Genomic DNA, 64,985 nt, shown 5'->3' with positions numbered 1-64,985 from the left:
TAGAAATAAAATTTTAACCAAATTTTATATGGAAATAAAATGTTGACAAAATTTTCTATAGAAATAAAATTTTGACAAAATTTTCTATAAAAATAAAGTTTTGACAAAATTTTCTATAGAAATAAAATTTTGACAAAATTTTCTATAGAAATAAAATTGTAACAAAATTTTCTATAGAAATAAAATGTTGACAAAATTTTCGATAGAAATAAAATTTTACAAAATTTTCTATAGATATATAATTTTGACAAAATTTCCTATACAAATAAAATTTTGAGAAAATTTTCTATACAAATAAAATTTTGACAAAAATTTCTATAAAAATAAAATTTTGGCAAAATTTCCTAAAGAAAAACATTTTGTTAAAAAAGATTAAACCTATTTCTCGAAAAAATCCCCAAATTTATGGAAATTCCCCGTCAAATCCCCAAGTCCCCAACTCAAAAATTTCGTCCCCATTCACGAAAAAATATCCCCAATTTGGGGAAAAATCCCCAATACTGGCAACACTGCATTGCACGACTGTAGCTCCAGAGGGAAGCCGGGATCCTCTTTTCATTTTAGCTTAATTCCATCGGGTCCGCTGGAGGTTCAAAGCTTCTTAAAGTTAAGTTTAATCTAGATCCCAATATGAATTCCTTGGCACTATGTTAATGAAAGTGCATGGTTGAACTATCTGATTTTTAGGAAATGTATATAGGAAATGTATATAGTAAATCCAACGTCGTCCAGTGTCCCTCCGAATTCTTGTGTGTAAGTCGAAAAGAATTCAGTGAATGCTTATAAGTACCTTCCTTAGCCTGGAAGACTCGGGTGTGCTTTCAATACTGCTACAATAATTAGTCCAAAAGTTTAACATTCTAATCTCTAACACCTACAAGTCCCTAATACCAACAAGTTTTCCCCTTTGCACCTGAGACCAATCTCTTTGCACATAGAAGTAGCAGTCTGAGTATTGTTGGTATTATTTTACTAGCTATTGTCCCCAAATTGAGATGTTTTCATCGTCAAGAGAGTTGGATGAAGGCCTTTGTAGACCCCACTTTTCCATTGCAGTTTTTTCAAGAGTACAATGGCTTTTCTCGACCTTTCTTCATTGAAAGAACGGTATTTTGCACACTCACCCAGGAGAATTACAATGCCACCAACCGAGATGGGCTTAACCGTGGGAATTTTGCAGTATTTAACCCTGTACAATTCTCCTTGGCCCATTTCTCAGTCATTATCTGACTGCTAAACTACAGCATCTTTTCCTAATGAAACCAGAAGATTGTTTATAGCAACATTCCAAGCGAGTGGTAATATAAATCCTCCTTGTGGAGCGTCTCTGTCCACATATCTTTGAATGTTTGCTTGCCTTAGGGTGGCTGAAATACGTCTCTTCTTTAGAAGTTCGTTTATCTGCTTTAGTATCACTTGATCAACATTCAGAGTGGACAATGCATTTACTATCGAACTCTGATGGACATTATTGAATTGCCTCTTCGATGTCTAGAAAAGCCACAATTGTGCACAATGCGACCTCATTATCTTCGATATTGAATCGCTGTTAGTTCCAATAATCTAAGATTTGTTCGAAGACTAAGGTTATTGTTTTGCCAAATTAGCTTCTACATCTACTTCCGTGCCACCCTTTGGATCCACTATGCTTCCTAGATCGAAGAATTTTTCTACTGAGGAATAACTTTGACCTTTCGCATATAGCCAACTATAATTATGTCGTATTTCGTATTTTATTGTTCCTGTCTGTTCCTAGAATAACTCCCTATTATGCTCCTGTACATTAACGTAATTTCCTGTGTTTGTTCCTGCTATCATATCCTGTTTTCCTGATTCATCCTGGTTCCTGACTTATAATTACCTAAACTTCTTCCTTTCAACATACCTATTATGCTCCTGTCCTTTGGCGTCATTTCCTGTATCCGTTCCTGCTGTCCTTATTCCTGCTATCACCATGTTCCTGCAATAACTCCCGTTTAAGCGATATTATTATCTCCGATTTATTTTCCATTTCCTTATATTGCTGTGTTTCTGATTCGCCCGGGCTCATAGCGCCAATACTTTTTATTTTACTGTAACCAGCTGCTAATTATGCTGTGTAAATAAATAAATAGCCGCATATTGTTATTTTTAGAATTTATTTGTAACGATTTGTGACGGAGCGGAGTTAGTGGATGTTGAGTGGTTGTTGTTGCTGAACCCTTCTCAGTTCTCGCTGATATCCTCTCACATTTATCTTGTAATGGAGAATGTTGCCCGGTGGAAGAGCTTCCTGCTGGATTTCCTCACATTATTTAATTCCGTAGATCATCATAGCATCGAGTTTTCTCCCTTGGCTATCCTCTGGGGTTTGCAGCTTTCAGTGGGTTGTAGAAGGTTTTTGCAATCACCTTAACCTTGTGTTCGATTTCCTGCCCAGTGCTCATATTTGTATCTTGGATTTCCGGTATAATCATATTGATCGAATCCCTATACTTATTCAAATCACCTTTCCTCACATTTTGGCGGAAATATGGTGTTCGAGGTAAGAAAAGCTAATTGGAAACTGATATAGCAATGATCGGAAAAACTATGTTCGCTTAAAACCTCCCACTCCGATATCTTATCATTTAGTTTCTGCGAGGTCAATGTGACACCCGAAACGTCTTGCCCATTGTCTTTAGTGAAGAAGGTTGAAATATCTTCCTTATTGCAAGCTACCAGGCTAGTACACAAAATAATCTATTAGTGACTCTCCGCATTTGCATCACATCCTATAATGAGTTTTGTCGTTGTTTACAAAGACTCCTCAGTCAAGGTCTTAACGACACATCGAGGAATCAATCTAGACTGCATTTACATTTTGCGAATCATCTTTGCGTGGTATTTTCTTCCAAAGACTCAGATATTGATCTCGAACAACGACCTAAGTCCAATAACAAAAATTCAAATTGAAGAAGTAAGAGATGAAATTCAACTTCTCAACTCCAAAAAGTCTCCAACATAAGGTCTTGTTTCCCCGAATAATTCAAATTAAAGAAGTAAGAAAATTGACGAAGTTCGAAATGAAATACGACTTCTCCAGAAAGTCTCCAGAATATCGTATTGTTCCCCTACTGTACTCAAAAACCTGCCCTTTTAATTTAGCTCTCAAACTTGAATTCTTTCCAATTATTGGAAGGTGTCTGAGATGACTATGATCCTATTTATCAGAGTGATATTTTCGACTTAGAGAAAGAGGTCTTACTCCTCACGGAATATTGTCAAAACTCCAGGGTATATAAGAAACGGCGATTTGCAAAGAGACTTGAGAATTAACACATTTAAAGAAGAAATCGTGTACCAAGAAAAAATACACAAAAAGAGGTTTAAATCCCATCCAAACCAGTTACTGAACCTCGATACAGAACACGGAAGGAATGTACAGAACTTTGAGCGGTTAAACTTTGGTGGGTTTTGAGGCCATAGATCAGCATCTTTGGCATCCCTCTCTCTCATGCCTCTGATTATTTCTGACTCTGATTAAGGGAGCCACCGTGGTGCAATGGTTAGCATGCCCGCTTTGCATACACAAGATCGTGGGTTCGATTCCTGCTTCGACCGAACACCAAAAAGTTTTCAGCGGTGGATTATCCCACCTCAGTAATGCTGGTGACATTTCTGAGGGTTTCAAAACTTCTCTAAGTGGTTTCACTGCAATGTGGAACGCCGTTCGGACTCGGCTATAAAAAGGAGGTCCCTTGTCATTGAGCTTAATATGGAATCGGGCAGCACTCAGTGATAAGAGAGAAGTTCACCAATGTGGTATCACAATGGACTGAATAGTATAAGTGAGCCTGATACATCGGGCTGCCATCGAACCTAACCTAACCAAACCTAAGGCTTGTCCGATTCAGAATCATTCGGTTAATCGCTTTTGTATATCTTCATATGGATATTATAAAAGCGGTAACATACACGGCCTTGAATCTTGGCTGGATGTGGCAAAGACTCAATGTTCAAGATAAAATCAATACTTGAGCGTATGGAGTATGCAAAGGAACTAACTTGGAGTCCCATACTCTGACTTCTGGAACTTTAAGCCTTTTTGGCTCAACGGAGTATATGGAGTCCCTTCTGACCCATTTGTTGATATATGTTGAACCCTATCGAGTTTCGCGGAGCCCTTACTGGCTCAACGGGGTCCCTCCTGACCCATCTCGACTAACTAACTTGGAGTCCCTTCTGACTCGCTGTGATCCTTACTGACCTATAGGGTCCCTTCTGGCCCAATTGTAATATAGAACTATATTTAATTGAATTGTTATATTTTGTAATGTCCCGGCTGCTTTTAGCCGTGTAAATAAATAAACGCTACATTCCCAATATACCATCCTTTTATATAGTCGGTCCCGTGAAACTTAAGAAAAACGTTTCTGATTGATTGAAGAACCGAAGGGACGGTCCTCTTCAATAGGACTTCTCCTCCATTTTCGATACCCCTTTGAGCGACCTTTAACCCATTTGAGGTTGGTTGATTCAATCTATAGGATAATTTCATTGAGACCCTTAAGCGTTATGGATGACTCACCAAAGTCACCTTTGTTTTGGATGGGTGTTTGCCCATTAATTTCCAGACAAATTCCTTTGCAAAACAATTTCAAAGAAAATTGAATAATTTCGTATTTTGATGATGAACTTTAGACACACAGAACTCCACACCCACTTCCATGAATTGTTAAAAGCTAAGGAAAGAAAAAAGAAATAAGAGAACAACGGAAAAGGAAACAGAAACAGTAAAACTGGGACACTTTATGAAATATCCGGTAATTCTATATTGAGGGTGTATAGGGAAATGATGATATCTCTGTCTCTCGACACCATTTCTCCTTCTCCACCATTTCCACATTGGGGGCTTGCTGGTTTCGTATATTGTTGCTGGGTGGTTATATTATAGGGAATAAGGATATTTATGTGTATACCAATAAAATCCTGTGACGAGTTGTTGTATATAGTATGTGAACATCATGTAGAACTAGAAAATACCATCACCATTAGGATTTAAAAAAAAAAAAAAATAGAAAAGCAAAAATTTCAATTATTTGCATTATTTGCAATGTTATACAATAAGGACAAAATAAAGGATATATGAACACACTCAATTTTTGTTTTTGCTGTATATTACAACGAATTCAGCCAAGGCGCATGATAACGTAGCATATATGACAATGAGGCGATTTTTTACTTTTGTTGGTTTTTTCGTCCTTAAAGAAAAAAAAAAACAACAAAAGAAACTGGGTCAATCGATATAAAATTTCGACATACTCTGTGGTGTCCTGGGGCTTTGAGGTGGGGTGGAGAGGTAGTGAAGAATACCATATAAGTGTACACCACATTGTGGTACAGATATCAAGATATGCCTTAAAATATACCATAACAATTCACCCCTAGACCTTTTATGTGATGATTTTACATTTTCCACTTTTTTCAAATTCCCTTTGTGGTCTTCGTATGCCGACGATAATGTCCTTTTGTCAAGAATTTGTTCACATGCGTCCGGAGAGCAGAGAATTTATTGAGAAAAGAAAAAAAGTTGCAATGTAATGTCATGACTGAGAAATGCTGTTTCCTACCCCCAACCACTCTCTCATTCTATCACGCTCTCTTGATAAAATATTTTTTGGGGGAGAGAATAAAAAAACTTGCATGTAATGTCATGACTGTCCTTATATCCCCCACACTCTCTCTCTCTCTCTATATCTCACGTTATACCTTGCTCTCTTTACTTTAAATACTTTGGAGGAGATAAAAAAAAGCTTGCAAATATGTTAGTATAGAGGAGAAATTGTAGGATTATACTTCAAGGTGGAGTTCTTGCGGATTTCATTTTTCCTTTATTTTTTCTTACTGTAGCAAGACGAAAAGGTGGGGGTGGCAGCAAAATTAAAAAAAGCTTTGCAATTTTTATGTAACATTTAAGCTTTTTGGCCAAGGACCTCATACTGCTATCCTTATACACTACACCTGGCCTGGTTTTCTTTGGCACTCCTAGCATATATATTCGAAAGCTTTGAGCATTCGACCACCCAAAACCACCCCCACCCCACTCAGGTATATAGATAACTTTGCGCATGTAATATAGGGAATGTTATATAATGTAATTTAAGTAGTGAAGAAAACCATGCACACACACTCACACAAATAACTGAATTTCATGTCATACATAATGTAATATAATCCTTATTCCCACACGCACACACACCCACACATAGATGGGGGCATATAAAATCCTATATAGAATATGTAATAAAATATCATATTAAAATCTTTATATATATGTATAAGAATATAGAATACATATATCCTCCTTCCATTTAATGAGGTGGGTGTGTGTGTGTGTGTAATGGGTGGTTGGTAAATACAGCTATCTTTTTGCTGTTGCCCCAAATATTCCATTTGGTTGGGTCGATTTTGTGTGGGGTTTACTTTATGGTTTTCGTGACTTTGTATTTTGCTTATAGGAGTGGGGGAAGCCTAAAGCCATTCGCAGGACTCTCAGCCTAGGTTTGTTCAAATATAAATGAGTCCATTTATGCCAAATGGTCTTTTCTTTGGTTGCCTGCCTATGTGGCTGATGTTGGGTTTAAATTTCGTTAATCGACCAAAGGCCATATCATGACCAATGTCTATCCATCCTTCGCATAAGGTTTCGTTTTAAAAGCTGTTTATATCGGGTGGTTGATATGGTATGTAACTAAGTAAAACGCTTTGTTTTTTAATTTTTTTAACACAGAAATTAAAATATATTAACTGTATAAAATTTTTTGTCGTTTTATTTCTATAGAAAATTTTGTCAAATTTGTATGTCTATAGAAAATTTTGTAAAAATTTTAAGTCTATAGAAAACTTTGTCAAAATGTTATTTCTATAGAAAATTTTGTCAAAATTTTATTTCTATAGAAAATTTGGCAAAAATTTTATTTATATAGAAAATTTGGCAGAAATGTTATTTCTATTGAAAATGTAGTAAAAATTTTATTTCTATAAAAAATTTAGTAAACATTTTATTTCTATAAAAAATTTAGTAAACATTTTATTTATATAACAAATTTTGTCAAACTTTTTATAGAAATAATTGTTTTTTATTTCTATAGAAAAATTTGTCAAAATTTTATTTCTATAGAAAATTTTGTCAAAGTTTTAGTTCTATAGATAATTTGATCAAAATTTTATTTCTATAGAAAATTTTGTCAAAATGTTATGTCTATAGAAAATTGTATCCAAATTTTATTTCTATAGAAAATTTTGTCAAAAATTTATTTATATAGAAAATTTGGCAGAAATTTTTTTTATATAGAATATTTGGCAGAAATTTTATTTCTATTGAAAATTTTAAAAATTTTATATCTATAAAAAATTTAGTAAAAATTTTATTTATATAACAAATTTTGTCAAATTTTTTATAGAAATATTTTTTTTTTATTTCTATAGAAAATTTTTCTAAAATTTTACTTCTATAGATGATTTGATTAAAATTTTATTTCTATAAAAAAATGTTGTCAAAAATTTATTTCTATAATACATTTTGTCAAAAATAAATAAATAAATAAATAAAAGTCAAAATTTTATTGCTATAAAAAAAATTATAGACCGTCGGACGGAACGGAAGTGTTTTTAAATAGCGGATTAACTCATCGTATAAAGTACCTATTACGAATTTCAAGTGTGGTGGAAAATTAAACCACCATGCAGCGAAATTAAAAGTCATCCACTGGGTTGCTAACTTCAGGGCCCAGTGGACGGGTATCGACTGGAGTTACAAATTTGGGCAATGACCAAGAGTAAGGCCCAATTAGTCGACCTGTAGACGGGTCGACAGGTGGCGACACTTTGACAAGTCGAACCTTTTCTAAGGTAACTACATCAAAAGGAGGTAATCCCTCACGAAAGAGATTCAAGGAACGCAGAAATGCTTTGTTTATCCTAAATAAATTAGGATCAGTCGACCAGTGTTGCCAGGTGATTTTTGATTCTTCCCCCCAAATCTTAAGAAAAAAACCCCTAAATTGGTCTAAGCTTTTTTCAAAAACCCCCAAAAAATTTCAGAGTATAAAAGTACAAAAAGTGGTCCCAAAATTACGTGAAAAAATCCTGTAGTGATACACTTTAAAAATTAAATTTAACACAAATATATATCCTGAAAGAAGAGTTCTTTCCTGAGAAACGAAATTTTAGAAAAACTAAGTTTTCTTTTGATGCTAAATTTTTTTTTCGTTTGAAGTAAATAAAAAATAAAATTTGCTATTTAAGAAAATACTTTAAAACAAAAGAGATTTTCGTTTGTTTAAAATTTCATCCCTGAGGAAATTATTTTTTTTATGGATGTAATAATACAATATGTATATCAATTTAAAAAGCGGGCTTACTCTTAAAAATCTTTCAGCTGCTAAGTTAAAATACGATTGTTTTTAATTTTGTCAAATATTAAAAATGCCTTTCATCAGAAGAGATAACGAAAATAATGCTATTGGATACTTGTTTGTATTTAGGATCTTCTTGTTGACTTTACGCATCTTTTTTCTCATAACTCATGCTAGAATTGTTCCGAATTTGCTTGAGAATTGCTCCACTTTATAAGGTCTGAAATAATGTTTTACCCCCAAAATCCCCCCAAATAAATTTTACCCCTAAAAATCCCCTTAAACGTGAAAAAACCCCTAAATTTGGGGAGAAAACCCCTAACCTGGCAACACTGCAGTCGACCCAAGCACGTTGTCGGCTAAGCAAAGCGATTCCTTAAAATGGGCTCAAGGAATTCTTGAGGCTTGAAAAAGGGAACGATCACCGGATGAGCTGCCATCCTCCAAAAGGGATCAACGATCGTTTCCCTCAGTTGCTAAAGACAGCCTTGTGATGGCTATCATAAATAAAGGAGCATTGGACGGTATGATTCCAAAGCAAAAATTGGGGGAAATTGAGAATGCTTTGTCTGGCGTCTATTCACAGGTGCTGGAAAAGTTTACCGGCCCAGATCCTCGACACCAAGAGGCTGGTTGTTATCAAGGACGATTTAAGCTAGTCGCATTTGAGGACCAGAGGTCTATAGAATGTTTTAAAGCTGCTCTGATACTAATTGGTGAAGTTTGGGAAGGAGCTGCTCTAGAGTTAGTCGAGAAGAAAGACATACCGGCTAGACCTAGAGCACATGCGTGGATACCTGCAAACCTTCCTGACCCTGAATATATTTAAAAAAGGCTGAAACGATGCAATCCAGATCTTCCAACAGCTGATTGGAAGGTTGGCCGTTTGGATGAAGTGGATGGACCAAGACGGCATTGAACACGTATGATATGGATTTCATTATATTCAAATGAAGGTATATAAAAACGATCAGCTAAAGGATTCAGATATGGACAATCCTCTGTTTGAATCAGAAGTAAGTGGATCCTCTTGCGAAGTCGAGGGAGATACCAAAGATGCAGACATGGATTTACTCCGTATGCGAGAGGAGGTTTCTACTGCCTCAAAACTCACCAAAGTTGAACCTATGGTTATTGCAAGAGTCACCGAGATCTCTGAAGAGGACATTCTTGATGACTCGATTGAAACGGCTGATGTGACGGTTGTTGAAAATCTCGATGGTCCGGATCCTCCAGATAAATCTTCACCATTGTAAGGCTGCATGTGCTGCCTTAAAAGTTCTCCTGATGAAAGGGGACATAGACATAGTTCTTATTCAAGAACCATATGTTTATAGAAACAAAATATGTGAATTAAGTACTCCGGGGTTCAAACTATTGCAGTATACTGGTAATGATGTAATTCGAGCCTGTATAATTGCTAAAAACGAGCATAACTTGTTTCTGCTTCCTTCAATGTGCAATGCAGACACTGTCGTTGCCAATTTAGAAATAGCCAAATGCAAATATTGGGTATCTTCGGTCTATATGGGACATGACAGGGAGATGCCTCCATGTGCCGTTAACACCTTAGTTGAGGAGTCATTGAAAACAAAGACAAAACTCATTATGATATGCGATGCAAATGCACATCATAGTATATGGGGAAGTGGTGATATTAATACGAGAGGAGATTCGCTAATAGAGTTTATTTTGCGTACTAATCTGGTAGTTTGCAACAATGGAGATACCCCAAACTTTGTCCCTAAAAACAGGCAAGAGGTTTTGGACATCACCTTGGCCTCGCAAGAACTGAATGAAATGATATCTGAGTGACAGGTTTTAAGTGAATACAGCTTCTCAGATCATCGCTACATCAGTTTCAAATTTGATGTTCATGTCACCAATACCATATTTCCGCCAAATGTTAGGAAGGCTGACTGGAATAGGTATAGGGAATCGTTCAATATGATGATACCGGAAATAACAGAGACAAATATGAGAAATGTGCAAGATATCGAACACGCAGTGGAGCGGATTACTAAGGCCTTCAACATCTCACTGAAAGCTGCATGCCCTAGAGGGAAGCCAAGGAAGAAAAATCGACCACCATGGTGGTCTACGGAATTAAGTAATATGAGGAAATCCTGCAGGAAGCTCTTTAACAAGGCAAAGTCCACTAGAGCCCCTGAGGATTGGGACGCTTACAAGAAGAATCTGAGAGGATACACGCGAGAACTGAGAAAGGTTCAGCATAACTCTTGGAATGATTACTGCAGCAGTATTGAAAATACGTCCGAGGCTTCCAGACAACGGAAGGTACTAGTATCCACTAACTCCGCTCCAGGTTTCATTAAAACATCGGAGGGCAATTGGACAACGTCCAGTGAGGAGACGCTGGAGGTACTATTGGACACACATTTCCTGGAAATCAGACGGTTGAACCATGTACTGGCGGTGCCACAGTTGCTCAGCCGTCGTTTCCTGTCGAGGAAATTGTATCGGAATCTAGAATAAAATGAGCGTTAAATAGCTTTGGATTATTCAAATCCCCCGGGCCTGATGGAATTACTCTGGCGGAGTTACAAGCAGTGACTGACAGAATTATCCCCTGGTTGTCGGCGATATATATAGGATGTATCAACTTAGCATATATCCCAGGAAAGTGGAGGAAACAAAAGTCGTTTTCATACCTAAAGCGACCGACCGACCAATCAGCTTATCCGACCAATCAGCTTATCCGACCAATCAGCTTATCCTCATTCCTACTTAAGACTCTGGAGAGGATGATAGACATGTATCTTAGAACTAGCGTGGATTAAAGTTTGCTCTCGAAACGACAGCATGCATACTCGAAGGGCAGGTCTACTGAGACCGCATTACATGAACTAGTCAGCTTTATTGAAAGCTCACTATCTATCAAAGAATACACAATCGTGGCGTTTCTAGACATCGAAGGGGCGTTCAATAATGTTCATCCGAGCTCGATATTAAATTGACTGACAACTCTGAATGTTGATCCATGTATACTTAGGCTATTAGACGAACTTCCAATGAAGAGACGTATTTCAGCCACACTAGGACAAGCAAACATACAGAGGCACTCCCCAAGGAGGAGTTCTATCACCTCTTCTTTGGAATGTTGCTATAAATAATCTTCTGGTTACCCTAGAAAAAGAAAGGATAAAAGTGGTGGCATACGCAGATGATGTGGCTCTAGCAGTCAGGGGAAAATTCCCATCCACAATCAGAAATATTATTCAGAGGGCCCTCCGGATAACTGAGAATAGGGCGAAAGACAATGGTCTTGGGGTAAATCCTGCAAAGTCAGAGCTAGTCATGTACTGCAAAGATCGCAAAACTCCCACGGTTAGGCCCATTTCCTTAGGGGGTATTGAAATTCCTTTGGCGAGTGTGCAAAATACCTTGGCGTTATTTTGGACAGGAAGCTGAACTTTAAGCTTAATATTGAAGAAAGGACGAGAAATGCAACAGTATCTTTGTACTCGTGCAAAAAGGCAATAGGAAAAAAGTGGGGACTAAAACAAAAAATTGTGCATTGGCTATACACGGCAGTGGTTAGACCTATAATGCTATATGGTGTTGTAGTCTGGTGGCCGGCACTTCACCAGCCGACAAGTTTAGACAAAGTTCAGCGAATGGCGTGCTTGTGTATCTCATGCGCTTTCAGCAAAACATGAACAAATTCCCTTAATGTCATGCTGCATCTATTGCCTTTAGACATTTTGGCCAACCATTCATCTGCATCAACGGTTGTGTGGTTGTGCGAGCTATCGCTGTGGTCGGAAAAAAGTTACGGTCTCAGTTCGGTCTTCAAAATAATGCCAGATGTGCCTAACGCAGTGGATTATATTTGGCGAGACCGCTTTTCGACAAAAAGTTTGAAACTCTAATTCCCAACAGTGAGGCGTGGTGCACACAAGCCCCGGGGAATAAACGATACATAGATTTCTACACTGATGGCTCCAAATTGGATGGACAAGTGGGTTTCGGAGTATATTCTAAAGATCTGGAACTTCGAATAGCGAAAAGATTACCTAATCACTGTAGTGTTTTTCAGACTGAAATATTAGCAATAAGAGAAGTGGCGAATTGGCTGAGAAGTAATGTTCCAAAAAAATTTTGGCATTAATACTCGTATATACTCAGACAGTCAACCTACAATAAAATCTTTGGACTCTGTGTTCCTTAACTCGAAAACGGTCATCGACTGCCACAAACCTCAAAATGAGATGGATGAGCAGTACAATATTCACCTAATATTGGTGCCTGGCCATAGGAACATACCGGGAAACTGCGAAGCGGATGAGTTGGCAAGGCTAGGGACTACCTTACATATTCCAGGGGAACTAGAATCTGTTGGTATGCCCCTGGCTACCTGTAAGCTCATACTGCGTGAGAAGGCTGTTATGATGGCAAATGTTCGATGGGAGAATTGCAAGGGTTGTAACGACACCAAGTCAATATGGCCCCATTTAAACTTAAACCGCATACTAGATATGCTTGTGTTCTCGAGACGTCAGATATCACTCCTGATATCTGCAACGGGTCGCTGCCTGATAGGAGATTTTGCAAAAACTATTGGCGCGAAGTATAATTACTATTGTATGAGCTGTCATGATGCGGAGGAAAAAGAATCAATTAAACACCTCTTGTGCGAGTGTCCTGCATTTTGTGTAAAGCGCAAGCAACTTTTAGGAGCATATAGCTTCAGATTACTGGCGGATCTGGAAAACGTTAACTTAAGCAGTCTGCTAATATTTTTGGAACAATCTGGTTGGTTCAACAAAGAAAAATAATCAAGAAGGTTCAGCGGTTAAAAATAGAAGTGCCCATATGTAATAGGTACTTTTAGTTAATGTGGTATCACAATGGACTGAATAGTCTAAGTGAGCCTGAATCTTAATCGGGCTGCCACTTTAACCTAACCAAACCTAATCTATGGGTTGTAAGGACATCAAGCAAATATGGCCCAATTTAAACTTGAACGGCACACTAGATATGCTAGTGTTCTCGAGACGTGAGATATCACTCCTGATATCTGTTATAACGGGTCGCTGCCTGATAGGCGATTGTATGAGCTGTCATGATGAGGAGGAAAAGGAATCAATTAAACACCTCTTGTGTGAGTGTCCTGCATTTTGTGTAAGGCGTAAGCAAATTTTAGGGGAATATAGCTTTAGATTACTGGCGGACCTGGAAAACGTCAACTTAAGCAGTCTGCTTAAATAATCGAGAAGGTTCAGCGGTTGAAACTAGAAGTGTCCATATGTAATAGGTACTTTTAGTTAATGTGGTATCACAATCGACTGAATAGTCTGAATCTTAATCGGGCTACCACTTTAACCTAACCTAACCATTGCTGTAAAAAATTTGTGTCAAAATTTTATTTCTATAGAAAATGTTGTGTTTGGGGAGAAAAAATATTTTTCTGACAAAAAAGTTCCAAAGGCTAAATTATACCCCTCAAACATGTTTGAGTTGGTCATATTCCTTCTAGCAACCTGAACTTAGTGGCTATACATCTCAGTCACACTGTATACCAATAGGCCTGATACTTTAGAGACTTACAAAGAATATTCCTTAGCTTTTGGGGTTTTCATAGGCTTTTACAAACTCATGCTGTTGGAGGGGAGTTTACACCAGCTTTAAGCACTCAAGCTCTTGTGTGAAAGAAAAAAAGCGAAACCAAATCACTAGGCGGAAAGGCCAAACGTGCTGGTTGCTCTTACGTGAACTGAAATGAAAATCATTTTTCAGTTTCACAAAAATGAATTCTCGTTTCCTGTTATTCGATGCGAAGTCATTGATAAAGTCTCTAGAGATAAATGAAATTGATATTCATACTTGGTGATAATTCAGAAGTAACTTTCGATTGTGGGCTTACTACATATGACCCTCTGCCTGTTATCTTAAAAGAAGCAAATATTGAATTTATAATTTGGAAATTTTTGCAATTGATGAAACTCGAATAGAATTAAAGTTTGACATTCCCATGTGTTTAACGATTTTTGGTCAAGGAGAAAACTATTGTATCCGAAAAATTTTTCTGTGCAGGTTTATTCCCTCTTAGTAATGCTGGTACATTGAAAAAAAAAATTGTCGTGAGAACAAAGATTTCTTGGTCTTAAAATACGAATGCGACGTTGGGTTAACATACGAACGATACCTGACGAACTTAAAAGGGAAAACATTGATCCAGAGGTCTTGGTGTTGTGACCCCACACTTGCCCACCCAACCATGACCCTAAACTCTCCATTACAGCCACATTTTCATTTTTTTGGGTCCCTTGATACCACACACACACAATTGTATTCACACCGGGAGATTAGTCTATATGGGGGTTATACCTAAACATGGACCAATGCACACCATAATCGCCACATCTATTCATGAACCTAAAATTCGTATAGGTTTCGAAATTCAAACAAATAAGATAAAAAATGCAGTGTGTAGGGGCCCAAGATATGAAATCAGGAGATCGGTCTATATGGAGGCTATACCAAAATATTGTACACGTACTTCTGGACTCAAAAACTCTTCTAGATTTTCAATTTGAGGTAAATCGGATAAAAATTGCGGTGTCGAGAAATACAATAAGTTAAATCGATCGGTATGACGGCCATACCAAAACATAGACCGATATATGTCAATTTCGGCACACCTCTTTATGGATCTAAAATGCCCCTATATTTCCAATTTCAGGGAAATCCGATATAGGTTAGGTGGCAGCCCGATGTATCAGGCTCACTTAGACTATTCAGTCCATTGTGATACCACATTAGTGAACTTCTCTCTTATCACTGAGTGCTGCCCGATTCCATGTTAAGCTCAATGACAAGGGACCTCCTTTTTATAACCGAGTCCGAACGGAGTTCCACATTGCAGTGAAACCTCAGAAACCCTCAGAAATGTCACCAGCATTACTGAGGTGGGATAATCCACCGCTGAAAAACTTTTTGGTGTTCGGTCGAAGCAGGAATCGAACCCACGACCTTGTGTATCCAAGAAGGGCATGCTAATCATTGCACTACGGTGGCTCCGATATAAATTACGGTGTCCGATATAAACTACGGTGTCTGTACACAAAAAAATATCACAAACAAATATTTACAATTAATAAGTTGATTGAAGCTGAAAACTTTTTCAATTAAAAATTTAATTGATACAATTAACTTTTTAATCGAACTCGGTAGGCTAGTCAGTTAAAAAAATTATTGATTTTTGTTTTTTAATTTGTATTAAAAATTTAATTAAAACAATCAAATCTTTCATCAAACTAAAAACAGTAACGTCCATTTTGATGTAACTCCATTAGGCTTTAACTGCAAGTCAACAGAAAGTAAACTACATATATATTCTATCCGCTTAATTATTTTATTGCAAACAACATCAGTTCAATTTTTAATTGAATCAATTAAAAAAATTATTGAAATTTTCAAACCAAATCAATTAGTTTTTTAGTCAAATATTTCTTTACGTCCAATTAGAACTGTGATTGGTACTATCATTTTCGTGATTGATGACATTTCAATTACAAAATTAATTGTAATTGAAATGTCATCAATTACAAAACAGTTTTTCTGTGTAGGCTCAAGAAACTAAATCGAGGCTATATAAAAAACTGGACCGATATAGTCCTTAATATAATCTAATCTGCAGCCTAATTACAACAGATAGACAGACGGCCAAACGTACATGCTACACAGAATAAAAGTCAGCTGTAGAATTGATGTTAAAATTGTAAAAATGATGCTAAAATTAACATATATCTATTGCAAACAATTTATTTTAAGAAAATAAGAAAATTTTCCCATTTTAATTAATTTTTGTTTATTTCAAGTATGTGACAAATTTACAATTTTACGAACTAAATGCCAGTAATAGCTGACTCACACATAAATTCATTGCTAACTAAAGCATAAGAAGTCTCTCGTTAATTTAATTAATCTCAAAATTTGGAATACTTTAGTACAATTTTCACACGAGATAGTTAATTTTCACTACAACAATGTTTATTTTTTTTTTCTGTGCATTTCCTCTTAGAAATTCTCCCTCATGATTATCCAAAGACAATATTCTAATATTTAGGTTTTCTGGAATGAAAATTCTTCTTCTTATAGTCTACACAATATTCGAAATGAATTGTGTCTGTAACCAACCAAGCAAGTTTGGAACACCTTTCAAATCGTAGAACTGGTAAAACTTTTGATTTGAAAATTCATTGAATTTAAAGCTTTTCATTAGGCTGAGTTCTCTCAAAGGTTTGTGTCTTAACTAATTAACTACTAGCTATGTTTGCTAAATTCAAAAGAAAACTAACGTAACGTACCGTCTTAATTCAAAGCATTTTCAAACGTTATTACCTTCCAGGGTCATTAATTTGAATTGAGACTAAACATATGGGAAACAATAGTTTAGTAGATGGCGTTAAATTTTATTTCTATAGAAAATTTTGTCAAAATTTTATTTCTATAGAAAATTTTGTCAAAATTTTATTTCTATAGAAAATTTTTTCAAAATTTTATTCCCATAGAATTTTTTTTTAAATTTTATTTCTACCGAAAACTTTGTTGAAATTTCTATAGAAAAAAATTTTGTCAAATTTTTTTTTCTATAAAAAATTTTATATCTATAGAAAATTTTGTCACAATTTTATTTCCATAAAACGTTTATTTCTATAGAACATTTTATCAAAATTTTACTTCTATAGAAAATGTTGTCAAAATTGTATGTCTATAGAAAAGTTTGTCAAAATTTTATTTTATAGAAAATTTTGTCAAAATTTTATTTCTATAGAACATTTAGTCAAAATGTTATTTCTATAGAAAATTTTGTCAAAATGTTATGTCTATAGAATATTTTGTCAAAAATTTTATTTCTATAGAAAATTTTGTCAAAATGTTATGTCTATAGAATATTTTGTCAAAAATTTTATTTCTATAGAAAATTTTGTTACAATTTTATTACTATAGAAAATTTTGTCAAAATTTTATTTTTATGTAAAATTATTTCTATCGAAAATTTTGCCAAAATTTTATTTCTATAAAAAATTTTTTCAAAATTTTATTTCTATAAAAAAATTTGTCAAAATTTTATTTCTATAGAAAATTTTGTCAAAATTTTATTCCCATAGAATTTTTTTAAATGTTATTTCTACCGAAAACTTTGTTGAGATTTCTATAGAAAATTTTGTCAAATTTTCTTTTCTATAAAAAATTTTATATCTATAGAAAATTTTGTAACAATTTTATTTCCACAAAAAGTTTATTTCTATAGAACATTTTATCAAAATTTTATTTTAATACGAAATGTTGTCAAAATTGTATGCCTATGGAAAAGTTTGTAAAAATTTTATTTTATAGAAAATTTTGTCAAAATTTTATTTCTATAGAACATTTAGTCAAAATGTTTTTTCTATAGAACATTTAGTCAAAATGTTTTTTCTATAGAACATTTAGTCAAAATGTTATTTCTATAGAAAATTTTGTCAAAATGTTATGTCTATAGAATATTTTGTCAAAAATTTTCATGTCCTTAGAAAATTTTGTTACAATTTTATTACTACAGAAAATTTTGTCAAAATTTTATTTTTATAGAAAATTTTGTCAAAATTTTATTTCTATAGACAATTTTGTCAAAATTTTATTTCTATAGAAAATTTTGTCAAAATTTTATTCCCATAGAATTTATTTTTTAATTTTATTTCTACCGAAAACTTTGTTGAAATTTCTATAGAAAATTTTGTCAATTTTTTTTCTATAAAAAATTTTATATCTATAGAAAATTTTGTCACAATTTTTTTTTATAAAAAGTTTATTATTTCTATAGCACATTTTATCAAAATTTTATGTCTATAGAAAAGTTTGTCAAAATTTTATTTCTTTAGAACATTTAGTCAAAATGTTATTTTGTCAAAATGTTATGTCTATAGAATATTTTATCAAACATTTTATTTCTGTACAAAATTTTGTCAAAAATGTTCATTTCCTTAGAAAATTTTGTTACAATTTTATTACTACAAAAAATTTTGCCAAGAATTTTCATTTCCTTAGAAAATTTTGTTACAATTTTATTACTACAGAAAATTTTGTCAAAATTTTATTTCTATAGAAAATTTTGTCAACATTTTATTTCTATAGAAAATTTTGTCAAAATTTTAGATCTATAGAAAATTTTGTCAAAATTTTATTCCCAAAGATTTTTTTTATTTTATTTCTACCGAAAACTTTGTTGAAATTTCTATAGAAAATTTTGTCAATTTTTTTTTCTATAAAAAATTGTATATCTATAGAAAATTTTGTCACAATCAACTTTTTCAAAAATTTTATTTCTATCGCAAATTTTGTCAAAAATGTTCATTTCCTTAGAAAATTTTGTTATAATTTTATTACTACAGAAAATTTTGTCAAAAAATTTTATTTCTATAGAAAATTTTGTCAAAATTTTATTTCTATAGAAAATTTTGTCAAAATTTTATTTCTATAGACAATTTTGTCAAAATTTTATTTCTGCAGAAAATTTTGTCAAAATTTTATTTCAGCAGAAAATTTTGTCAAAATTGTATTTCTATGGAAAATTTTGTCAAAATTTTATTTCTATAGAAAATTTTGTCAAAAATGTTAATTTCCTTAGTAAATTTTGTTATAATTTTATTACTACAGAAAATTTTGTCAAAAAATTTTATTTCTATAGAAAATTTTGTCAAAATTTTATTTCTATAGAAAATTTTGTCAAAATTTTATTTCTATAGACAATTTTGTCAAAATTTTATTTCTGCAAAAAATGTTGTCAAAATTTTATTTCAGCAGAAAATTTTGTCAAAATTGTATTTCTATAGAAAATTTTGTCAAAATTTTATTTCTATAGAAAATTTTTTCAAAATTTTATTCACATAGGCTTTTTTTTTTTAATTTTATTTCTACCGAAAACTTTGTTGAAATTTCTATAGAACATTTTATCAATTTTTTTTCTATAAAAAATTTTATATCTATAGAAAATTTTGTCACAATCAAATTTTTCAAAAATTTTATTTCTATGGAAAATTTTGTCAAAAATGTTCATTTCCTTAGAAAATTTTGTTATAATTTTATTACTACAGAAAATTTGGTCAAAATTTTATTTCTATGGAAAATTTGTCAAAATTCTATTTCTGCAGAAAACTTTGTCAAAATTTTATTTCCATAGAAAGTTTATTTCTATACAACATTGTATCAAAATTTTATTTCTATAGAAATTTTTGTCAAAATTTTATTTCTACAGAACATTGTGTCAAAATGTTATGTCTATAAAATATTTTGTCAAAAATTTTATTTCTATTGAAAATTTTGTCAAGAATTTTCATTTCCTTAGAAAATTTTGTTACAATTTTATTACTACAGATAATTTTTTCAAAATTTAATTTCTATAGAAAATTTTGTCAAAATTTTATTTCTATAGAAAATTTTGTCAAAATTTTATTTCTATAGAAAATTTTGTCAAAATTTTATTTCTATAGAAAATTTTGTCAAAATTTTATTTATAAAAAAAATTTGTCAAAATTTTATTTCTACCGAAAATTTTTAGATGACCAAAAAATTAGCCATAATAGTTTTATTTAGTGATCGATCTTACTAAAAATTGGCAGAATATATTCTTCTATCTATACCTGAAAAAAATCATTCAAATTGGATTTTATATAGATATAGCTTTCATATACATGTATAGCCCGATTTTCCCAAATTTTGCCATATAACCCTTATTTATTAACCAATTTTACTCAAATTTCAAATTCAGATGTATAAATCGATCTTGTTCAGATTTAGATTTAGCTATCACATAAATATATTGCCCGAATTTCACAAATTTGGCTATATTACTCACACTATTTGAGCTATTTTCTCTTTTTATACCCTAAACCACATAGTGGTCAGGGTATAATAAGTTTGATCGGCCAAAAAATGTACCTACCAGAAATATTGATTTTAGACCCCATAAAATATATACCGATCGACTCAGAATCACCTCCTGAGTCGATCTAGCGCTTGGTGTCCGTCCGTCTGTCCATGTATTTGTTGTTCACAGGATTCCGGTCGCAGTTATTAACCGATTTTGATGAAATTTGGTACAGGGAGTTTTTTGGGCACAAGGACGAACGCTATTGAATTTGGAAGAAATCGGATCAAATTTAGATATAGCTCCCATATATATGTATCGCCCGATTTCGACAAATGGGGTCACGTTGCGCATTTTTTCAAACGGATGGTCACAAAATTTGGCAAAAGGTAATCTTTTCAATCGCCCTTCAAGTCTGCAAAATTTCATCCAAATCGGTTCAGATTTAGATATAGCTCTCATATATATGTATCGCCCGATTTTCCCAAATTTGGCCACAAAACCTTTATTTATCAACCGATCTTACTCAAAGTTGGCTAAATATAATTTTCTATAGCACTAACTATATGTGCAAAAGTCATCGAAATCGGTTCAGATTTAGCTATAGCTCCCATATATATGTACCGCCCGATTTTTCTAAATTTGGCCATAAAACCCTTATTTATCAACCGATCTTACCCAAATTTGGCTAAATGTAGTCTTCTATAGCACTAACTATATGTGAAAAAAATCATCGAAATCGGTTCAGATTTAGATATAGCTCCCATATATATGTATAGCCCATTTTCCAAAATTTGGCCATAGAACCCTTATTTATTAACCAATCTTACTAAAAGTTGGCTAGATCCAGTCCTCTATAGTACTAACGGTATGTGCAAAATTTCATCGAAATCGGTTCAGATGTAGATATAGCTCCCATATATGTATCGCCCGATTTTGAAAAATTTGCCCCTAATAACCTTAGGTTTGACCATACAGGCCTCATTCCTTAACTGATCTTATTCAAATTGTGCACAAGCTAACCTTTTGTGGTATTAATCAAACCCGCAAAATATTATCCAAATTGGTTCAGATTTACATATAGCTTCCATATATATGCATCGCTCTATTTTCCTAAATTTGGCCATAGTACTCTTATTTATTAACCAATGTTACTCAAATTTCAAATTTTGATGTACTAGCCGATCGTACTTGTAGCTCTTACATAAGAATATTACTCGATTTTTACAAATTTGTATTTATTACCCACACTAATTTAACGATTTTCTCTTTTTTAATAATGGGCTCAATATTACTGGCATACTAACTCCGTGGTGCAATATCAACACTGCCAGTGTTGCTAGAAGTAGGGGAAATCAAAATGGTCAAAATTGTATTTCTATAGAAATTTTTTTCAAAATATTATTTCTATAAAAAATTTTCTCAAAATTTTATTTCTGTGGAATTTTTTCTCAAAATTTTATTTCTATAGAATTTATTGTCTAAATTTTACTTCTATAGAAAAATTTCTCACAAAAATTTCTTTATAGAAACTTTTTCCAAAATTTTATTTTTATAGAGATTTAACAAAAAAGATTACTAATTTGGGTAGTATTCTACCAACTGTGGACACCGTGGTGGTAATACAAATTTATATTCTAAGTTATATACGTTGCATATTCATGTTTTAAGATAATAAAGTACTTAGAACCTTTTTTGTTTTGTAAATTTTTTTAATAGTAGGGAAAATTGTTTGGGAATGTATGGGAAAGTAGGGAACTTCTTTTGTTCTTGTAGGGTAAACTGAACATTTTCCCTGGCAACATTGACTATGAGCTATAGTCGGATTGACACAAAGCACCCATAGACATGTACCCCTTAATTTTCTTAAATATGTAACTGCGGTTTATCTCCCAGACCTATATGTTACCCCACAAATGCTTATGATTACTAATTCTGTAATGGTGGTTTAGGGTATGATATAGTCGGCCCCGCCCGACTTTCTATTTTACTTGTTTAATAATGGACTTAATTTTAGTGGTGTACTATCACTGTAGGTGTAAAATAAAATTTACACTGGAAAAAATCTGTAGTTAAACTATCGATAAATTTTACTTATTTTTATTGCAAACAAATTATTTGTTTGTAGTTAATTATTATTTTTATTTTCGAAACTTTCCATAGACCAAAGAAATTTTCCTTTTTTAAAGTATGCATCAAACATTTTATGAAATAAATGGCCGTACACATAAATTCAATATTAACTATAGTATACTTTGGTTAATATTGAACTTATGTGCACGGTCATTGAAATTTATACCCACGTTTAGTTCATAAAATGTTTGAGACATACTTAATGTTGGGACATACTTCTATAGAAGAAAATTTTCATAAGATTCCCAGAGTTGCTAAGAATGAACTACTGTATGGTTAAAATGGTCAAGATTTGTCGCCAATGATTTTTTTCTTTACTTTTAGTTCGTTTTTTCTTCTATGGGAGGATGTAATTTCGTGTAATTTCGTGCAGTTAAAAAGTACACAAGGGCATTAAATCTTCGTTGTTTTAACAACGCTTTGTGAAAACCTCAAAATGTAGAGTACAATTTAGTTCAATTTTCGTACGAGGCTGTTCATTCTTCCTTTAGGACAGTTTATTTTTAACGTGGATGTAGCTCCCATTTGTACAAATATTTGTATCACGAGATTTTTGCATGAATAACTTTGTATAACTGAACATTGGAAGTCTGTTTTTTTATTATTATTTTTAAAACAATTTTTAATTCGAAAATTAGAAAAGATATTAAATTCTAGTTTTCTCTAACATATGAAAATTCATCACAACTATAAACGTTGAGCAAATGTTTTCATAGCTCTGTGTGGTAAGGCTGGTTTAAATATGGGATTACCACTCTCATCTTTGTAGTCCTCAAATACCACTGTGTTCAGACACTCCAAGCCGAGGCGTTCACAAACACGAGTACAATAATAACTACTGCAGTCCATCGATAATACTTTATAATTCCACTCTTTAGCCAAACGCATTAATTCCCGAGTCATTTGGGCAGCAATACCGCGACCACCATGACTGGAGGCCACCGATGCAATATAGAGATATAGAATTTCATCCACCCCATAACGGTCAAAAATTCCAGCATCACGATTTATTTCACCCAACAATTGCATGATTTGACCATATTTATTGGTCTTACCCAATTGCTGGGCATTCTCAAAGTACTCGTCAATGGAAGATCTATTCTTGGGCATTGCTACAAAAACTCCTACCAATGTGTCTCCCTCCAAAGCCATTAGACTGCATCCATAGATTTCAATACATTTGCGAATTTTTTCTTTATCTTCAGCTGAGGGTTCCTTCACAGGAGGACAACTACTCAGGGGGGCATTGCGTAAAAAGTTTTCCATAAGAAATTCCTCAACTCTATCGAGATCTTTGGGTTTAATAACTTTTATTTCAATATTGTTATCCATTGCTAGATTATCCGATTTTTTCTTGGCGAGAGGAACTTTCTACAATGAACGTTTATGGTACACTATTTGAATTGTTAAAATGATTACATATCGGCTGATCGTTGTGCATTTATTGAGGTGGGTTTATTTTTGCAAACGACAAATTATTCCACCATATTGTAGATTCTTCTAATCAGTTTTTCTCTTTGACTATGGCCATCGATTAGATACTAATCTTAAATAGAAAATTTTTAAAAAGCTGAAGAAATAGCGCTAAACTATTTTACCACATTTTAATCTTTTATGTTATCTGTTAAAAATTTCAAACGACCCACTCTAACATATACATCTATATACTTGAATGTGTTTCAATTGAGAGTCTTGATAAACATTAAGGTAGAGAAGAGCGCGAGAGTATAAATTGACTACGCTCACTGCTAAACACCAAAGATGGAAAATTCATTATTATTGTACTTTCGGTAGTACTTTTTTAATCTGCGAGTGACTTAGTACCTTTTGGTGTATTCAGTTGTATAACAATGACAATTTTAATTGTACCATAATTCTGACAAAATAGTATGTATTTTACATTTGAATCTTTTAATTTATGTTATCTGTTAAAAAAAACAAATTTTTGGTGAACCACTCTAATATATACAGCCAGCAAAAAAATTGGAAGTTATTCCACAAACATTTCTTTTAAAGCGCATCCCGGAACCTCCCATCAGTTTTTTTTCCACTTCCGATGCAGTCCTTTTGGACAAATCCACAAACATTTCTTTTAAAGCGCATGCCGTGGTCCCCTATCGATTTTTTTCACTTCCGATGCAGTCCTTAAGGACGAGTGTTATAAATTACGGAATTAGACCGTTTTAAGTGAAAATTTAAGTTTTGGACAATAAAATTTCGCAAAAAAGATGAGAAAATCATCAAAAAAGTAAAAAATAATAAAAACAAGTATATACGGCCGTAAGTTTGGCCAGGCCGAATCTTATGTACCCTCCACCATGGATTGCGTAGAAACTTCTACAAAAGATTGTCATCCATAATCGAGTTACTTGGGTTGTGGAAATACTTTCCGATGGCAATGTATAATAAAACTACTTAACATCGTCTTCGGTTTATCTGAGGGCTATATATAACTACAGACCGATATGGACCTTATTAGGCATGGTTGTTAAAGGCCATATACTAGCACAATGTACCAAATTTCAACATAATCGGATGAAATTTGCTCCTCAAGAGGCTCCAAAACCAAATTTGGGGATCGGTTTATATGGGAGCTATATATGATTATGGACCGATATGGACCAATTTTGGCATGGTTGTTGGAGACCATATACCAACACCATGTACCAAATTTCAACCGGATCGGATGAATTTTGCTCCTCCAAGAGGCTACAGAGTTCAAATCTGGGGATCGGTTTATATGGGGCTATATATAACTATGAACCGATATGAACCAATTTTTGCATGGTTGTTAGAGACTATATACTAACACCACGTACCACATTTCAACTTAATCGGATGAAATTTGCTCCTCAAGAGGCTCCAAAACCAAATTTGGGGATCGGTTTATATGGGAGCTATATATGATTATGGACCGATATGGACCAATTTTGGCATGGTTGTTGGAGACCATATACCAACACCATGTACCAAATTTCAACCGGATCGGATGAATTTTGCTCCTCCAAGAGACTACAGAGTTCAAATCTGGGGATGGGTTTATATGAGGGCTATATATAATTATGGACCGATGTGGACCAATTTTTGCATGGGTGTTAGATACCATATACCAACACCATGTACCAAATTTCAGCCGAATCGGATGGAATTTGCTACTCTTTGAGGCTCCGAAAGCCAAATCTTGGGATCGGTTTATATGGGGGCTATATATAATTACGGACCGATGTGGACCAATTTTGCATGGTTGTTAGAGACCATATACTAATACCATGTACCAAATTTCAACCGGATCGGATGAATTTTGCTCCTCCAAGAGGCTACAGAGTTCAAATCTGGGGATCGGTTTATATGGGGGCTATATAGAATTATGGACCGATGAGGACCAATCTGGGGATCGGTTTATATGGGGGCTATATATAATTACGGACCGATATGAACCAATTTTTGCATGGTTGTTAGATACTATATACTAACACCACGTACCAAATTTCAACCGGATTGGATGAAATTTTCTTCTCTAAGAGGCTCCGCAAGCAAATTCTGGGGGTTGGTTTATGTTATATGGGGACTATATATAATTTTGGACCGATGTGGACCAATTTTTGCATGGATGTTAGATACCATGAACCAAATTTCAGCCGAATCGGATGGAATTTGCTTCTCTTTGAGGCTCCGAAAGCCAAATCTTGCGATCGGTTTATATGGGGGCTATATATAATTATGGACCGATGTGTACCAATTTTTGCATGTACCAAATGTACCAAATTTCAACCGGATCGGATGAAATTTGCTTCTCTTAGAGGCTCCGAAATCTAAATCGGGGGATCGGTTTATATGGGGGCTATATATAATTATGGACCGATGTAGACCAATTTTTGCATGGTTGTTAGAGACCATGTACAAACACCATGTACCAAATTTCATACGGATCGGATGAAATTTGCTTCTCTTAGAGGTCTGCAAGCCAAATTTGGGGGTCCGTTTATATGGGGGCTATACGTAAAAGTGGACCGATATGGCCCATTTGCAATACCATCCGACCTACATCAATAACAACTACTTGTGCCAAGTTTCAAGTCGATAGCTTGTTTCGTTCGGAAGTTAGCGTGATTTCAACAGACGGACGGACGGACATGCTCAGATCGACTCAGAATTTCACCACGACCCAGAATATATATACTTTATGGGGTCTTAGAGCAATATTTCGATGTGTTACAAACGGAATGACAAAGTTAATATACCCCCATCCTATGGTGGAGGGTATAAAAAAAAACTTTAATGTCAATTTTTCGAAATTTAGCAAAAAGTTAAAATGTCGTTTTTTATTGCGTTTGCAATCCCCAACTGTACTGAATTTTAGCTAAGGTAAGGCACATTGCATTCGCCTAGACTTCAAGCTTTATTGATTACTTGCTACAATTTAATTTTATTTAATTGCTATTGACGTGGAATTTAAATTCTCATTAGTATGTTAGTCAGTAGGCTTTAAGCTTCATAAGGGAAATCAAGTTTAATTGTCAACGATACAAAAATTCCAATGGCTCATAAAAATCTGAAATCTCGTGTAATACTCCCAGAGGATCAGCATCGTATAGTACAGTTCTACTTGGATAACTTCTATTGCTATGAACCTGTATTTAGTTCTGAGCCAAGAATGGTTCCAGGACCTAGGGATTTAGCAGATATTGGTACATGTATTCGAGGTGGCACAAGTATTATGTGCTATGTGGACAACAACGGTGGAGGTGAAGATGAAGAGGAAATTGTTGGAGCATTCTTGTGCACAACCAAAACACGGTCATATGTTACCGGATTATTTGAAGCAGCTGCTGCAGAGGGCAATACCAAATACGGTCACTATTTACGACTGCTTGGAACTCTACATCGTGAAGCTGCAATTTGCCAGAGATATAGCGTGGATGAGATATTTTTTACATTTATGGCTGCCGTAGCACCAAAGTGGCGTAATAAAAATGTCCTAAAACTTTTGGGTGATGAGACCATAAATTTGGCCACTAAATTGGGCTATAAGGTTTACACGGCAGATTGTACGAGTGAGTTTTCGGCACGTGTTGCAGAACTTCTAGGCATGGATCGTTTAATTGTCCTAAAGTATGAGGATTTTTGTGACGCCAATAGGAGGCCATATTTTGTGGTACCTTTACCCCATTTGACAGCCAAAACCTATGCCTTAAGATTGCCATACGAGAGGAGAGTATTTAATGGAAGTAAACTTTAAAATTTTTCAATTCGTTAATAGGGAAGTATACCCAGCACCTACAAAAGTTTTGAAATTGAGATGTGTCAGGGTAGATGACACGAAGTATTATCATGGTGTTTGTTTGTGTAAAATAATTTTTAATGAATCAAATGACAAAAAATGTAAAAAAGTACTCAATTTAGATGAGTACAAAATAATATAGGGTAACTGATACGAAGTGTTACAAATTCAAAAGACTATATCAGTTTTTGTGTGAAAATATATTTTTTTTGTTTCAAATGACTTGTGATCAATTTTTGTATTGACTGCAAATATTTTGGTCCATTACCGTGGTATTTTTATTGCATTAGTTTGGTGTCCTTACTTGACCCGAATATAAAAGTTCCTTAAATTATCATTGGGCCATTATTGGTTTATGTTACTCTTGGTTTTGATGACGGTGCCGAGCAATGTCACTTTAGTGACAAATTTGCCACTTTGTTCATACGATGCTATTTTTCCTGTTTTTTTTTTTTTTGCCACTAACACCTCTTTCTTATTGTGCTATCAACACTCAACAAAAAAGTGAACCTTTTATATTTCACTAAAGCGGACTTAAATATATTTTAGTTCATCGAATTAACAGGTTGGCTGTTAAGTCCCCGGTCTGACACATAGATGGCGTCGCTAGTACACCCAGAAAAAAGTGTCTTCGAAACTAAAGGAAAAAATGTTCATCAATTTAGTTTAGCCATTTTATTTCCACTCAGTTAATATTTTGTGTGAAATAATAAAATTTACTTGTTTCAGTAAAAAAATCCTAAACTGAAAGCAGTTAGGAATAGTTCATAAACTAGAATAAGGCATGGAATTTTACTAATACTGTTTTCTTCGCTGGGTATAAGAATTTACTACTGAACAAGAAAATTTTATTCACTGATAACAAAGCATTCGTAAAAATAAACAAAAACCGAACTAAAACCAAGTTTCCTCAAATTTAGTAAGATTTCTTATAAAATGATAATTCTGACTTCCTTTATTACAGAAAGCTTATCATACATAAGAATAACACTTGGCATAGAAAAATATTTTAGTTCATTCGTACTAAGAAGTATTCAATCCTTTCAAAACTTAAAGAAACACACTTGTTAGAATTTAGGAAAATTTCCTACATTTCCTTTATCTACCTGTAATCGATACCTGTCTTTGATGTAATCGATATGTTTGCGCGTGGGTTGTTTTTTTAGTTGGAATCGCGTTGTTATGGTATACGGAGAGATTGTTAAAAAATAATATAGTAAAATAATATTATAAAAAAACAAATAAAATATATAAAATATTTGTTATTTTAAATTAGTGAGAAAAATGTTCGTTTTTTGAAAATTGGTTTATAAAAAAGAAAACACCAGCAGAATAACAACCCCGTCATTCAACTTCATTTTGGAATCTTCAATTATCAGGTAATATTCAGTGACGCTAACCTTTTGTGAAAAAATTGGTTTTGGATTTTTTTGTTTATATTTGTAGGTATTGAAATTGTAGAAGGTGGACAAAATTGCTAGGCAGCAAATTATTCAAAGTGAAAGGTACTACAAGAAGAAAAAATGTGTTTTAATATTTCAAGGCCAGTCGATGCTGTTGATTCTAAATAAATATATTTAATATATTAATAAAACATGTCTTTTATTGAAGAAAAAATTGCTTATATAAATACATAAAATTGTATTTAAAAACGAAGGTAAGCAGATCTAACTTTGAAGTAAAAGGTTTACCACAAATATGTAAGATTTGTCCAAATGAATGAAAAAAGTTCAATAAAATCATTCCATATATGAATTCAATTCAGTTAAATTTTTTCATTCTGTAGTATAGTGGTACATAAATATAGGAAAATGTTAACTAATATACGGAATGCATTCTACCTAATTTCTACGAAAATCACATCATTCAAACAAATAAAAATGTCTTTGGCGCTATACGAAGTTCAACTTTCTTCACAATGAGTTCATTTTAACTTAAAGAAGGGGTCACTTTTTTCTGGGTGTATTAAATGCATATTATTTTTATATACTACCAACCTTCAAATGATTCATGTCAAAATTTGACGTCTGTAAGTCAATTAGTTTGTGAGATAGAGCGTCTTTTGTGAAGCAACTTTTGTTATTGTAAAAAAAATTGAAAAAAAGGAATTTCGTGTTTTGATAAAATACTGTTTTCTGAAGGGGAAAAATACGGTGGAAGCAAAAACTTGGCTTGATAATGAGTTTCCGGACTCTGCCCCAGGGAAATCAACAATAATTGATTGGTATGCAAAATTCAAGCGAGGTGAAATGAGCACGGAGGACGGTGAACGCAGTGGACGCCCGAAATAGGTGGTTACCGACGAAAACATCAAAAAATCCACAAAATGATTTTGAATGACCGTAAAATGAAGTTGATCGAGATAGCAGAGGCCTTAAAGATATCAAAGGAACGTGTTGGTCATATCATTAATCAATATTTGGATATGCGGAAGCTCTGTGCAAAATGGGTGCCGCGCGAGCTCACATTTGACCAAAAACAATAACGTGTTGATGATTCTGAGCGGTGTTTGCAGCTGTTAACTCGTAATACACCCGAGTTTTTCCGTCGATATGTGACAATGGATGAAACATGGCTCCATCACTACACTCCTGAGTCCAAGCGACAGTCGGCTGAGTGGACAGCGACCGGTGAACCATCTCCGAAGCGTGGAAAGACTCAAAATTCCGCTGGCAAAGTAATGGCCTCTGTTTTTTGGGATGCGCATGGAATCATTTTTATCGATTATCTTGAGAAGGGAAAAACCATCAACAGTGACTATTATATGGCGTTATTGGAGTGTTTGAAGGTCGAAATCGCGGCAAAACGGTCCCATATGAAGAAGAAACAAGTGTTGTTCCACCAAGACAACGCACCGTGCCACAAGTCATTGAGAACGATGGCAAAAATTCATGAATTGGGCTTCGAATTGCTTCCCCACCCACCGTGTTTTCCAGATCTGGCCCCCAGCGACTTTTTCTTGTTCTCAGACCTCAAAAGGATGCTTGCAGGGAAAAAATTTGGCTGCAATGAAGAGGTGATCGCCGAAACTGAGGCCTATTTTGAGGCAAAACCGAAGGAGTACTACCAAAATGGTATCAAAAAAGTGGAAGGTCGTTATAATCGTTGTATCGCTCTTGAAAGGAACTATGTTGAATAATAAAAACGAATTTTGACAATAAATGTGGGGACTTATCAGCCAACCTGTTACCACATCCGTTTGGTAGATTTTGCAAAGAGATACTTCTTCATAAATTTTCTATTGAAATAATCTTTTGACAAAATTTTCTAAAGAAATAAAATTTTGTCTAAATTTTCTATAGCAATAAAATTTTGACAAAATTTTCTATAATAATTAAATTTTTTATATAGAAATAAAATTTTGACAAAATTTCCATTAGAATAAAAATTGGACAAAATGTTCTATGGAAATAAAATTTTGACAAAATTTTCTATAGAAATAAAATTTTGACAAAATTTTCTATAGAAATAAAATGTTGACAAAATTTTGTATAGAAATAAATTGTTGACAAAAATTTCTATAAGGATAAAATTTTTCATATAGAAATAAAATTTTGACAAAATTTTCATTAGAATAAAAATTAGACAAAATTTTCTATGGAAATAAAATATTGACAAAATTTTCTATTGGAATAACATTTTGACAAAATTTTCTATAGAAATACAATTTTGACAAAAGTTTCTATAGAAATAAAATGTTGATAAAATTTTCTATATAAATAAAGTTTTGACAAAATTTCCTATAAAATTAAAATTTTGACAAAATTTCCTATAGAAATTAAGTTTTGCAAAATTATTTTTTTTTAGAAAAACTAAAAAAATGTCCAAATCCGTCTAGATTTAAATATACGTATTAGAGGTGTGCGCGTGAGTGAAATTTCATTCACACTCACGCACATTCACGAAGCAAAATATTTGTTCACGCACGTTCACGCACGATATTTTTGGTAGACACTCACACTCACGCACGTTCACGAAATGTAAACCGGTACTCACGCACGCTCACCCCCGACCTATTTTTGAAGACTCACGCACGATTCTCGACAATTAACGTGACTCACGACAAATTAACGTGACTCACGACAAATTCAAGAGACTCATGGCATTTTCCAAGCGGGAAAGAGGAAAGGTAACAAAATTAATAAATAGGAGATAGTTTGACAGCTAAATAGAATTCAGTTATCGGATCAGAAAGAATTAAATCTTGATTTTTTTCGTGAGCGTGATTTTGCAGAAATTTTATTCACGCACATTCACGAACCGATTTTATTTCTCACGCACGACATATTATTTTTAGTCCCATTCACGCACGAAAGTTTCTTCAGATTTTGTTCACGAGTCAGGTGATTCACACGTGAATCACGCGTGTCACGACAGTTTCGTGTCACGCGCACACCTCTTATATGTATACTTTTACAATAACCTTGAAAATTGATACTATGTAATAGATTTTTAGTGCTTATTCGTCAACATCATTTATCATCCCTGCACACAGAAAACAGTTTGGTTGAAATTCCATTATAGCTGCAAAATCTTCGTTCTTATAACACATTTTCAATTGAGTCCCTAAATATTCGGTATTTGCAATAAGTATACTTTTCCTTAGAAAGAATGAAAGTGCTTTGTACGGTAAGATAGTTCCGAGTCAAAGTATATGGTTGTGTCAACCAACACTATTGGTCTACAATAAATCATTTCCCCAATGATTATCACAACTGGCAGGAAGCAGTTATTTAAAACCAATATTCGGTAATGAGCACCGACTATTGATGATGGAAATAGAATTTATAAGAAATTTTCAACATTCGGTTATGAAGCCCGAATATTATTTGAAAATCTATCAAATGTCAAAAGTATTCACCAGTTAAATTGAACATTTTATTTTAATTTTGAAGAACAGGATATATTTGTTAGGAAATAAGGAAATTGAATTGAAAACAAATACAAATGGTAAGACAGTTTGAGCAAACAATTTTTCTTAATATTGTCATTCAATATATCTTTATTTTACTAGTTCCGGGGAATGTGCCAAAACTCATACGTAATAAATAAGGAATACAACATTGTGCACCATCAAAGAAAAGGAACAAAAGTTTTACAATAATTCTACGAGTATACGTAAATGCTTCCGCATCGAAACCTCGCAAAATTATATACATACACTGTTAGAAAAATATGTTTTTCATATGTTCCGATATAAACAAAATGTGTTTCGGGCACGATTTTAAACCACAATATATTTCAGTGCGAACATGTAATTTTCCTAAACTAACACTAAATGTTTGGGACATCTATGTTAATATGTTAGAATATATTATGTTTGGGGCATGAATGTTTCATAAAAATCATATGTGTGAATACAAACATATATAAATTTACAAATTTCAACTAAACATACATATGTTGTGATATTTTATTCAAAGCGACAGAGAGAGTATAGAGAGAAATAGAGATGGAAACCGGGAGAGTTGACGAAAGATATCAATATAACACAGCAAAAGAGTCAAAAGAGAACAATTTCTGTGAAACCGCTTGTATGTTGTTTCGGAAAACTGTTTTATGATAAGGCCAAAAATTTGATATGTTTAAGTCTAAATATTATTTAATTTGAATAAAGAGAATATACATTCTGAACCAAGAGAATAGACATTTGAAAAACAAACAGCTTATGTTTTCGCCTTGAGAGCAGCATTTTATGTATGTGTGGACATGTGTTTTGTTTATCATTTTGGCATTATTTTTTTCTTGGTTCGTTAAAAGAAATCAGGGGTCTTCATAAAAATAACGAAAGGGCACTATACTCTTTTTAGAGTTGGGACGGTAAAATGAAATAAGGAGGAAATAGTGAAAAATTACACAGTAAAATGTAAAAAAACAAAGTTTAGTTTCTCTTTATTAAAAAGTAGTCCACGAGGAGTTGACGGACACCATCAAATATAAAAGCGGGCATTAAGTTCGAGTTTTACAGCTAAAACAATTTAAAAAGTTTATTTTCTTTAAAATGAATTATTAAAGAAAAATAAAAGGAATTTTAGAGCGATGGTGTTAAATGCAAGTAAAAAACTGTTCACTCCTAAATAAATTTATGTTTATATTATAAAATTATGTATGTATGTTTATACTCGACTCCACGTTCTTTTGTTAGTTTTTGAATTCCTTCCAAATTTTAAAGTTTTGTACAAAAACAGTTTTTTATTACAAGATTGTTATTTTTGCAATAAAAAATAATATTTTATCCAACAATCATTCAATTTCGTTTATATCAAGCACTGTTACTGACTATAAATCTTTAATAACGCACATTTCGATGTTTCATTTAAAAAAATTAATATAGTATAAATATAAATGTGTAAATTAAAAAAAAAAAAAAAAAATGTTCGGTCGGAGCAGGGATTGAACCCACGACCCTTTGCATGCAAGGCAGACATGCTAACCACTGCTCCACGTGGCAAACAAATGTATGTTTCTGTTAAATAATGTTATGTTTGCATGGGCTCGTGGGCGCTGCAAACTATGCTATATAAATGTAACTTAAAACGATAATTATCTACTGGTGACTATAACAGCTACGTAGCCCAGTGGATAGTGTGTTGGCTTACAAACTGTATGGTCCTCGGTTCGATTCTCCGTGCAGGCGAAAGGTAAAATTTAAAAAATTTATAAAAGTGAATAATTTCTTCAACATTATTTGTATTACAGAGAAAGGTGCCAATAACTAAAAAATTTCGTGGAAGTGAAAATTACGAGTATGTTAGGGATTGAGCACAATCGTGTTTGGGAAAAATTCTTCCAAGCATATAATATTTTTGGCTCAAAATGCTTCCAAACATATAATATGTTCACATAAAACAAACATATTAATGTTTCGGCAGTATGCAATAATATATGTGCTTCCTGCAAAATATGTTTGGAACATATGTTAAAGAAGCGATTTTTTTTGAGGGTGTATGTGCTTAAATTTTAAAGATATGAGACGTTTTCAACATTAAGGTGAGTACTATGTTCGGGTTTCGAGTTGAAAATCACTTTATTTTCGCGATTCTTTTCCTGAATTAATCAAGATTATATATGAAAACAAACATATTCCCGTAAAGTCAGGCCGAAATCTAGAGGAACAAGACACAGGACATCAATTGAGTTAATTTATGTGCTTTATATGGAACTGTAAAGTAACCGCGAAAATTTCATCTCGAAAAGCGAACATAGTACTTACATTTAGTTGGTATTCTTCTTTGAAAATATCTAGATTTTGATGTAAGTCCCTATTTTATTCAATAGCAAAAATTAATACTCAAATATATTGTACTTAGAATAACATGTACTAATATACATATATTTAAATAAAATTAAATATAATATATAACTGGGAAGGAAATTTTAAATTCGGCAATGAGTATTATTAATGTTGGGCAACACAACCGAATGATGAAGGTAGCCATAACCGATATCGTCGGCAGACCCAACCAACACATATGTCGTATTAGTTGTGTCGACCGAATCAGTCGGGTGGCACAACTGCCAACTGATAGTAGCTGTAACTGCCAAAAGGAGGTTGGCAATAAATTCGGTTGTCACAACCTATCTGTATTCTCTGTGTGGTATCCATGCATGTTCTAGCTGATATATTCCTCTTCTCTTCCTCTCTTTCTCTTTTAACAAATAAAAAATGTAATCGATTCAACAAATCAATCACATTGATATTAATATATTTCGTTTAAATTAAAATTTAATTAAATCAATTAATTCCCTAATTGTCTAACCCATGGTCATTGTACAATATGGCAACTTCGGTAGAAACACTGGGCCCTAAATTTGGCATCTCATTGAATGGAGTCGTATTTCTTTTAATGGTGGCTAGTTGTACCACCACACTAGAAATTCGTTATAGGTACCTAGCAAGATGACCCTAATAATAATAAACATAGACTAATTAATAATAAAATAATAAAACTCTTTTGCTCAGCTTGACGGTTAAATGAACAAGAAAATATCACAAAATTATCACAATAGCAAAAAAAAAATTAAAGAAATCGATTTTTATGGTATTTCTAGTTGCCTTATATGAATGGCTTTAAATATGAAACAAAAAACTACATAAAGATTTCTCTAAAGAATTTAGTTGTTCAATAGAAAACCAGAAAATGTACCCACGCATCTGATGTAGCCGTAGCATAAGCATAAGCCATCTCACACCAAATGATTGAAATGAAAAATAGCTTGAAAAAATCACTTATTGAAATTAAACACCAAAGTGCGAGTGGTTCGAGTCTTAAATACTTATTTTTATTATTTCAGAAATAAACTTATACGGAAGCTATATCAGTCCATCTGTTAAATATTGTACTGATTACAGACAAATTCATCATATATGTTTAAGCTGCAGCTTCTCATTTCCACACTGAAAACAAGTAAGGAAAGTCTAAAGTCGGGCGGGGCCGACTATATTATACCCTGCACCACTTTGTAGATCTAAATTTTCGACACCATATCACATCCCTCAAATGTGTTGGGGGCTATATAAAAAGGTTTGTCCCAAATACATACATTTAAATATCACTCGATCTGGACAGAATTTGATAGACTTCTACAAAATCTATAGACTCAAAATTTAAGTCGGCTAATGCACTAGGGTGGAACACAATGTTAGTAAGAAAATATGGGAAACATTTAAATCTGAAGCAATTTTAAGGAAACTTCGCAAAAGTTTATTTATGATTTATCGCTCGATATATATGTATTAGAAGTTTAGGAAAATTAGAGTCATTTTTTTAACTTTTCGACTAAGCAGTGGCGATTTTACAAGGAAAATGTTGGCATTTTGACCATTTTTGTCGAAATCAGAAAAACATATATATGGGAGCTATATCTAACTCTGATCCAATTTCAACCAAATTTGGCACGCATAACTACAATGCTAATTCTACTCCCTGTGCAAAATTTCAACTAAATCGGAGTTAAAAATTGGCCTCTGTGGTCATATGAGTGTAAATCGGGCGAAAGCTATATATCGGTGCTATATCGAAATCTGAACCGATTTTAACCAAATTTTGCACGCATAGCTACGATACCAATTCTACTTCCTGTGCAAAATTTCAACTAAATCGGAGCAAAACATTGGCCTCTGTGGTCATATGAGTGTAAATCGGGCGAAAGCTATATATGGGAGATATATCTAAATCTGAACCGATTTCAACCAAATTTGACACGCATAGCTACAATGCTAATTCTACTCCCTGTGCAAAATTTCAACTAAATCGGACCAAAAAATTGGCCTCTGTGGTCATATGAGTGTAAATCGGGCGAAAGATATATATGGGAGCTATATCTAAATCTGAACCGATTTCAATAAAATTTGGCACACTTGACTATACTACTAATTCCACTCCCTGTGCAAAATTTCAACCAAATTGGGGTAAAACACTGGCTTCTGGGACCGTATTAGTCCATATCGGGCGAAAGATATATATGGGAGCTATATCTAAATCTGAACCGATTTCAATAAAATTTGGCACACTTGACTCTAGTACTAATTGTTCTTCTTGTGCAAAATTTTAAGCAAATCAGGGTAAAACTCTGGCTTCTGGGGCCATATAAGTCCATATCGGGCGAAATATATCGGGCCTGTTCTGGTTTTCACATACGCAAAATTTTTGCGAATTGGCTTTTTTGGCGTGTTCTGGTCATTCGAATTCGCAAAATTTTGCCGAATTCAAATCGGTTGTCTTTGAGGTTGCGAATTCAGAATTGTAGTGCTTTTTTCTATGTAAAAACAACAAAATATGTTTAATATAATAAGTGGTATAGTAGAAAATACAGTTAAGATTATATTTATAACAATAAAACCCACATCCGTAACTTATTTTTCGTAAAACTAATCATTTTCAAACAGTCCGTAATTTTAGAGTGACACTACTCGGGTAATTGGCGTAAGTATGGAAAAGATTGGTAACCCTGTAAACTAATTTGTAAATAATTGACAACTCTGAGAATTTCAGAAACAACAAAAATGGCAGCAGGTTCGACGTAAGTATTTTTATAAGACTAATTTTTCATTTTTAATTCAATTTTTTTATTTTAGACGAAAACACAAAAACTTACAGCAGGAGGACATATTTCTCCAGTTTATGGATGAAAATCCGAACATCGCTAAAGGCTTTGTGAAAGGAGATCGCCTACACGCTGATGAGAAATGGGCAAGACTAACAGCGTCTTTAAATAGTGCTGGGCCACCAGTAAAAGATGTAAATAGTTGGAAGAAAGTAAGTTTTAGTTAACAATAATAATTGTATAAAACATATACGATTAAGACTTCATTTGAATAGGTGTGGTCTGATTGGAAAGTAAACATTCGAAAGAAGTTGGCGCATAACAAACGCGAAACTTCTGCTACTGGTGGTGGACCGTACTCACAACTTGCCGTGTCACCTGTGGAAGACCGAATAGCCCAATTGTGCGGTTTATATAAAATGATTGATGGTGTAGAAGGCACCAAATCCTATGGTGTGTTTGAAGATAATGTTTGCGAGACGTCTCCCGACTCTCAGAAGGCGGTAAAAAAACAATTGCATTTTGAAAGTGACGAAAATGCTTCCATCAGAAGTCCAGAATACAAGCCAAAGCGTAGCCGTCGATCTCAGCCTTCTGTAGAGTTGGAAGATCTATGTACTGCTCAAAATGAAATGATGGAAAGAGTTGTCGATACTCTCGGCGAAGTTCATTTGGTTTTACGTGAGCAAAATGACATTTTTAGGGACATAAAAAATATACTGCAAAACAAATTTGGAAATTAATCGCATAAATAATTAATGAAATTGATCTCGTGAAAGTTATGTGTTGAATAGATAAAAAAAAAATCCTTAAGATTTTTAATCAAACTATTTTTTTTAAATGATTTGTGAACCTGAATTTGAGTTTAAAAAGAGTTTCCATGAAAGCTGCAATTAGCTTAGGTTATGTTTTTTTTTTTATTTGTTTTTGTTTGTATGGAGCCTTGTTATGAATTCCTTATGGAAAAAAATCTTAAAACAATTGTACTTTCTTTTACTTTCTTTTACTTTCTTTTAGTATAAAAAAGTGATCTCTATGTATATTTAAATAAATGACAATATGTTCGACAAAATTGAATCTTTATTTTATTAATAAATGGAATTATATTTTCGTTATAAGGTGAGTATTAAGTTCGAGTTTAGCCGCTAAAATTGCTATTTTGTCACGGTTATTTTTCTTAAATAACTCAAAAAAGTTATAATTTTATTCTGCTTTTACAAATTTATTTTCGATTTCAGCGGCTAAACTCGAACTTGATACCCACCTATACATAATACTGCATTCTTACATTTAAACCAAGCTTTGAGCAATGCGATTTCTTATAGTAGAAGCTATTAAACCTTCTTCTTCTGTGGAACTTTCTTCTTCGTTTTCAAAATAAGGCAAAATAATAGGCACTGTTTCGTTATCAAAGAGGTCTTGCGGAATCGTTTTAAGCCTTCGACAAATATTGTGAAAAGCACAACACACGTTTATTAAACTGCATACGAATTTTGGGTCATAATGAAGAGTAGACTGCAAGCATCTAAATCTGCTCTTCAAAACACCTATAGTGCGCTCGACAATATTACGCGCTTCTGCATGTTTTTTATTAAATATATGTTGCATTGTACCATACTGTGCTCCTCTGTAGGGCGTCAAGACAAATGGTTCCAAAGTATAGGCAGAATCTGCCAAAACAAAACAATTTTGAATTCTTGATAAATAATTTCTAGCGTCGCTGTATTTCCAAATGAATGCATCATGGCATGCTCCAGGATGAGTGGCATCAATCGCCAGTATTTCTAAATTATAGTTGCAAACCTATAAAAATATATTAGATTTTTTACCCTGTCAGATAAATTCCATAAAGTACTAACCACCATCGCATTTAAACTAAAATAGCCCTTTCGATTCAAAAAAGTAGACTCGTCCTTTTGGGGCTTAACAATTTTTACATGCGTTCCATCAACACATGCAATTACACTAGGAAGTCGATATTGAGAGTAGAAGTATTCCTTGGATCTTGTTACTTCTTCATCTGTCATTTGCAATTTTATGTAATCACTGCAATAGTGGTACTCCAAAAGACCTATAACATTGTGTAGGATTTTAGAAAATGTGCTTCTGCCAATGCTAATCTGGTGGTCTTTTGCGATGGCCAATTGGTATGATCCGGTTGCTAAGAATCGAAGCACGGCTCCTAGTTGTATGTTGGGATGTATACTAGAGTTTAAGTGTGGTGCAATCGTGTCTGCTACCATTCGAAAAGTATCTTTGTCAATTCTAAACGACTCAATAAACCTACAAATAAAATAAATATAATTGTATCTATTGAAATCGAAAGGAAGCCTGATTTACTTACTGCGGTTCTAGTAATCCCATCATATTATTTGAACTTCTTAAGTTGCGATTTTTACGAATTGCATGAATTTTGCGTCTTCGTTTTATTTCTTCACAAGCAAATGCGTGAATGAAGGACATAAATGTATTTTAAACAATGAATTCAGAAAAATAATTTTGTGAAATGTAAAATCAGCTGTTGCCTATCATCTGTTGCAAACAGTTTTGTGTTGCCATTTTTTTTAATTTGAATTTAATTGTAAAACTCGCGAATGTGCGAACACGCAAATCTAATACGCGCGTTTTCAAATCACTTCAATTACGCGACAATATGTGAAAACCAGAACAGGCCCGTATAATATGGGAGCTATATCTAAATCTTAACCGATTTCTTCCAAAATCAATAGGTATCTATTCTGAGCCAAAACACATACTTGTGCCAAATTTGAAGTCGATTGGACTAAAACTGCGACCTAGACTTTGATTACAAAAATGTGTTCACGGACAGACGTACAGACGGACATGGTTATATCGACTCAGGAGCCCACCCTGAGCATTTTTGCCAAAGACACCATGTGTCTATCTCGTCTCCTTCTGGGTGTTGCAAACATATGCACTAACTTATAATACCCTTTTCCACAGTGTGGAGCAGGGTATAAACAGTGAACCAACCAGGAAGAACAATTTTGGTTAATTTTAGAAAATTTAGATTATTTTTAGAAGATTTTAACTAATAGTAAACAAAAATAAGTAAATATTTGTCAACAAATTCAAGAAAATTTATTAGACATAATTAATTTTTTGCACTTGTTAAATAATTTTTTTAAGGAAGAAATTGTAGTTCAAAATTGCAAGAATGTCTTTAGTGCCATACGAAATTCAAGAATTTAGTAAATTTTACAAATTTAAAGAAATAATGAACTATTTTTGTGAGAAGTACGAATTTAGTAATTCTTTATAATTTCCCCGTTGTTTAGTTCATTTAACTAGCGTACGCAAAAAATTGTTAGAGTAAAGGAAACTTTCTCCAAACATAATAATTCCATGAACTAAAATAGAGTTAAATTGGCTTTAGTGAAGTAGAGAGTTCACTTTTTTTGAGTGAAGTGTAAATTTTCTTAGTATTTGGAATTCTCTTTTTTCCTTGTAAAAGATTATTTTTTATTATTATTATTAATCTTTTATAATAAATATTTGAATATATTATTATGCATATAAGATTATATTGACCTGTCTTCTTAAATCTAAAATAACAATAACAAATGAAAGTAAATAATTCGCCTTCAATAATTCTTTTGTGTTTCCACAAACGAAAAAATCATTATATTACATTACATATTAAATTTCTTTTGAATAATTTTGAATAGATTTAAACATTTAACCACAAAATATAAAATTCTTTGATATACCTCGTTACAATTACTAATTATCTAAATCACTAAGATTTTTCCTTTAACTGATAAAAAGAATTGAGCATTATTTTCTTAATTTTGGAAAAAACCTATTCATTTGAAATATTTCCTTTTAAGCTTTGTTTTAAAACAGATTCGTCTTTGTATTGTAAGTGCCCAAGAACGCATTACATTTGGCACAATAGTGGTTTCCAGTACGACAACTTTTCATGCAATAGGGAACGATGCAGGCACAACAGCACCCTCTAAATGTGAGAAGAAAATATAGATGGGGTTAGAAATAAATAAATTAATATAATTCTTTGTACACATATCGATATCTTAAATCCACATTAGTCTCGCAAACAAGAGTAAGATACTACTCTACAAAAGGCAGAAAAAGTAAGACTTTGAAAATATGACATAAAATAAAAATTAATATTTTTAACGATAATGACTTATAGAAAATTTGGTCAAAACTTGCTTCTATAGATTTTTTTAAAGAAAATTTTGTCAAAATTTATTTCTATAGAAAATTTTGTCAACATTTTATTTCTATAGACATTTTGTCAAAATTGTATTTCTATAGTAAATTTTGTAAAAATTTTATTTCTATACAAAATTTTGTCAAAATTTTATTTCTTACAAAATTTTATTTCTATACAAAGTTTTGTCAAAACTTTACTTTTATAAAAAATTTTGTCAAAATTTTATTTCTATAAGGAATTTTATCTAAATTTTATTTCTATTGAAAATTTTGTCAACATTTAATTTCTATAAAAAATTTTGTAAAATTTTAGTTTTATTGAAAATTTTGTCAAAAATTTATATCTATAGAAAATTTTGTCCAAATTTTATATCTATAGATTTTTTTTGTCAAGACTTTGAAAGTATGACATAAAATAAAAACTAAAATTTTAAACGATATTGACGTATGAAAAATCTACTCAAAATTTGTTCCTATAATTTTTTTTTTTCTAAAGAAAATGTTGTCAAAATTTTATTTCTATAGAAAATTTTGTCAAAAGTTTATTTCTATAGAAAGTTTTGTCAAAATTTTATTTTTATTGAAAATTTTGTCAAAATTTTATATCTATAGAAATTTTTGGTCAAAATTTTATATCTATAAAAAATTTTGTCAAAATTTTATATCAATAGAAATTTGTTGTCAAAATTTTATTTCAATAGAAAATTTTGTCGAAATTTTTTTTCTATAGAAAACTTTGCCAAATTTTATTTCTGTGGAAAATTTTGTAAAAATTTTATTTCTATAGAAAATTTTGTCAAAGTTTTATTTCTATAGAAATTTTGTCAACATTTTATTTCTATAGAAAACTTTACCAAATTTTATTTCTGTAGAAATATTACTGTTTTTATTGAAAATTTTGTCAAAATTGTATATCCATAGATATTTTTTTGTCAAGACTTTGAAAGTATGACATAAAATAAAAATTAACATTTTTAACGATATTGAAAATTTAGTCAAAATTTGTTTTTATAGTTTTTTAAAGAAAATTTTGCCAAAATTTTATTTCTATAGAAAATTTTGTCAAAATTTTATTTCTATAGAAAATTTTTGTCAAAATTTTATTTCTATGGAAAATTTTGTCAACATTTTATTTCTATAGAAAATTTTATTTTTATTGACAATTTTTGACAAAATTTAATATGTATAAAAATTTTTGTTAAAATTTTATATCTATAAAAAATTTTGTCAAAATTTTATATCAATAGAAATTTTTGTCAAATTTTGTCAAAATTTTATTTCTGTAGAAAATGTTGTCAAAATTTTATTTCTATAGAAACTTTTGTTTAAATTTTATTTCTATAGAAAATTTTGTTAAAATTTTATTTCTATAGAAAATGATGTCAAAATCTGCATATCTACCAAAAAATCAAGAATTCTACCAATCTACCAAATAATAAAAAAATATAATTTTTGGCAGAATTCTAACTACTGGGGCAATCATGTTTGCAGTTTCTCAGGTATTCAGATAGCTACACTAAAAAAATATTGTCCTGAGGACAAAGATTTCTTGTTATTAAAATACGCTTAGCTGAGAAGACGCATTTCTCTGATATAAAGTTTGGTTCCTTGTCTAAACATCGATAAACTTTTCAATGAGGTCGTTTTGTCCTTATACTTAAGTGATTCCATTTAAAAATGGGTATCTTTATAGGAAAGAACAATTTTTATACCCTCCACCATAGGATGGGGGTATATTAACTTTGTCATTCCGTTTGTAACACATCAAAATATTGCTCTAAGACCCCGTAAGGTATATATATTCTGGGTCGTGGTGAAATTCTGAGTCGATCTGAGCATGTCCGTCCGTCGTTATCCGATCCGGCTGAAATTTGGTACATGGTGTCAGCATATGATCTCTAACAACCACGGAAAAATTGGTCCACATCGGCCCATAATTATATATAGCCCCCATATAAACCGATCACCAGATTTGACTTCCGGAGTCTCTTGGAAGACCAAAATTCACCTGAGTTGGTACGTGGTTTTAATATAAGGCCTCAAACACCCATGCACCCGATTCGGTTGAAATTTGGTACGTGATGTTAGTATATGTTATCCAACAACCATGCAGGAATTGGTTCATATCAGTCCATAATTATATATAGCCCCATATAAACCGATCCCCAGATTTGACCTCCGGTGCCTTTTGGAGAAGCAAAATTCATCCGATCTGGTTGAAATTTGGTTCGTGGTGGTAGTATATGATATTTAACAAACATGCCAAAAGTGGTCCATATCCGTCCATAATCATATATAGCCCCCATATAAACCGATCCCGAGATTTGGTTTTGGAACCTCTTGGAGGAGCAAATTTCATCCGAGTCAGTTGAAATTTGGTACATTGTGCTAGTACACGCAAAGAAAAAAAACGTTTGGAAAACGTGTACCGAAAACGTTTTTCTTTTGTTAGAGTTTTTTGAATTGCTTCGAAAATTTTAAACTTTTATCACCAAAAAAATTCGTTTGTTACAAAGTTTTTATTTTTTCAATAAAAAAAGTTATTTTTGAAACAACAACAGAGTCCATTTCGTTTATATCAAACACTCTTCTTTTCTGACTTTTGGTCTTTAATAAAACACATTTTACAGTTCAAAATTTAATATAGTACAATGTAATGTTGAACATTTTTTTCGGAATCTTCCGAACATATGTAGAATGTATGTAAAAAAAAAAAAAAAACTTTGGTCGAAGCAGGGATCGAACCCACGACCCTTGGCATGAGAGTCAGACGTAGCAACCACTGCTCCACGGTGCCAAACTAAATGTTTGTTTCTGTTAAATAAACTTTGTTTATTCGGTTCGTGGGCGCCGCAAGCTATGCTATATAAATATAACTTATATGGATATTTATCTATTGATGACCATAACAGGTACATAGCTCAGTGGTTAGTGTGTTGGCTTACAAAGTGCATGGTCCGCGGTTCGATTCTCCGTCCAGGCGAAAGGTAAAAAAATTTTAAAAATTTATAAAATCGTATAATTTCTTCTACATTGTTTGTATTACAGAAAAAGGTGCTAAGAACTAAAAATCTTCGTGGAAGTGAGAAAGATGTGAGGGAAAATGCAATTAGCCAGAAAAAAAAATTTTTTTGAGTTAGTCTTTATGAAATTGTTTTTACATCCTGGAAAAGAATAAACGTTTATCACAAAAAGTATATACTTTTCTTCCAAATACACTCCCTTACAGCGAAAAGCTAATGAGAAACGAACTTTGTTTGTCTAAAATTTCGTTTGGGAGGAAAGAATTATTTTTTTGCGTGTATATGGCCGTTAACAACCATGCTTAAATAGGTCCATATCGGTCCATAGTTATATATAGCCCTCAGATAAATCGATTCCCCATCACAAAAAATTGCTCCATATCAAGTTCATAGTTGTATATAGCTCCCATATAAGCGCCCCCATATTTCAATTCTGGCTCTCTACCACCTATGGACTAACTCACAATTTAGAAAACGATGTTAAGAAGTTTTAAGATACCACAACCCAAGTAATTCGATTGTGGATGACAGTCTTTCGTAGAAGTTTCTACGCAATCCATGGTGGAGGGTACATAAGATTCGGCCTGGCCGAACTTACGGCCGTATATACTTATTTTTACTAAGGTCAACTTTGCTTTACTAATTGGAAAAAATTCTTCAAAATGAATGAAATTGTCTTTAAATTTGTTCACTTTATTTATTTTGACTACAAAGCGAAATAGCGTTTAAAAATAAAAGATGTTTTTCAATTTTTTTACCCTCCACCATAGGATGGGGGTATATTAACTTTGTCATTCCGTTTGTAACACATCGAAATATTACTCTAAGACCCCATAAAGTATATATATCCTGGGTCGTGGTGAAATTCTGAGTCGATCTGAGCATGTCCGTCCGTCCGTCCGTCTGTTGAAATCACGCTAACTTCCGAACGAAACAAGCTATCGACTTGAAACTTGGCACAAGTAGTTGTTATTGATGTAGGTCGGATGGTATTGCAAATGGGCCATATCGGTCCACTTTTACGTATAGCCCCCATATAAACGGACCCACAAATTTGGCTTGCGAGGCCTCTAAGAGAAGCAAATTTCATCCGATCCGGCTGAAATTTGGTACATGGTGTAAGTATATGGTCTCTAACAACCATGAAAAAATTGGTTCACATCGGTCAATAATTATATATAGCCCCATATAAACCGATCCCCCGATTTGGCTTGCGAGGCCTCTAAGAGAAGCAAATTTCATCCGATCCGGCTGAAATTTGGTACATGGTGTTAGTATATGGTCTCTAACAACCATGCAAAAATTGGTCCACATCGGTGCATAATTATATATAGCCCCCATATAAACCGATCCCCCGATTTGGCTTGCGAGGCCTCTAAGAGAAGTAAATTTCATCCGATCCGGCTGTAATTTGGTACATGGTGTTAGTATATGGTCTCTAACAACCATGAAAAAATTGGTTCACATCGGTCAATAATTATATATAGCCCCATATAAACCGATCCCCCGATTTGGCTTGCGAGGCCTCTAAGAGAAGCAAATTTCATCCGATCCGGCTGAAATTTGGTACATGGTGTTAGTATATGGTCTCTAACAACCATGCAAAAATTGGTCCACATCGGTCCATAATTATATATAGCCCCCATATAAACCGATCACCAGATTTGACCTCCGGAGCCTCTTGGAAGACCAAAATTCATCTGATTCAGTTGAAATTTGGTACGTGGTGGTAATATATGGCCTCAAACTCACATGCAAAAATTGGTCGAAATCGGTGCATAATTATATATAGGCCCCATGTCAACCGATACCCAGATTTGACCTCCAGAGGCCCTTGGAAGAGCAAAATTCTTCCCATTCGGTGGAAATTTGGTACGTGATATTAGTATATGGTATCCAAGTATTTCGATTGTGGATGACAGTCTTTCGTAGAAGTTTCTACGCAATCCATGGTGGAGGGTACATAAGATTCGGCCTGGCCGAACTTACGGCCGTATATACTTGTCAATATTGATCAGATTTTTATGATTGTGTATTTATGGATATAAGATGATCCTTCAGTAAAGCTGAATAGTCATGAAAATGAATTATAAAATGTAATTTGACCTTTTGGATTTTTGTTAACAAAAATTAAGATATCGATATATGTACGGATAATTATAGTAATTAGTGATAAAAACTTACCCCACAATACAGAGAATAAAAGCACACAGATGTGTCCTAGAATTTGGTGTATAAGCCATGCGTGTTGTTCTCGAAGCTCCGCATGCAGGACATGTGACTTTAGATGGATTTGGACCAAGTTGCGAGGATAATGTTGGCGGTGTTGGTTGAACTAAAAATAATAAAAAAGTATAAATTATAGCAAATGTACTAATGTAGGGATATTTTAAGTACATAATTAAAAAAAATATATCGGTATGTGCTTAACAGTCCAGCTTGGCCCATATCCACAACAACCATGCAAAAATTGGTTCATATCGGTTCATAATTATATATAGCCCCTATATAAACCGATCGCCAGATTTGACCTCCGGAGCCTCTTGGAGGAGCAAAATTCATCCGATCCCGTTGAAAATCGGTACGTGATGTTAGTATATGGTCTCTAACAAACATGCAAAAATTGGTATAAATCGGTCTATAATTATATATAGCCCACGTATAAACCGATTACCAGATTTGAACTTGGGAGCCTATAGGAGAAGCAAAATTTATCCGATCCGGTTGAAATTTGATGCGTGGTGTTAGTATATGGTCTCTAACAACCATGCAAAAATTGGTCCATATTGGTTCATAATTATATATAGCCCCCATATAAACCGATCACCAGATTTGAACTTGGGAGCCTATAGGAGAAGCAAAATTTATCTGATCCGGTTGAAATTTGATACGTGGTGTTAGTATATGGTCTCTAACAACCATGCAAATATTTGTCCATATCGGTACATAATTAACATATGTATAGCCCCCATATAAACCAATCATCGGATTCAACAGATCCGGTTGAAATTTGATACGTGGTGTTAGTATATGCATCCTCAAAAAAAAAATCGCGTCTGTAACATATATCCCTAACACATTTTAAACATATTATGTTTCACCTTAGGGCATACATTGATAGAAACAAATTTTAATGAAATTTTCTTTGTGTGGATATATTTTTAAGGCGCCAATTGGTTACTTCCATTATTTTATTTGCAGCATACTCTCAATATATTATGTTTCACCTTAGGGCATACACTGATAGAAACAAATTTTAATGAAATTTTCTTTGTGTGGATATATTTTAAGGCGCCAATTGGTTACTTCCATTATTTTATTCGCAGCATACTCTCTAGGTCTCTCTTTCTAAACACATATATGTTTATAGGCTATTTCTAAATTAATATATGTTTGCATCTAAACATATTATAGTTACAAACAGTTTATGTCCCAAACACAATATGTTTCAACATATTAACATATATGTCCCAAACATGTTATGCTAGTTTATGAACATGATATGCTTGCACTTAAAAATATTGTGTTAAACATTTTGAGTTCCAAACATATAATTTTTACACCCAAACATATGAAAAACTTTTTCGTCGGTATAATATTATATATAGCCCCATATAAACCGATCCCCAAATTTGACCTCCGGAGCCACTTGGAGGAGCAAAATTTCAACCGATTCGGTTAAAATTTGGTACATTGTGTTAGTATGTGGCTGCTAACAACCATGCTCATATTGGTCCATATAAACCGATCCTCAGATTTGACCTCCGGATCCTCTTGGAGGAGCAAAATTTCAACCGATTCGGTTAAAATTTGGTACATTGTGTTAGTATGTGTATGCTAACAACCATGCCAAACTTGGTCAATATCAGTCTAGTGTTATATGTTATATAGCCCTCAGATAAACCGATCCCCAATCACACAAAAATTGGTCCATCCAATCACACAAAAATTGGTATCGGTTCATAATATAAAGAGACCACCATATTTCAATTCTGGCTCTCTAATTACCGCGCAAAGGTTCATATCGGTTCGTAATTATATGTAGACTACCCTATATATACCTTTTTTGTCTAATATATACCACGTATGACCACCGGTAAGCAATGCATGGAAGAGAGTATATAAGATTCGGCCTGGCCGAACTTACGGCCGTATATACTTTTTTTTTGGTGTGTGACTACTCTTCTCACCCTAATGTTTAACTATTTTATGCATTTATCACAATGAATGGGGTCCGATACACAGGGTTGTTAACTTATTTGTGCGATATAATATGTCTGCCTATTTTTCCGTGCAAAAATGTCAATCTTGGTTTATTATTTGTTCGAAAAAACTCAAAAAAAAACTCCGCGCAAACGTATTTTATATAGAGTATAACAGTTTTTCCTGTGTGAAAACGTGATCATAGTACTAGGCTTAACCCAAAATGTGAAATGTAAATGCTCTTTGACTTGATAACACACAAATAAACTCTTAATAGCAAACAATTTATTTCTTGAGCCACTGTGCTTTGGAGTAGGCCATTGGTATTGCATTGCATAATTTGCAACTCTCGTCTCAGTGTACAAAATAAAACCAAACACACTAACCGCTGGTTTTCATTTAATGGCGTCTGATTGCCTCAATACTTTAGCAGCCATGAATGTAAGGTACGTTGCACTTACCTGTAACTACTGTCGATTCATGCGTTTCTCTTGGTATAAAACTTGGCTGATTTGTAATCACTGGAGCGGATGGATATTGATCTATAGTAACAGGAACATTATGATGTTGGGTTAGATTGGGATAATCTCCATCCCTTCCACTGGACGATTGACCCATATGCATTGGGCCAGCATTGGGTGACCAGCCAATATTTTGTTGCATTACTGAAGGCATTGGTGCCCTAGTGGCCACATCATAAGAGGGCGGAGCTTCTACTGGTAATCCTATGGCAGCAGCAGCAGAGCTACGCTGTTCATTGGGCATGACAGTGGCATCAGGATATAGCATAGCATGTTTTTGATCCATTCGTGTTAAAAGATATTTAATTAAAAAAAAAAATAACCAGAATTCAAAATAAAAAATTTCCGTAACGATTTCAATGAAATTTGCTTTCAATTCTTTTCGCAACTCTTTCGTAAAAAAAGACAAAAACAAAAAACGAAATAACCGTCAGATACAAAACAAAAAAACTAATCTTTAGCACCGCTTGCAAACAACTGAAATAACAAAGTACGAGTTTGGTCTCTCGATGCTGGTTTTGCCATATTCACTTGAGTCTAGTGTTGTTCTTGTTGTTGTTGCTGTTGTTATGGGGAGCATGCAGTGTTTGTTTTGATTTTCTTAACTCTCTAATTCGGCTTTGCTGAGAGATTGCGATCGTACATTGTGTCTGGTATGCTCCAAAGTACGTCACAGTTAGGGATGCCATCATAGATAGATGATTGGTAAATAATACCGGCTTCTACAGAATTGAAAGTAAATTGAGCGTATGGTAATAATACCAGGGAAAAATTTCACCAAAATGAGCACCAACCTTTTTCGAGGAGTGAAATGTTTGGAACGCGTTTTTGTAAAATACACCTATAGTGATGTTATATATGGGTTAAAATTCATTTTGAATTCTTTTATTTCACGTTAATTCCAAATTAAATAAACTTGATTAAATTAAACAAGTAAGGAAAGTCTAAAATCGGGCGCGGCCGACTATATTATACCCAGCCCCACTTTGTAGATCCACATTTTCGATACCATATCAAATTCGTCCAATGTGTTGAGTGCTATATATAAAGGATTTTGTTCCCCTAAACATACATTTAAATCTGACTCGATCCGGACAAAATTTGTTAGACTTCTACCAAATTTATAGATTTAAAATTTAAGTCGGCTAATGCCCTGGGGTGGAACACTATTTTAGTAAAAACAGCCGCAAGTTCGGCCAGGCCGAAACTAATGTACCCTCCACCATAGATTGCGTAGAAACTTCTTCTAAACACTGCCATCCACAATCGAATTACTTGGGTTGGGGTAACGCTTGCTTATGGCAAGGTATCTTAAAACCTATTAACACCGTCTTCTAAATTGTAAGTAAGTCCATACGTGGTATATAAATTAAAAAACACCGATTAAATACGTATATAATTCAGTTTGACAAAATCTATATATAAAATTCAATCTATGTTTGTTTATTTGTTTGTTTGTTTGTATGTTCCGAGTTGGCTCCGAAACGGCTGAACCGATTTACTTGAAACTTTCAGAGATCGTAGGGGGCGTTCAGGTGGTGAAAATAGGGTACCTCATTTTTTGACACCTGGTCGCGGAGGGGGACCTCCCCTTTGTCGGACTTTTTGAAAATTGGACCAGAGTTGACCGATTTGCTTGAAATTTTCATTGAAGGTTGGGTTTGGTATCTAGACAAAGATCCGCTTCTTTATATTTCGATATTTAGTGGCGGAGGGGGACCTCCCCTTTGTTCGACTTTTTTAAAGTACAGTGAAAAAACTAAAATTCTCTAAATTATCTGAGATTTACAGAGGACATGCGGTGAGGTTATGGAATTAATATGGGGTACCTGATGGTTTCATATGTGGACGGGGAGGGGGGCCTCCCCCTTGCTCTACTTTTTTAAACTTGAAACAAAATTATGCGATTTGCTTGAAATTTTCATTGAATGTTGGGGTTAGCATCTAGACAAAAATCCGCTACATTATTTTTCGATATTTGGTCGGGGAAGGGGACCACCACTTTGCCTGACTTTTTTTTAAAGTACAGTGAAAACAAAACTAAACTCCCCCGTCTGAGATTTTACGGAAAAAATGGGTGAGGTTATGAAATTTATATCAGGTTCCTGATTTTGTAATAAAAGTAAAAGGGCATAAAGAGACATCCGCTTCTCTTAAGTACATACAGAAAAACAATTAAACTTTACCAAGTTACTTGAAATTTACAGAGGACTGGGGAGAGATTTTTAAATTAGTATATGGTTTTTCCATATCTGGTTGGGGAAGGGGAAAATTGAAATAAACTTTATCGATTTACTTCGATAGAATTTATAGGGACCTTTGAGTAGTTGTGAGATTAATATAGGGTACGTGATAGTCCGATATCAGGTCGGAGTGGAGCCAAGGTGGGAGGTGAGAGGGTTCACTTTTGTCTGTTTTTTTTTTCTTAAATTGAAATTAGATGGTTGTCCGTAAATGGGAACTCGGTACATAATTTTATGATTTTTGCACAGGCTTCTGCCAGCGATTTATTGGATGGGAAACAGTAATTCTTTGTAGGTTATTATAATATAGTGCTTAATTTTCAGATATGTTGAGGAGAAGGATACCTTTCATTGACAAACCACACTTAAAATTCACAAGAAATATAGAAGATTGTCTAACTACTTGAATACAGAACATTATTTAAAAAACTTGGAGGAAAGGGTACACCCTCTCCCCGACATTTTTTAAGACGAACCGTTTTACATATGCATTCCCGCCGTATTTGTACCTATAAACGAAAAATCAAGTAGTCCGATTTGTTTAAAAGAATTCAAATCTTTTCGTATTGGTTTTCAGCACGAAGGATATAGTTGACTAAGTTAACGCACAATGTCCCTCCAAATACGCTTCGGAAGGCGCAGCGAAGCGGGCCGGGTTACGCTAGTTTTTTATAGAAATAAAATTTTTACAAAATTTTCTATAGAAATAAAATTTTGACAAAATTTACTGTAGAAATAAAATTTTGACAAAATTTTCTATAGAAATGAAATTTTAACAAAATTTTCTACAGAAATAAAATTTTAACAAAATTTTCTATAGAAATAAAATTTTGACAAAGTTTTCTATAGAAATAAAATTTTGACAAAATTTTCTATAGTAATAAAATTTTGATAGATTATTTTTGGCTCGAGTGGCAACCATGATTATGAACCGATATGGACAAATTTTTGTGTGATTGGGTATGGGCTATATATCACAATGGACTGAATAGTCTAAGTGAGTCTGAAACTTAATCGGGCTGCCACTTTAACCTAACCTAACTATAGACCGATATGGACCAATTTTGGTATGGTTGTTAGCAGCCATATACTAACACCACGTTCCAAATTTGAACTGGATCGGATGAATGTTGCTCCTCCAAGAGGCTCCGGAGTTCAAATCTGGTTTATATGGGGGCTATATAACAGGTTGGCTGATAAGTCCCCGGTCTGACACATAGATGGCGTCGCTAGTATTAAATGCATATTATTTTTATATAGTACCAACCTTCAAATGATTCGTGTCAAAATGTGGCGTCTGTAAGTCAATTAGTTTGTGAGATAGAGCGTCTTTTCTGAAGCAACTTTTGTTATTGTGAAAAAAAATGGAAAAAAGGAATTTCGTGTTTTGATAAAATACTATTTTCTGAAGGGAAAAAATACGGTGGAAACGAAAACTTGGCTTGATAATGAGTTTCCGGACTCTGCCCCAAGGAAATCAACAATAATTGATTGGTATGCAAAATTCAAGCGTGGTGAGGACGGTGAACTCAGTGGATGCCCGGAAGAGGGGGTTACCGACGAAAACATCAAAAAAATCCACAAAATGATTTTGAATGACCGTAAAATGAAGTTGATCGAGATAGCAGAGGCCTTAAAGATATCAAAGGAACGTGTTGCTCATATCATTCATCAATATTTGGATATGCGGAAGCTCTGTGCAAAATGGGTGCCGCGCGAGCTCACATTAGACCAAAAACAACAACGTGTTGATGATTCTGAGCGGTGTTTGCAGCTGTTAACTCGTAATACACCCGAGTTTTTCCGTCCATATGTGTGAACGGATGAAACATGGCTCCATCACTACACTCCTGAGTCCAATCGACAGTCGGCTGAGTGGACAGCGACCGGTGAACCGTCTCCAAAGCGTGGAAAGACTCAAAAGTCCGCTGGCAAAGTAATGGCCTCTGTTTTTTTGGGATGCGCATGAAATAATTTTTATCGATTATCTTGAGAAGGGAAAAACCATCAACAGCGACTAGTATTGGAGCGTTTGAAGGTCGAAATCGCCCCATATGAAGAAGAAAAAAGTGTTGTTCCACCAAGACAACGCACCGTGCCACAAGTCATTGAGAACAATGGGAAAAAATTCATGAATTGGGCTTCGAATTGCTTCCCCACCCACCATATTCTCCAGATCTGGCCCCCAACGACTTGTTCTTGTTCTCAGACCTCAAAAAGATGCTCGCAGGGAAAAAATTTGGCTGCAATGAAGAGGTGATTGCCGAAACTGAGGCCTATTTTGAGGCAAAACCGAAGGAGTACTACCAAAATGGTATCAAAAAATTGGAAGGTCGTTATAATCGTTGTATCGCTCTTGAAGGGAACTATGTTGAATAATAAAAACGAATTTTGACAAAAAAAAATGTGTTTTTCTTTGTTAGAACGGGGACTTATCAGCCAACCTGTTAGTTGTGGATCGATAGGGAGCAAAGTGTGCATGGTTGTTAGAGGGCATATGTATGCATCGCGTATCTAATTTCAACTGAAGCGGAAGAAATTCGATCTTCTAGGAGCCTCCAGAAGGCAAATCTGGTTGGGGCTATTTATAATTGTGGACCTGTATGGACCAACTTTTGCACTATTCCTGGAAAGCATATACTAACATAACATACCAAATTTCAACCGGATAAAATCAAATTTGCTCCTCTAAGAGGCTCCGAAAGTTAAATTTGAGGGTCGGTTTTTAGGGAGGGGTTTCGTTTATGGAATTAAGATTATTAAATGATCACCGTTTCACTGGATTTAGCAACACCAATAGAGTCAATAAAGTCTGTCTCGAACCTAGAACTTTCTCGAACTTCCTCTCGAAGTTCTCACGTTTCGATGACAGATTACTTTATACTATACGTTGTGAGCCTATGTTGTCCTGAGAATTTTCCTTAACGGCCGATGGTTGCTCGTATTCATGGACCGTTGGTGAAAAATAAATGTCGAATCTTATCGGAAAAATGTACCAAGGACAGCATTGAAACCCAGGCCAGACAAACATTTCGGACGCTTATCATGGTCATTCCAACAGGACCATCGTATTTAGCATGCATCAACCAACAATGGCTTAATAAGAAGGTTCCTCGCTTCATCTCTACCGCACAATGGCCATCAAAATCTCAGGCTCTCAATATATGGACTTGAATGTTCTTTGGGAGAAAAGCTTTTTTTTGCGTGGATGTTGCTCAGTGAAACAAAAATTATTGTAGTTTCTACAACAAGTGGCTTACTTCTAATCGGAATATGTGCTTTAAGTTTATCAAGAGTTCAAATCCAAAATTCGTAAATTGAATTTCATAACTGACAGCCCTACGGTAAGAATTTTTATTTTATTCAATTCCTGTACCAATTTTTATCTACGTTATTTTTATTTGCTTGTCTCCAATCTTTTTATCTGTTTTCGTAGAATCTGTATTTTGGTATCTTTATTTCGATGGGTATCTGTTTGGGCATCTTCACTAGAAACCAGATTCATTAACAATTGTTATCTCAAACCAATTTGGGCGATAAGAACTAGACTGTTTGTTTGTTGTTGACGAAGATGCCTCCCACACTGTGATAAAATGCGATAATTATCATATTTATGAGAAGTGGTAATAGTTGACAGTTTTTATATAGGGCCAGTCAGTTAGCCATTTACGTTTTCAATATTGTGAGAAGAAATGAAGAAGATGCAACTTCCGGTTCTCTCCTTAAATTTTGACGCCAAGATGTCTTAAATCGCCTTCATATGGGTCAAGCACATTAAAGGGGTCGATTGCATTAAGATATAAATACATTTCTCGCTCTATCTCACAAACTAATTGACTTACAGACGTCAAATTTTGACACGAAACATTTGAAGGTTGGTACTGTATAAAAATAATATGCATTTAATACTTGCGATGCCATCTATGTGTCAGACCGGGGACTTATCAGCCAACCTGTTAATATAACTTTTGCTTTCTGAATTGCTGTCGTGTGTTCCGCCCTCAATACCGTCCATACTCTATTATCACTTCGCAAGTGGTCAATTGATTGCATCTCTTTCCTGAAATCGAACCAGGTGGATGGTATCCTCTTGGATGTGGCATGGTTTGGGTGATTTACCCTCTGCACTTTATCAGGTGTTGGTGGGTGAGAAGGTTGCAGTGTTGGCTCACCGAGTGTATTTTGGACTCTTAATGCGGATACTGTTCAGGTGTTTTGGAGTGAGATCTAGTGGCAATCCGCTGAGATCTAGTGGGTAACGATAATACTGCGAGTTCAAACGAGGCCGCATAATCGATAAGGGGTCGATCAATAGACTCAAAGATCTTTTGCATCGTCTTATTATCATTCCAGCAAATGCTACCACCCAATGCCTTCAGGATCTTGTTTCTACTCCCAACGTTTTTATCTACCATTTCCGCATGTTTTCCAAAAGATAACAAACTATCAAACGTCACATCAAGAATCTTGGTCTTCTTGCCTGTGGGGATGCTCTGACCATGCATTTGGATATTAAGTTAGAGGTTCACTTTTTTAGTCGACCATGTGAAAAAGGTTGCAGTCAATTTAGGAGCAGAAAGTTTAAGATTCTAGCTGTCAAAGAAGTTCCTACGTGCAGGGAGGTAGTCATTAACCTTCACCTCAAGCTCTATGATGACTATACCTGATGTAACTATGGAACAGCTATCCACATCGGTTATCAGGTGGATGGTTGAAGAGGAGCTCCTGCAGTAAACCGCCACTGTCTGCCAGTCATATACTTTGCCAACCATCTCTTAAGGTTATGAGTCAAAGAAGATCCCAAAATATATCCTAAGAGGATACACTAAACGCCTTGATAAGACCAATGCAACGAGAATCGAACGTTTATGTGGCCTCTTACTACTCAATCCCTGCAATGTTTGTTGTTAATTCACACAACGTGGTCCTACTTCTTCCCCAGCGGAAACCATGCTCAATTTCTATATAGCGCCTCACTTAATCGAAATTTATACATGCCTTAGATTCGAATACACTCCAAAATTCTGTTAGGAGACAAGGGTAACCTTCACACCCAAACCCGGGAAAGCAAGTTATGCAAATTCAAAGACATACTGACCTATAAGTCTAACATCATTCCTGCTGAAGACAATGACTCCATGACATTGAGGAAGCTTTCAACAACGTTAGCACTTACACACTTATCAAATTCTGGCACCTGTTTTAGGTAACTGGATCTTAAAAGTCCCATATGTGAACACAATGGACAATGTAGAGTAGGGAACTCCAGAAGGATGTAAATTAATGCCCCTACTGTGGGTCACAACTAAACAAGGATTTTACGTAAGGGGAAATTTGAACTCATCTGTTCCGCAAACGTTGTTTTAATTCGTCTACAGGAATGGAACCTAACAGACTCCGCATGAGGGCAGGAAAGGGTCCTAAATGATGACCATAACTAGGCAAAACGCAGGGACCTGAATTTTAAACCGGAAAAAAACAGAAATACGCCTATTCTCTAGAAGGACGAAAATTTCCCAATATATCGAACCGAGTATTTTGGGCGAGATAATACCAGTTTCTGATAAAATAAAGTACTTAGGAGTAACCTTAGATCAGGAAACTGAATTGGAAGACCCACATCAAAGGGAGGACTGAGAAAGCCTATAGATGTTGGACATTGTGTAGAAGAGTGGTGGTCTCTAAATGGGGCATTAATCCAAAGGTTACGCACTGGATATAAGGGAGCGTAATAAAGCCAATCCTGTAGATAATCTGATATCAATGGATAGAAAGTGCAAGATAGAAAATTTACAACGGGTTCAACGGACATGTTGTCTTGGCATGACTGGGAAACACGAAACAAGACGAACCATTAAAGGATAATAGGGGAGACGATAGGTAAAATAGCGGATGCCGCAACAATCCATGATCATCTCAGGCCATAAATGCCGAGTGTGACATCCTAACGCCAGAAAGATGGTTCTGGGAGAATGGGAACAGATACTAGAGGGGAAAAACTGCCACACCGATGGATCGAAGATGGGTGAAGGGACGGGACTGGTCGTGGAGGACCCAGACACCTAGATCATATTTCTATTATGTAGTAGAAGTGCGTGTCATAACAGAATGTATTAATTGGTTCGGAAATAACACGACGCTACAAAAGGTGAACATTTTCACTGATTTTCGGAGGGCAATGTAGGCAATAGCAGACATTGCTACGGTTCGATTGAGAACTGTAAAGGGTGATACGGTCAAAATTTGGTCAATATAAACTTGACGTATTTCTTTCAATTTTGTAATTAAAAAACCTGAACACCCCACATTTTGAAGGTGTGTGTGTGTAGAATGTTGCTGCTATTTTGATTTTGGAATTCACGCTTCAGTTGTCAAAATGCCGTCCAAGCAAGAAGAGCAGCGTATCAAAATTTTGCTCGCGCATTGCGAAAATCCGAGCTACTCGCACGCAAAGCTGGCAAAATCGCTAAAAGTTGCCAAATCAACCGTTACAAATGTAATTAAAGTGTTTGGGGAACGTTTGTCGACAGCCAGGAAGTCTGGATCGGGGGGAAATCGAAAACCGGAAGCCGCTGAGACGACAAAGAGAGTTGCCGGTAGTTTCAAGCGAAACCCTAACCTCTCTCTCCGAGATGCCGCAAATAAGCTGGGTGTATCGTCTACAACCGTGCATCGAGCCAAAAAACGAGCCGGATTATCGACTTACAAGAAGGTAGTGACTCCAAATCGCGATGATAAACAAAATACGACGGCCAAAGCGCGATCCCGGAGACTGTACACGACGATGCTGACGAAGTTTGACTGCGTGGTAATGGACGACGAAACCTACGTCAAAGCCGACTACAAGCAGCTTCCGGGACAGGAGTTTTATACGGCAAAAGGAAGGGCAAAGGTAGTAGATATTTTCAAGCACATAAAACTGTCAAAGTTCGCGAAGAAATATCTGGTTTGGCAAGCCATCTGTACCTGTGGCTTGAAAAGCAGCATTTTCATAGCTTCCGGGACTGTCAACCAAGAAATTTACGTGAAAGAGTGTTTGAATAAACGTCTGCTGCCTTTCCTGAAGAAACACGGTTGTTCCGTACTGTTTTGGCCGGATTTGGCATCTTGCCATTACGGTAAAAAGGCCATGGAGTGGTATGCTGCCAACAACGTGCATGTGGTTCCCATGGACAAGAACCCTCCCAACACGCCAGAGCTCCGCCCAATTGAGAAATACTGGGCTATTGTCAAGCGGAACCTAAAGAAGACCAAAAAACTGCTAAGGACGAGCAGCAGTTCAAGGCAAACTGGCTTTCTGCGGCGAAGAAGGTGGACAAGGTGGCTGTACAAAATCTGATGGCAGGTGTCAAGCGTGAGGCCCGGCAATTCGGATTTGGAAAAGCGAAAGCCTAACTGAATATTTTTCCTGAATTTTGTACTAATTGAACTTGAAAAAGAAATTTAATTTGATTTTTTAAGTAAACCATTTCACCGATTTACACGCGTTTTCCCTTGACCAAATTTTGACCGTATCACCCTTTATTAGAATGCAAAAGGATGATCAACGACTACTCGGAATACGGCAGGATCCACATCATAACACCATAGAGACAACGCGGGCCGAGTTGGATGAATGGGCACGGGAGACACATAAAGCGATGTAGACCAATACAATGGTCAGAAGGATGACGAAAATACTATGGGGTGACCCACACAAGAAAACGTCTGAAGAACTACTCAAGGAGAGTAGGGTGGCAGTCAAGAGGGCCATGGGAATAATGACCGGGCATCTAGAATTGAGAGCACATCTGTACCGAATTGGAGCAGTAGTGCATGTTCCATGTAGGGCGTGTCTTGGGGATGAGGAACGCTATTTTTGTCACTGCCCTGACTGCCTAGACTGTACTTTTTTGAGTGTATACTTTAGAGGTGTGCACGAGAGTAATATTTTATTGTCGCCTATGTACACTCACTCATAGCTAAGGTTAAGTTGTAGAGGATGACAACATTTCTTGAATCGAATTGAAGTCCACTTAAATCACTATGAGTCCATTGTGATTCCTCGAGGTAATTTTTTCAACATATTCTCTGTGAGGTTGTCTTCTTTAAAGTCACTCAAGAACTTCCATTTGCTTAAAACGTCCAACCAGAGGCACTGATGAAGGCGATTATACTCCTTAAGTTACGCTCTCGCAGATCGGTGATAGCCTGAAAGAAAAAGAACCCACTATCATGTTTCTACTAAAGAATAATGCTGGACACTGCCCAGTTATAATAACAATTAAGGACCTAAACTTCTGTTTGCTCATCGCAATCAGATTTTCACAATTCCTACGGTATTTTTCGGCCAATATCAATTTGGTTTGCTAGCAACCTTCTGAAGATACAAAACGTTTATCGTATTTCACATGACTACTCTAAAGATATGAAGACAACGGAGAAAAATCTTCGCAAAGGACATTACTCGCTCCATGAGCCACCTTCTTAGCCTCCACAGTGCCTAGGTACCCAGCAAAGAGAGAGCATTATGTTCTGCAATGAGAACCCTAAGCTCTCTAGACCTTATGTCTACATTGCCCAAGGCCTTTAGAGCTGCTTGACTGTCGATGACGAAGCTGATATCGCTTCTGAATAATGGCCTGAATGCCTGCAAACAGTGTTTTCCAGTGTATCTAAGCTTTTAAGTCTCACCAGTGTCACCTCAACTGTTACATCATTATAACAATCAGCTGACTGAAAATAGAGTTACCCTACATCAACAAATTGATCCGTGCTATTTTAGTGTTATTAAAGTGTCAGTACCTTGAGTATTTATATGAGGAGGATTATATTCATGATATTCAATATTTATTTAGTATACTAAAAAATTATGGTGACTCTATATACATACTCGTATGTTCATATTCGACCTTGCGATGATTTTAATTTTCAATATAAACCAAGGTATCGAGATAACCTGAAAAATCGTCAGCAAAGAAGGTCGTGCGTAGCTTATAATAACCCTCCAACATAATGTCTGGTAATCCATCGGTAGAAACTTCACATTTATTGATCTGAACTCGACGCTTCGTTAAAGGTGCAACAAACCTACCCTCAAATACGGGAGCATTGTCACAACATTCGGCCACAGCATCCATAATCATAGTCTTGTAGAACATATTCATGGCTGTGGATAGGGTAACATTATCGATTTTCATGGGCATGGGCTTAAAGGGTCCACTTTTATCTTTGCTCCTTTGCAATGTAACCTCAACGAGAACATTATCATCAAAATCACGTTTGAAATCCAAGAAACCACTAAAACCATAACGTCCACGATCTATACGTTCGATTTCATATTCCATTCCCAAAATATCAGAATTACTGGTAAAGAAAGTCATTTCAATTAATTCATAGGTCCATTGTTTCTACAAGGAGATGAAGAAATTATTGCAATAAATTAGGGCAAGTGTGATTATTGACGACATATTTACCGGAATAACCTTAAGGGGCGTCCAACAATTGCCGAATAGAGGTAATGACGCTAGGAAAATAATGAAATTAACCACCCACTTCATGGCTGAATGTTTGTTGTCCGTTATCAAAGGTATTGACATGTTTCCCAACTGAAGGTTTTTATATAACCAGTCCATTTGAAGATTGTTTAAATGATCATGCATGATTGATTTGAATTTGTTACAATGTTGTTTGCTATACCCTCCGCCATATGATGTGGTAGACTTCGTTTACCATTCCATTGGTAACATATCGAAATATTTACATAGGCCCAGGTTTTGATATATCCTTTATAGAGAGAATATCCTTCATAGTTACATAGAACAATATCATCCATATTTTCAATTAATAATATAATTAATTAAAAAAATTTTAGATCAAAACAAAAACGAATTCGATCATCAATTAGTTTTTAATCAATTAAAATTGGATCAATTATTGGCTTTAATCGCGAAATTAATTTATCCAATTAATGTGTGATTGAATAAAATATTAATTAAAATTTATGCTGGTTTTTTTTTGTGAGTAGTATTAATTGCACCAATTAAGTTTTTTGTTGGATCAATTATATTCAATTAAAAATTTAATCGATTCAGCAAATGTTTTAATTGAAGCAAAAATCAATCACTAAAATTAATTGAATTAATTACATTTTTAATTGACTTTCATTTTTTTTATTGATACTACAATTTCTGTGATTAAAGACATTTCAATTAAAAATTAATTGGATAAATTAATTTTGTGATTGAAGCCAAAAATTATTTTTTTTGTGTGGCTTTAATATTAACCCTCTAAAAGCTACACACAAATGGGTCATTTTGCATTTTCATTGAATATACAGGTATGGACTGGGAAACGAATTCGCAAAATGTTTCCGAATTGGCGTGTTTGGCTGCATTGAAATCGCTTATATTTAAGCCGCCGAATTCATAGTACACTGAAAATAATTTTGGGCTCATTGGGACACATACATTTTCACAACATTAAGGACATATTTTTCGAAAATAAAGAAATTTTAATCAAAATATTGTTTAAAATCTTAAAATTTTTTATTTTTGGTCACTAATCTTTGAAATTGTTGTCCTCCCGTTAAAGTCGTATCCATATAAAATAGGCAAGTTTTCCTTAAAGTAAAGAAAGAAATTTTTATTTTAAAGCAATAATCTTTAAATTAACTCAGATATTGAATCTTTATATTAAAAAGCAAAAATTGAGTGATCACTACCAATGAACCGGTTATTTACGACGATTGTCAGTTTAGATTAAACCTCACATTTTCGTTGGACCGGTAAAAGCGGTGTTGTGAAAAACTCAACTACTATACATATAACATAGCCTTGTTATATATTATTTATATAGAAAATTTTCTATATATTATTTATATAGAAAATTTTGTCAAAATTTTATTTCTATAGAAAACTTTGTAAAAATTTTATTTCTATAGAAAGTTTTGTCAAAATTTTATTTTTTTAGAAAATTTTTTTCAAAATTTTATTTCTATAGAAAATTTTGTCAAAATTTTATTTTTATAAAAAATTTTGTCAAAATTTTATTTCTATAGAACATTTTGTCAAAATTTTATTTCTATAGAAAATTTTGTCAAAATTTTATTTCTATAGAAAATTTTGTCAAAATTTTATTTCTATAGAAAATTTTGTCAAAATATTATTACTATAGAAAATTTTGTCAAAATTTTATTTCTATAGAAAATTTTGTCAAAATTTTATTTCTATAGAAAATTTTGTCAAAATTTTATTTCTATAGAAAATTTTGTCAAAATTTTATTTCTATAGAAAATTTTGTCAAAATTTTATTTCTATAGAAAATTTTGTCAAAATTTTATTTCTATAGAAAATTTTGTCAAAATTTTATTTCTTTAGAAAATTTTGTCAAAATTTTATTTCTATAAGAGTATTTGTCAAAATTTTACTTCAATAGAAAATTTCATCAAAATTTTACTTCAATAGAAAATGTTGTCAAAATTTTATTACTATAGAAAATTTTGTCAAAATTTTATTTCTATAGAAAATTTTGTTAAAATTTTATTTTTATAGAAAATTTTGTTAAAATTTTATTTTTATAGAAAATTTTGTCAAAATTTTATTTCTATAGAAAATTTTGTCAAAATTTTATTTCTATAGAAAATTTTGTCAAAATTTTATTTCTATAAGAATATTTATCAAAATTTTACTTCAATAGAAAATTTCATCAAAATTTTACTTCAATAGAAGATTTTGTCAAAATTTTATTACTATAGAAAATTTTGTCAAAATGTTATTTCTATAAGAATATTTGTCAAAATTTTACTTCAATAGAAAATTTCATCAAAATTTTACTTCAATAGAAAATGTTGTCAAAATTTAATTACTATAGAAAATTTTGTCAAAATTTTATTTCTATAGAAAATTTTGTTAAATTTTTATTTCTATAAGAATATTTGTCAAAATTTTACTTCAATAGAAAATATTGTAAAAATTTTATTACTATAGAAAATTTTGTCAAAATTTTATTTCTATAGAAATTTTGTCAAAATATTATTTCTATAAGAATATTTGTCAAAATTTTACTTCAATAGAAAATTTCATAAAATTTTACTTCGATAGAAAATTTCATCAAAATTTTACTTCAATAGAAAATTTTGTCAAAATTTTTTTACTATAGAAAATTTTGTCAAAATTTTATTTCTGTAGAAAATTTTGTCAAAGAATTTTGTCTATATGAATTTTTGATAAATTATTATTAATATAAGATTTTTTGTTAACATTTCATTTCTATAAAATATATTGTCAAAATTTTTTTACTATAGAAAATTTTGTCAAAATTTTATTTCTATAAAGAGTATTATCAAATCTTTATTTTTACAGAAAATTTTGTCTAAATTTTACTTCTATAGCAAATTTTGTCAAAATTTTGTTTCTATAGAGAACTTTGTCAAAATATTATTACAATAGAAAATTATGTAAAAATTTTATTACTAGAAAAAAATGTGGTTCAAATATTATTTATATAGAAAATTTTGTCAAAATTTTATTTCTATTGAAAATTTTGTCAAAATTTTATTTCTATAGAAAATTTGGTCAAAATTTTATTTCTATAGAAAATTGTGTCAAAATTTAATTTATATAGAAAATTTTTTCAAAATTTTATTTCTTTAGAAAATTTTGTGAAAATTTTATTTCTATAGAAAATTTTGTCAAAATTTTATTTCTATAGAAAATGATGTCAAAATTTTATTTCTATAGAAAATGATGTCAAAATTTTATTTCTTTAGAAAGGTTTATTAAAATTTTATTTTTATAGAAAATTTTGTCAAAATGTTATTTCTATAAGAATATTTGTCAAAATTTTACTTCAATAGAAATTTTCATCAAAATTTTACTTCAATAGAAAATTTTATCAAAATTTTACTTCTATAGAAAATTTTGTCAAAATTTTATTTCTATAGAAAATTTTGTCAAAATTTTACTTCAATAGAAAATTTTGTCAACATTTTATTTCTATCGAAAATTTTGTCAAAATTTTATTTCTATAGAAAATTTTATTTCTATAGAAAATTTTATTTCTATAGAAAATTTTATTTCTATAGAAAATTTTGTCAAAATTT

The 64,985-nt window shown here is 33.5% G+C and overlaps 5 protein-coding genes across 5 annotated transcripts; 2 read left to right on the top strand and 3 right to left on the bottom strand.

Annotated features, from left to right (window-relative positions):
* Positions 1-22,962: 22,962 nt before the first annotated feature.
* Positions 22,963-23,811, bottom strand: LOC142240926 (arylalkylamine N-acetyltransferase-like 2). Its single transcript, XM_075312675.1, has one exon. It carries the CDS (start codon positions 23,716-23,718, stop codon positions 23,074-23,076), a length of 645 nt encoding a protein of 214 aa, XP_075168790.1. The 5' UTR covers positions 23,719-23,811; the 3' UTR covers positions 22,963-23,073.
* Positions 23,812-26,881: 3,070 nt separating this feature from the next.
* LOC142239060 (uncharacterized) lies at positions 26,882-27,846 on the top strand. The gene has a single exon (XM_075310825.1). It carries the CDS (start codon positions 26,924-26,926, stop codon positions 27,623-27,625), a length of 702 nt encoding a protein of 233 aa, XP_075166940.1. The 5' UTR covers positions 26,882-26,923; the 3' UTR covers positions 27,626-27,846.
* Positions 27,847-37,461: 9,615 nt separating this feature from the next.
* Positions 37,462-38,786, top strand: LOC142240457 (uncharacterized). The gene is made up of 4 exons (XM_075312156.1): positions 37,462-37,593; positions 37,663-37,690; positions 37,746-37,926; positions 37,990-38,786. Exons 2-4 carry the CDS (start codon positions 37,674-37,676, stop codon positions 38,455-38,457), a joined length of 666 nt encoding a protein of 221 aa, XP_075168271.1. The 5' UTR covers positions 37,462-37,593; positions 37,663-37,673; the 3' UTR covers positions 38,458-38,786.
* A 2,526-nt stretch (positions 38,787-41,312) lies between these two features.
* Positions 41,313-50,127, bottom strand: LOC142240813 (lipopolysaccharide-induced tumor necrosis factor-alpha factor homolog). Its single transcript, XM_075312552.1, has 3 exons — positions 49,602-50,127; positions 47,122-47,272; positions 41,313-41,693 (listed from the first exon to the last, which is right to left on the bottom strand). Exons 1-3 carry the CDS (start codon positions 49,945-49,947, stop codon positions 41,573-41,575), a joined length of 618 nt encoding a protein of 205 aa, XP_075168667.1. The 5' UTR covers positions 49,948-50,127; the 3' UTR covers positions 41,313-41,572.
* A 10,584-nt stretch (positions 50,128-60,711) lies between these two features.
* Positions 60,712-61,560, bottom strand: LOC142239073 (uncharacterized). Its single transcript, XM_075310837.1, has 2 exons — positions 61,360-61,560; positions 60,712-61,293 (listed from the first exon to the last, which is right to left on the bottom strand). Exons 1-2 carry the CDS (start codon positions 61,543-61,545, stop codon positions 60,808-60,810), a joined length of 672 nt encoding a protein of 223 aa, XP_075166952.1. The 5' UTR covers positions 61,546-61,560; the 3' UTR covers positions 60,712-60,807.
* Positions 61,561-64,985: the final 3,425 nt, after the last annotated feature.

The sequence above is a fragment of the Haematobia irritans genome, chromosome 5, assembly GCF_050003625.1.
Source record: "Haematobia irritans isolate KBUSLIRL chromosome 5, ASM5000362v1, whole genome shotgun sequence".
In the NCBI taxonomy this organism is placed as follows: domain Eukaryota; kingdom Metazoa; phylum Arthropoda; class Insecta; order Diptera; family Muscidae; genus Haematobia; species Haematobia irritans.
This window is presented reverse-complemented; position numbering and strand designations above follow the sequence as displayed.

What these genes read in the sequence shown, in the direction of transcription:
- LOC142240926 (XM_075312675.1), bottom strand. Translation starts at nt 23,718, where the DNA reads ATGGATAACAATATTGAAATAAAAGTTATTAAACCCAAAGATCTCGAT.
- LOC142239060 (XM_075310825.1), top strand. Translation starts at nt 26,924, where the DNA reads ATGGCTCATAAAAATCTGAAATCTCGTGTAATACTCCCAGAGGATCAG.
- LOC142240457 (XM_075312156.1), top strand. An exon ending in ATGTAAATAGTTGGAAGAAA is followed by an intron (nt 37,927 to 37,989) that starts GTAAGTTTTAGT and finishes TCATTTGAATAG; the next exon opens with GTGTGGTCTGATTGGAAAGT.
- LOC142240813 (XM_075312552.1), bottom strand. Translation starts at nt 49,947, where the DNA reads ATGGATCAAAAACATGCTATGCTATATCCTGATGCCACTGTCATGCCC. An exon ending in TGAATCGACAGTAGTTACAG is followed by an intron (nt 47,273 to 49,601) that starts GTAAGTGCAACG and finishes TATTATTTTTAG; the next exon opens with TTCAACCAACACCGCCAACA. An exon ending in TTTATTCTCTGTATTGTGGG is followed by an intron (nt 41,694 to 47,121) that starts GTAAGTTTTTAT and finishes TCTCACATTTAG; the next exon opens with AGGGTGCTGTTGTGCCTGCA.
- LOC142239073 (XM_075310837.1), bottom strand. Translation starts at nt 61,545, where the DNA reads ATGCATGATCATTTAAACAATCTTCAAATGGACTGGTTATATAAAAAC. An exon ending in CGCCCCTTAAGGTTATTCCG is followed by an intron (nt 61,294 to 61,359) that starts GTAAATATGTCG and finishes ATCTCCTTGTAG; the next exon opens with AAACAATGGACCTATGAATT.